The 60,948-nt window shown below is 42.6% G+C and overlaps 2 protein-coding genes and 2 pseudogenes across 2 annotated transcripts; 1 reads left to right on the top strand and 3 right to left on the bottom strand.

Annotated features, from left to right (window-relative positions):
- Positions 1-794: 794 nt before the first annotated feature.
- Positions 795-1,795, bottom strand: LOC123454855 (annotated as a pseudogene).
- Positions 1,796-9,773: 7,978 nt separating this feature from the next.
- On the top strand, positions 9,774-10,670 carry LOC123454820 (vomeronasal type-1 receptor 1-like). Its single transcript, XM_045134232.1, has one exon. The coding sequence runs from the start codon at positions 9,774-9,776 to the stop codon at positions 10,668-10,670; it is 897 nt and encodes a 298-aa protein (XP_044990167.1).
- A 10,147-nt stretch (positions 10,671-20,817) lies between these two features.
- On the bottom strand, positions 20,818-26,349 carry LOC123454819 (vomeronasal type-1 receptor 3-like). The gene is made up of 3 exons (XM_045134231.1): positions 25,425-26,349; positions 22,683-22,741; positions 20,818-20,901 (listed from the first exon to the last, which is right to left on the bottom strand). The coding sequence occupies exons 1-3, from the start codon at positions 26,347-26,349 to the stop codon at positions 20,818-20,820; spliced, it is 1,068 nt and encodes a 355-aa protein (XP_044990166.1).
- Positions 26,350-48,571: 22,222 nt separating this feature from the next.
- LOC123454818 lies at positions 48,572-51,782 on the bottom strand (annotated as a pseudogene).
- Positions 51,783-60,948: the final 9,166 nt, after the last annotated feature.

The following is a 60,948-nucleotide window of genomic DNA, read 5'->3' as shown; positions in this document are numbered from 1 at the left end:
TATCAAGGTTCATTGTCTATAATTATGGAAGTTGTCAATTAATAAAAACAGTTTCTAGGAAGGGCTTGTGAGGCCCCACTCCTCCCTGAGGATCTGTAAACAGCTAATGGTTGCTGAAGGAGGGAGAAATGTTTTCTTTCTTTTAAAAAATTTTTCTTACTTCTATTTATTTATGTGTGTGTGTGTGAGAGAGAGAGAGAGAGAGGGAGAGAATAGGTGCACCAGGTCTTCTAGCCTCCGCAAATGCACCATCATGCACATCTTTGTTTTCGTTTTAGTTTTTTTTAACAGATGTAAACTATTGAATATTTGCCACAAAATATTTTAAAATACCTTATTTTGCAGCATATAACTTTCAAGTTAAAATGTCAGAAACAAACACCAATATTTACAATTCTTTTAATGAATGTTATATAATGACACATTAAGGTGTAAATTCTTTTGGCTTATAATTCTTAAAAGAATGATAATAGTGGACTGGAGAGATGGCTTAGCGGTTAAGCGCTTGCCTGTGAAGCCTAAGGACCCCGGTTCGAGGCTCGGTTCCCCAGGTCCCACGTTAGCCAGATGCACAAGGGGGCGCACGCATCTGGAGTTCATTTGCAGAGGCTGGAAGCCCTGGCGTACCCATTCTCTCTCTTTCCCTCTATCTGTCTTTCTCTCTGTGTCTGTCGCTCTCAAATAAATAAATAAATAAATAAAATTTAAAAAAAAAAGAATGATAATAGCAAAAGTGATGCAAAATCTTCAGAGTGAGATTATGATGAAGCTACATTTTACAAAAACATGGTGTAAGATGGCGATAATCCCATTCAACATCCTGGATTAGATCCCTTCAGGAGGGCTGATCATTTATACAGTCCAACTTTAAAACTTACAGATAAAGGCAGTTTATCACTGCCACTGAGAAGTACAACTCTCAACATGCACAACTTTCAGGCCACAGTTTTGAAGGTCTGAAGTGTCAAGTTGATTTGGTGAATTAGCTGGTTGGCACTTATGAACACGTTTCTTGCCTTGCCATCCTTAAAATATGGTTTCAGGGTATCACTGAAACTTTTGGAGTACTTTACAAATTCTTTTGGTGTTCAAGTGCCTGGCGGTTCTGGTATTGGTATGTTTTGAAGACATTATTCACTATATCAAGTAGTTCTTTTATTGCACTAGCTATACCTTTGATTGTCGATATCTCATGCTGTTGTTGATCTCACTGGGATCTTACTAAGAATTGGCGTGAGGGCTCGTGCCTCTTCACTCAGGTCCTGGAATTCTGGCTCTGGTTGTACTCTTCCACACCATCAGCTGCCACCCGGAGAAGGGACTCTGTGAAGTTAACTTCTACACTTTTTCCTTCTAAAATTTTCATAGGGCTGGAGAGATGGCTTAGCGGTTAAGCGCTTGCCTGTGAAGCCTAAGGACCCCGGTTCGAGGCTCGGTTCCCCAGGTCCCACGTTAGCCAGATGCACAAGGGGGCGCACGCGTCTGGAGTTCGTTTGCAGAGGCTGGAAGCCCTGGCGCACCCATTCTCTCTCTTTCCCTCTATCTGTCTTTCTCTCTGTGTCTGTCGCTCTCAAATAAATAAATAAATAATTAAAAAAAAATTTCATAATGACGTCCTGTGTGAGACCTGAATTTTCTTTTTCAGCCTTAATGAAAGCAGCTCTCAGTGTCTGAGCTGCAGACAAATTTACTCGTTCTAACTCATTAAACACGGGATACATGACTGCATAGAGGGGCAGAGAAACATGGAAGGGGTCTCAGCCTCATTCTCCATCTCTCCCATTGTTATCCTCATCCAAAAGTCAACTACAGTAGAAAAAGCAGTCTAAAATGTAGAGGAAGCTTCATTCACTGCAATCTTTCTTTCCTTTTTGTGTGCAGTTAACAAATGGAACACAAACATACACTGACCTTAAAATACTACGGAGAAATGAACTTCATAGAATTGGGTTGAAGCTGTTTAACACCATTCCCTATCACCGTGATTGTGCCATCTACACAGAAGCAGCATCACATCGCCCAGATTTACTAAGATATCCTGGAGCATTATCAAAATTCAAAGCTAAATATTAGTAGTCACTCTTTTTTTGCTTAATTAATTAATTAATTAATTTGAGAGCGAGAGGGAGATAGAGAAAGAGAGAGAGTGAGAGAGGGAGAGACAGAGAGAATAATGAATAAATAAAATGATAAAAAATTTCAAAAATGAGAATTTGATCTCTTCCTTTCCAATCTCTATCCCTTTTATGAGTGTCTCTTGCATTATTGCTATTGCTTGGACTTCTGGGGCTATATTAAATAAAATTGGGGACTGTGGACACCCTTGTCTTGTTCCTGAATTTAGTGGAAAGGCTTCAAGTTTTTCCCCATTTAGTATTATGTTGGGTGTCGGTTTGTCATAAATAGCTTTTATTATGTCGAGATATGTTCCTTCTATTCCCACTTTCTGTAGGACTTTCACAATGAAGGGATGTTAGATTTTGTCAAATGCCTTTGCATCTATCGAGATGATCATGTGATTTTTGTCTTTCAGTCTATTTATATAGTGTATTACATTTATCAACTTGAGTATGTTGAGTGATCCCTGCATTTCTTGGATAAAGCCTACTTGGTTGGGGTGAGTAATGTTTCTCACATAGTGACCTTGGGGCTCATCAGGCTCTTTAATTAACCAGTGGCAATTGCTGTTGGGAGCTTGGCACCTGGCACCTGAGTTTTTTCTCTTCTGGAGATGTCCCAGACTCCCCTTGCAGACAGTGTCACTGTGTCTAAAGGGGACACTGTGATGGCCACCTGAGGATGAACTCTGGAGTCCAGTTGCCTTTATCAGTGACTGTAGATGCCTGCTGTGCATGTGGACTTTCGCTGGCTCCCTCGCCAGCCTGTGGGCCACAGCAGTACAGGTGAGGCAGTGAGGATTCCTGGGGATCAGGCCAGGGCTAGCTGGTGTGCTAGAAACTCAGGTGTCCAGTGCCTGGAGCTGGGCTTTGTCCCTCCAGCCTTAGACTGCGGACAGCCCTACCTGGGGCTGGTGCCCATAGGTTGCTATGGGTGATGAAGTTGGGGGAGACTGAGGGTGGGGAAAGGTTGATGGGAATGCTGGCACTCCAGCAGCCTGAGCTGTGCTGTATCTGCCTGGTCCTAAGGGGTATGTATGAAGGGCTGTTATTCCAGATGCAGGTCCTTCCTCAAGTCTTTGCATCTGTCTTCTCAATGAAAAGAAAAAGGGAAAATAGTTCTTTGGTTTTTCAGGGTATGGTCTCTCTCTAGCCCAGGTTGACCTGGGATTCATTATGTTGTCTCAGCTGGCCTTGAACTCACAGTAATCCTCCTACCTCTGTCTCCAGAGTGCTGGGATTAAAGGTGTTGCACCACCATGCCCAGCAGGGAATATATTTCTTAAAAATTATACTTTCTCTGGGCACAGTCATGCACGCCTTTAATCACAGCACAGGAAAAGCTGAGGTAGCTGTAGCACCATGAGTTCAAGGACGGCCTGGAGCTTCAGAGTGAGTTCCAGGTTCATCTGGGCTAGAGTGAGACCTTAGTTTAAATAGCAAAAACACAACCAAAAATACTTTGAGTCAGGGCCTCAAGACTGATCTGGAACTCTCTATGTAGCTCAGCAGGCTGTCAGCTAACTCATGATGATCCTTCTACCTCAGCATCCTGAGTGCTGTGATTATAGGTGTGAGCTACTGTGCCTGGCCTATTTATTTACTTATTATTGTGTGTGTGTGTGTGTGTGTGTGTGTGTCGTATGCCTGTGCCCAGCAGATGTGGTGTGTATGGATGCCAGAGGAGAGCGATGAGTGTCTTCTCTTTGCTCATCTGTCTGTTTCCTTGAGGATCTTTCACTCAACCCAGAGCTGCTGTTTTTTTTTCTTCTGTCACTGAGTCCCAGTAATTATCTAGTCCTTGCCCTCCGTACAGGGCTGGGGCTACAGATGTGTATGTTTATGCCCAAGTGTCAATGTGAGTGCTGGGGAGTTGGACTCAGGCTGTCATGTTTGTGCAGCAAGCCTCTTAACCCACATGTGCTTTGTTTTTCCAAGTTGGGGTTCTCAATCTCGCCAAGACTGACCTGGAAATCACTGTAGTCCGAAGCTTGCTAAAACTCAGTGATCTTCCCACCTCTGCCATTTGAGTGCTGGAATTAAAGGCATGTGCCATCATGCCCGGCACCAAATGTACTTTTTTTTTTTTTTCCCCAAGGTAGGGTTTCACTCTAGCTCAGGCTGACCTGGAATTCACTATGTAGTCTCAGGGTGGCCTTGAACTCATGGTGATCCTCCTACCTCTGCCTCCCAAGTGCTGGGATTAAAGGGGTGTGCCACCACGCCCAGTGACACTTTAATATTTATTTATTTATAGGGAGGGAGGAAGGGAGCAGAATTTGAGAGAGCATGGATGTGTCAGGGCCTCTTGTCCCTGCTCAGAAACTCCAGGCACATGTGCCATTTTGTGCATATGGCTTTATTTGGCTACTAGAGAATTGAACCCAGGACAGCAGGTAAAGCAAGTGCTTTTAACCACTGAGCCATCTCCCCATGTGTTTATTTATTTATTTATTTATTTTTTTTTGAGGTAGGGTCTCACTCTAGCCCAGGCTGACCTGGAATTCACTACATAGTCTCAGGGCAGCCTCGAACTTACTCGAATTTACGGCAATCCTCCTACCTCTTCCTTCCAAGTGCTGGGATTAAAGGCCTGTGTCACTATGCCCGACTATTTTTTTTTAATTTTATTTTCAATGCACCATTTTTTTGTGTAATAAGTGAGATTATATTTGCATATTTTATAAGCTACTTTCTTTGGGTAACAATATGTTGCAACTATCTTTCTATGATGTACTATATTCCAACAACTAAACTTAAAATTTATTATGATGAAATGCACTTGAAATTTACCATAAATATATACATAGAGAATTTGAAGCTAGTGTAAGATACACAATGAGACCTTGTCCCATAAACATCAGAAAAACTGTGTGTTTATTTTCTTTCTTTTTCGAGGTAGGCTCTCACACTAGTCCAGGCTGACATGGAATTCATAATGTAGTCTCAGGGTGGCCTTGAATTCACCATGGTCCTCCTACCTCTGCTTCCTGAGTGCTGGGATTAAAGGTGTGCACCGCCATGCCCGACTGTGTGTCCATTTTTAAAGACAGGGTCTCATGTAGCCCAGGCAGACTCAAATTTACTGTGTAGTGGAAGATGACCAGTTCTGCCTGCCTCTGCCTTCTATGTGCTGGTATTACAGGCCTGCGCCCTCATATCTGGCTATCTTTTTATCAACAGTAGAACAGATGAGTGTATGTGATTGGTTTGAATTGGATTCTGATGTCAACAGCTCTTTTGTGTAATCCTGTTTTCACCTGCGCCATTTTCATTATGTTGAGTATTATTTATGTATTTATTTTAGAGATAAGGGTCTCACTATGTATCCCAGGCTGGACTTAAATTCATTATGCAGTTGAGGTTGACCTCAAACTTGTGCTCCTCCTGGCTTACTCTCCCAAGGGTTGGTAGTACAGGCAGGTACCATCATGTACAGCTAATGTTGACTGTCATGAAGGGACATTTGTTTTACTATGTATGTTGTGTATGTGTGTGTGTGTATCATCGTGTACATGTGGAGGTCTGAAGACAATCTCGAGGTGTTTTTCCTCCCCTTCACTTCACTTTCTAAAGTTTTTTTTAAAAATTTATTTATTTGAGAGTGACAGACACAGAGAGAAAGACAGATAGAGGGAGAGGGAGAGAATGGGCGTGCCAGGGCTTCCAGCCTCGGCAAACGAACTCCAGACGCGTGCGCCCCCTTGTGCATCTGGCTAACGTGGGACCTGGAGAACCGAGCTTCGAACCGGGGTCCTTAGGCTTCACAGGCAAGCGCTTAACCACTAAGCCATCTCTCCAGCCCAAGTTTTTTTTTTTTTTTTAATTTATTTAGAGAGAAAGAGGGAGAGAAGAGAGAGAGAATGGGCATGCCAGAGCCTCTAGCCTCTGCAAGCGAACTCCAGGCATATGTGTCACCCTGTGCACCTGGCTTACGTGGGTACTGGGAAATTGAACCTGGGTCCTTTGGCTTTGCACAAGCCACATGCACGAGGTGGCACATGCATCTGAAGTTCATTTGCAGCAGCTGGAGGCCCTGCTAAGCCATATATCCAGCCCTTCTTCTACTTTTTGCTTGGGGCAATTTCTCCCTTGTTGGTTTTGCTTTTGCTGTTTTGTGTGTATCAGTCTAGCTGTCCAGAAAGCTTCTGGGTTCTGGCTGTGCCTCCCATTGGTACAGGCACATTGCTATCACAGATGCAGCATGCTGTGTTGTGTCTGGCTTTGTGTGGGTGCTGAGGGATTGAATTGTAAGCAAGTACTTTTAGCTGCTGAGACAAACTCTGAAGGGGCAGCTTCTCAAAAAGCTGTCTGTGGGGCTGGAGAGATGGCTTAGCGGTTAAGCGCCTGCCTGTGAAGCCTAAGAACCCCGGTTCGAGGCTCGGTTCCCCAGGTCCCACGTTAGCCAGATGCACAAGGGGGCGCACGCGTCTGGAGTTCGTTTGCAGAGGCTGGAAGCCCTGGCGCGCCCATTCTCTCTCTCTCCCTCTACCTGTCTTTCTCTCTGTGTCTGTCGCTCTCAAATAAATAAAAAAAAAAAAAAAAAAAAAAAGCTGTCTGTGATGAGCTTCCAACCTGATGTGATTGAGATTATAAAGTTTCATGGTCCGAGTTCTGCTTGTCTGGTTGAGGTCTTACTGCTCTTCTGGGTAATGAAAGGTTATTTTTTTTATTTAAAACTTTTTATGGACAGATTCCATAAGTATAGACAATAAACCATGGTAATTCTCTCCTTCCACTCCCATTCTCTGCCCCCTCAAATCCACCATCCATTGAATCCCCTACCCTTTCCAATTAGTCTCTCTTTTATTTTGATGTGGTCATCTTTTCCTTGGTCTTGTGTAGGTAGCGTCAGGACTCAGGTTCAATTCCCCAAAACCCATGTAAGCCAGATGCACAAGGTGGCACATGCATCTGAAGTTCATTTGCAGCAGCTGGAGGCCCTGCCATGCCCATTTTCTCTCTTTCTGCCTATTTCTCTCTATCTTTTTCTCAAATAAATAAATAAGAATAAAATATAGAATAACCTTTAAAAAAGAAAAGAAAAAAAAAGAATTATACTGTATAAAAAAAGAAACCCAGGCATGGTGGTACAGATCTGTGACCGTAGCACTTTGCAAGAGAATCAGTTCAAGGTAAGCCTTTGTTACTTTGTTATTTTGAGGCCATATAAAACTCTATCTCGAAATAAAAACAAAATCAAAATGAAAAAAAAACCCAACAAAAACAGATACAGTACAAAGAGGGCTGGGGTTTTAGCACAGTAGTAAAATATAGAATGTACATGACCCTGGTTTCTAATCTCTAGTACCCATTACTAAAAAGGACTTGGGGTGCAGAGATGGCTCAGTGGTTAAGGCACTTGCCTGCAAAGCCTAACAACTCAGGTTCAGTTCCCCAGGACCCACGTAAAGCCAGGTGCACAAAGTAGGATATACATCTGAAGTTTGTTTGCAGTGGCTGGAGGCCCTGGCATACCCATTCTTTCATTTTTCTTCTCTCTATCTCTCTCTGCTTGCAAATAAATAAATAAAATATGTAAAAAGAAAAGAAAAGAGAAAGTGTTTGGGGCTGGGAAGATGGCTTGTTAAATGCCTTTGCTTGCAAAGCCTGTTGGTTTGGGTTCAATTCCCCAGTACCGGCATAAAGCCAGATGCAAAAAGTGGTGCAATCATCTGGCATTTGTTTGCAGCAGAAAGAGATCCTGCATGCATGCACACTGGCACACACGTGTGTGCACACACACACAATATAATATTTTTTTGGAGGTAGGGTCTCGCTCTAGCCCAGGCTGACCTGGAATTCACTATGTAGTTTCAAGGTGGCTTTGAACTCATGGTGATCCTCCTACCTCTGCCTCCCGAGTGCTGGGATTAAAGGCATGCACCACCATGTCCGGCCTAAAAACTTTTTTTTAGAAAGGCTTGTCCCATTGCTTTTCCTCCTGTATTCTCCTTTTCATTCTCCAGCAAGGTTTAAATGTCATGAGTTCTGGACCACCTTCACATATCTCTTGGTTATTTATCTCCTCCAGAAAATTTCAGTTTTCTTACCCAGATTTATAGTTATTATAATTATCTGTTGATGAGTTTCTCCCTTGCAGATCAAGAATGACATCTGATCACCAATCACAGAATTTAGAATTAATTAGGAGGTTATTAAGGATGGAGAAAAATAAGGAGACATCTTTTAAAAATATTTTATTTTTATTTATTTGACAGAGAGAGAGAGAGAGAGAGAGAGAGATTGAGAGAGAGAAAGGGTACATGTCAGGGCCTCCAGCCAGTGCAAATGCACTCCAGATGCATGTGCCCCCTTGTGCATCTGGCTAACATGGGACCTGGGGATACAAGCCTGGGTCCTTTGGCTTTGCAGGCAAATACCTTAACCACTAAGCCATCCCTTCAGCCCAAAAGAAGACATCTTGAACCTTGGTAAAGAGGGCTCAGGATAGAGGAAATATTAACTGGCTGATCCGCTTTGAGTTCCTCTATGACGTGATATTCCCAGATGTCTGGAGTCACTTTCTGGTTGGTACAGATAGTGAAGTTCAAAGTTCCTTAAACTCCTGTATTCACTGGATAGCTGTAATACAAGTGCAGCCATGTTAATTTTTTTTTTCTTGTGTGTGTGTGTATATAACTGGTGGTGGTAGTGGTGGTGGTGGTGGTGGTGGTGTGTGTGTGTGTGTGTGTGTGTGTGTGTGTCTGTCTGTCCTAGCAGGAGTCCATGTACTCTGCTGTGGTGCACAGAATAGGATGTTGGGGTGTCCCGCTCTTTTGCTTTTCTGCCAGCTAGTCTTTCTTCCTCACTCTCTCCCTTCCTCCCTTCATTCCTTTCTTTTTTTTCAAGGCATGGTCTCCTTCTAGCCCATGTTGACCTGGAACTTACTGTGCGGCCCTAGGTTGGCCTTGATCCTCCTACCTCCCAAGTGCTGAGATTCAAGGCCTGTGACACCACACTTGGCTTCTTTGGCTCTTTCTTCTTTCTTTCTTTCCTCCTCCCTCCCTCCGTACCTTCCTCCCTTCCTCTCTCTCTCCCTCCCTCTTGTCTCTTTCTTTCTTTTTTTTTTCTTTCTTTCTCTCTTTCTTTCTTTCTTTCTTTCTTTCTTTCTTTCTTTCTTTCTCTTTCTTTCTCCCTCTCTCTCTCTCTCTTTCCTTTCTTTTTTGAGAGAGGCAGATACATAAAGAGATATTGGGTGCACCATGGCCCCCAACCACTGTAAACAAACTCTAGATGCATGCATCACCTTGTGCATCTGGCTTACACTGGTTGTGGAGAATCGAACCAGGATCCTTTGGCTTTGCAGGCAAACCCCTTAACCGCTAAGCCATCCTTCCAGCCCAAGCCAGATTCTTTTATGATCCTGATGCTTGCCTCCTTGCCTTTTTTTTTTTTTTTTTTTTTGGCGAGTGCTGGTGATTTGCAGGTCTCTGCTCCACTGTGAGAGTGGAGTTACAGGCACATGTGGCCACACGTGGTTGCTTAATGTGGGTGGTGGAGATTTGAACTCTGGGAAATCTCAGGCTCCCTCAGCTCCTCATATTTGCACAGAAAGAGTAATTAACTGCTGAGCCCTCTCTTTAGCTCCATGTTCATTTTTTTTCTGTTCTAGAACACAGCCTGGGTCTGCCCTGACCACAGACCTCCACGAACATGGTACAAATGACTGTTGGTGACATGGCTTTGAAGGTCGCGCTCCTGCTCCAAGTGGGCGCTGGTGTTCTGGGAAACGCTTACCTGCTCTTCCTCCATGGCTCTCTGTGTAGCTCAGGGCACAGACAGAAGACTGCAGATCTCGTTCTGTCCAACTTGGCCATGGCCAATTCCTTCGTTCTGCTCTCCAAGGGTACACAGCAAATCATGGAAGACTTGGGACTGACAAGTGTCCTGGAAGGTTCCGGGTGTCAGGTCTTCTATTACTTGCACAGGGTGTCTCGAGAAGTTTTGCTCTGTGTCACTTGCCTGCTGAGCTGCTTCCAGTCAGTCGTGGTCAGCCCCAGGAGCGGGCTGTGGCTGGTGCTGAGGCACAAGATCTCTAAGCATGCTGGCTCCTCCTGTTTCCTCTGCTGGACTCCCAATCTGGCCATCAACATCATTTCTCCCATTCAGATCAGGGTTGCCTGGGAAAACAGCAGTGATTTCGTCACAAGGAACAGCATCGTTTGCCAGTTGCAGGCCACCAAGTCTGGCATGTATTCAATTCCCCTGTCCTTTATGGGAGCTCTGCTGATGACACTCATGGTTGTGGCCAGCGTGCACATGGTGTGTGTCCTGCTCAGACACCACCAGAAGGTCCAGCATATTCACAGTCCCAGTGTCGCCCACAGGACGTCTCCTGAAGTGTGGGCCACCTACAGCAGCCTTCTTTTAGTGGCCAGCTTCATTCCCTTTTATTTTCTCAACAGCATCTACGTATTTTACGACACAAAGTCATTTAGTTCCTACTTATGGCTGCAGCACACCCTGAAGTTTCTTGCTACATGTTTTCCCACCCTCAGCCCCTTGGCGTTGGTCCTGAAGAATTCCAGAGCCCTGGGCTCCTGCTTTTAGTGCCTGGGAATGTCCAACTCTGACTCCTGGTTCATGGATGGACATCTTTCCACGTGTGTCTCCCTCCTTCCTTTACTCCATCCACACTTTAAAATATTTTATTTCTATTTATTTGACAGAGAAATAGGGAGAGGGAGAGAAAAGAAGAGAGAGAATGGGTGCACCAGGGTCTTCAGCCACTGCAGACAAACTCCAGACGCATGTGCCTCCTTGTGCATCTGGCTAATGTGGGTCCTGGAGAAACAGACCTGGGTCCTTTGGCTTTGCAGGCAAACGCCTTAGCCACTAAGTCATCCCTCCAGCCCCCACCATCACACTTTTACAAAAACCTGTGAGTTCACAGGTTAGAACCTTACTGTGGGAGATCTCACAGGCCTGTGAGAAGAAACACCATCAAACCAACACCTGAGGCCAAACACCGGGGTTTTTAACTTATGATGTATGGGATAACAATAATTTACCTTACAAAAAATTATGTGTAGACTTTTTTTTTTTTTTTGAGGCAGTGTTTCAGTTTAGCTCAGGGTGACCTGGAATTCACTATGCAGTTTCAGGGTGGCCTTGAACTTATGGCGATCCTCCTACCTCTGCCTCCCAAGTGCTGGGATTAAAGGCATGCACCACCCTGGCTTAAATGTGTAGTTTTTTTTTTTGTTAAATTAAAAAAAATTAACGTATATTTTTTATTGACAACTTCTATACTTACAGACAATAAACCATAATAATTCCCTCACCTCCCCCACTTTCCCCTTCACAACTCACTCTCCATCATATCCCTTCCCTCTCCCCATTAGTGTTTCTTTTGTTTTGATGTCATCATCTTTTCCTGCTATTATGAGGGTCTTGTGAAGGTCTTGCCAGGCACTGTGAGATCATGGATATTGAGGCCAATTTCTGTCTGGGCAGTTGTATGTAAGGAGTGGTACCCTTCCTTTGACTCTTACATTCTTTCAGCTACTGGGCAGTTTGTTGAGCATAATATATGCATTTAGCCAGATAAGAACAGGTTTACACCCCTAAGGCTCATGACCTCCCCTGCCATAGGCTTTTGATTAGGTTTTCAGCAACAGGAATGTATTCCCTCCAACACAGCAGACCTCCAGCCCAGTTAGAGAGCCCTTGGGTTCCCCCAGAACAGACATGCGGCTATTGCACCTGTTTGGTCATTTGGCCTGTCTGGCCAAACTTGAGGCTTCCAGTGTCCACTGTTTTCACTGCTGGTGAGTTCTGTCTCAAATGTGCAGCCTTTAATCCCAGAATTCTGGAGGCAAAGGTAGGAAAACGCTGTGAGTTCAAAGCCAACAGAGTAAGTTCCAGGTCAGCCTAGGCTAAAGGGAAACCCTATCTCAAAACAAACAAACCCCACTCCCAAAATCACCCAAACAACAACAACAACAGAAAACACGTGTACTGTTGCAGAACATCAGTATGAGTGAAAGCAGAGGAGATTACTAACCCCGGGGTCCAAAGAACTGGGATTGCTCCCCAAAGAGATCTGACCCAAGCTGAGAATTTACTTTGATTTTATAGTGTTCACAGCAGTGGGGAGGGGTAAGCGGAGCAGCTGGGTTTTACAGAAGCAAAACATGGCAATTGGCTGAGTTAGCTTGTATACTCAAGATTGTTAAAAAAAAAAGTGTTTTTTTTTTTTTTTTTTTTTTTTTGGTTTTTCAAGGTAGGGTTTCATTGTAGCCCAGGCTGACCTAGAATTCACTATGGAATCTCAGAGTAGCCTGGAACTCACAGAGATCCTCCTACCTCTGCGTCCTGTGTGCTGGGATTAAAGGTGTGCACCGCCACGCCTGGCTTTAAAAAAAAGTTTTTTAAACATGCATATCAATTATTCTTGCACTTAGGTTACCCTAACCATGAGCTCTATCTTACTTTATTTTAGCCTAAAATTGTCCTTTCTTCTTACCCTTCCAGGCCCTTCCTACACAGTTCTCTCTTGGGATTTTTCATTTTTTTTTTAAAGGTAGGGTCTTGCTCTAGACCAGGTTGACCTATGTAGTCTCAGGGTGACCTTGAACTCATGGTAGTCCTCCTACTTCTGCCTTCCCAGTGCTGGGATCAAAGGCACGTGCCACCAGAGCCCAGCCCTTTGGGATTTTTCCATCTGCTGACAAAGATAAGTTCATATCCTCAGCAATGAACTCTGCAGTAGTTCAGTGAATCAGTTCAATTTCAGTTTCTTTTCTACCACAGAGTGTGTGTGCATGTATGTGCAGATGTGTCTAATGTATGTTTGTGTATGGGTGTGAGGCACAGTGCACATGGAGGTCTGAAGACAGCCTGGAGGTATTTGTCCTCTCTTTCCACTTTGCTTCAGACTGGGTCTCCCTTATTGCTTTTGCAGTTTTGTGTACTGGTCTAGGGGTCCTTGAGCTTCGGACAAATTTTTAATTAATTTATTTTTTATTGACAAGTTCCACGATTATAAACAGTATCCCAGGGTAATTCCCTCCCTCCTCCCACTCTCCCCTTTGAAACTCTCCATCATATCCCCTCCCCCTCTCAATCAGTCTCTTTTATTTTGATGTCATGATCTTTTCCTCCTCTTATGATGGTCTTGTGTAGGTAGTGTCAGAAACTGTGAGGTCATAGATAACCAGGCCATTTTTGTTTCTGGAGGAGCACATTGTAAGGAGTCCTACCCTTCCTTTGGCTCTTACATTATTTCTGCTACTTCTGCAATAGACCCTGAGCCTTGGAAGGTGTGATAGAGATATTTCAGTGCTGAGCACTCCTTCATCACTTCTTCTCAGCACCATGATGCCTTCTGAGTCATCCCAAAGTCACTGCCATCTGAAAAGAGAAGGTTCTGTAACCAAAAGTGAGAGTAGCATTAATATATGGCTATGAACATTAAGAGAAGTGGTTACTGGGCAGTTTGATGAGTGTAGTATATATAATTAGCCAGACAGTAGCAGACGTCACATCTCTAGGGCTCATGACTATTCCCGTTGTAGGTTTTCAGTATCAGGGATGTATTCCCTCCCATAGAACAGGCCTCCAGTCAAATTAGAGGGCAGCTGGTTTCCCCCATAACAGACATGTCACTATTGTACCCATTGGCTCATTTGGCCTGGCTGACCAAATATAAGGCTTGCAGTGTCCACTGTTGAGTATCTTCACTGGTGATTTTTCTCTCTTCCATTGAACTGCATGCAGCATGGCTTTTCCTAGCTTTCTGTCAGCTGGTCTACATGGAGGAGGTTTTCAGCTTAGTTCTAGCAGGCTTTCTTAGTGACCTTGTAGTCCAAGTATGTGGAGTCTTCAGCAATAGGGTCTTACCATCTCCTCCTGGTGGGAAACCAAGGGCCTCAGCAATGGCCTGTAATGCTTTGGGGGCATCAGGGACCTCCCTGGCCAACAACCCACTGGAAGGTATCCCGTCCCCGGCACTGAAAATTTCCTAGTAACAATCTATGGCTCCTGAGTGTTCCATTGTCCAAAAAAGCAGGTTTTCATATGCTTTGTTTATATCTTCTTAGATTTTGATTAGCCCTCCCTCCATCTTTCCTTTGCTCAATCTCTTCCCCTGACCTCACTTAGGCCTTTTCACCCCCATTAATCTGTTCTTCTACTTACATATATACAATACCATCCTATTAAGTCCCCCTCTCCCTTCCTTTCTATTACCTTTATATCTCCTTTCTAGCTTACTGGCCTCTGCTACTGAGTTTTCTTCCAACTAGTGGGTGGATAGTGAAGATAGAGCTTCCAAAGTGTCCTGGCTCTGCCTCGCATTGCTGTGGACGCACTGGGGTTACAGACACACGCGCCACGTTGTGCTCCGCTTTATGTGGGTGCTGGGAAATCGGACTCGTGCCAGTGGGCTTGCAAGCATCACCTTCAACCATTCAGCTATCTTCTCACCTTTTTTTTTTTTTTTTTGGTTTTTCGAGGTAGGGTCTTACTCTAGCCAAGACTGACTTGGAATTCATTATGTAGTCTCAGGATGGCCTTGAACTCATGGTTATCCTCCTACCCCTGCCTCCTGAGTGCTGGGGTTAAAAGTGTGCACCACCACACCTGGCTCTGTTTTTTTTTTTGTGATCATTTTAGAAACTATTTTATTGATAAATTCCATAAATATGAATAACATGGTCATAATCCTCTCCCACCATCTCCCCACCATACCCTCTCCACTAACTCCTTTTTTTTTTCACCTACTCTCTCTTCTATTTTGATGCCATTCATTTTTTTTTTCCCTGTTATGTGGGGCTTGTGTAGGTAGTGTCAATCACTGTGAGAACATGAATATCTCCGCCACTTTGTGTCTGGAAGACAGAAAATATTGTAAGCAGTCCTACCCTTCCTTTGGTTCTTGCATTCTTTCCCCAATCTCTAAGACTTAGGGTCCCTGAGCCTTGGAGGGTGTGATAGAGATCCTCATTTAGTGCTGAACAATCCACTGTCACTTGTCATCATTTTAGTGAGTTTTTTTTTTTCCTCCGAGGTAGGATCTTACTCTAGCCCAAGCTGACCTGGAATTCACTATGTAGTCTCAGGGTGGCCTCAAATTTACAGTGCTCCACCTACCTCTGCCTCCCAAATCAGGGTGTGTACCACCATGCTTGACTCTTTAGTGAGTTTTGAATCACCTTAGTGGTTACCACCATCTGAAGCGAGAAGTTTCTCTAACCAGAAGTGAGAGTAGTATTATTATATGGGCATACATATAAATACTTAGAGGGCAGTTTTGTGGGTATAATATATCCAGTTAGCAAAACAACAGTAGTAGTTTAACCTCTAGGGCTTATGACCTTCCAAACCATAGGCTTTTCATTAGGTTTTCAGTACCAGGCAAAAATTCTCTCCCATGGAGTGGGCCTCAAATCCAGTTAGAGAGCAGATGGTTTCCCCCATGACAGATATGCCAACTCCTGTTTTTTTGAGTCAGGTTCTCTTGCAGCCAGGCAGGAATCAAATACCAGCTTTAAACTCCTGATCCTCTTGCCTACACCGCCCACTGCTGGGATTACAGGTGTGCACCACCACACCTAGCTTCCCACTTTTTCTTCTCTCTTCTTTTTCTTTTCTTTTCTTTTCTTTTCTTTTCTTTTCTTTTCTTTTCTTTTCTTTTCTTTTCTTTTTCTTTTCTTTTCTCTTTCCTCCCTCCCTCCCTCCTTCCCTCCCTCCCTCCCTCCCTCCCTCCCTCCCTCCCTCCCTCCCTCCCTCCTCCTTCCCCCTCCTCCTTCTTCCTTCCTTCTTCCTTCTTCTTTCTTCTTCTTTCTTTCTTTCTTTCTTTCTTTCTTTCTTTCTTTCTTTCTTTCTTTCTTTCTTTCCTCCCTCTCTCCCCTACCTCTTTCTTGGTTTTTTGAGGTAGGGTCTCACTCTAGCCCAGTCTGACCTGGAATTCACAATGTAGTCTCAGAGTGGCCTCCAACTCACAGCCATCCTCCTACCTCTGTCTCCCCAGTGCTGGGATTAAAGGCGTGTGCTACCACACCTGGCCTAATTAATTTATTTTTTCGAGGTAGGGTCTCACTCTAGCCCAGATTGACCTGGAATTCACTATGTAGTCTCTGGGTGGCCTCGAACTCACATGATCCTCCTGCCTCTGGCTCAAGTGCTGGGATTGAGGATGTGTGCTGCCATGCATGGCTCCATCTCATTTATTGAGATGAGGTCTTCCCCTAGGCCCAGAGCTCACCAACCTGGCTGTTCCAGCTAGCTAGCCCTGGGAAATTTACACGGTCGCTGGGGATCTGAACTCAGGTCCTCACAGTGTGTGGCAAGTGCTTTACTGACTGAGCCATCTCCCAACATTCCCCCTTTTTAGATAAGATCTCAATATGTAGTCAAAGCTGGCCTTGAACTCACTTTGTATAGTTTTGTCTTGAACTTGTAATCCTCCTGGCTCAGTCTCCCCAGTGCTCTGATCACAAGCATTCACCACCACTCTTGGCTCATTATTATGTTTGACCAATGAATTTATGTCCATGTGTAACAAGGAGGAAACTAAATGTACCTTGGAAAAAATGCTTGTAGGATTTCATGCTAATCAGATTTCCATCTGTCACTATAACAAATGACTTGAGATAATCATCTCATAAAGAGAAAAGTTCAGTGTGGCTCATAGTTTTGGAACTTTCAGTCTGTCATTGCTCTCATTGCTTTTGGGCTTGTGATGAGCAACATATGGTGGGACAGTGTGATTGAGCAAAACTGCTTACTTCGTGGTTGTAACAAAAGCAAAACCTTTCCTCCTAAAACAAGCCAATAGGAGAAACCTGGAAGCAACCAGAGTCTACTACACCTTCAAACACATCTCTAATGATGTAATAACTCCCACTAAACTCTACTTCTCAAAGTTTCAGCTCCTTCTCAATAGCACCAGATAGGAATCAAGCCCATTGTATATATTCAGTATCCAATTTTAATTTTATTTATGCATTTAAAATATATTTATTTATTTGAGAGGGGAGAGAGAAACGGGAAATGAAGAGAGAGAGAGAGAGAAAGAAGAAGGAGGAGGAGGAGGAGGAGGAAGGGAGGGAAGGAGGGAAGAAGAGAATGGGCACACCAGGACCTCTTGCTGCTGTTAATGAACTCCAGGCACATGTGCCACTTTGTGCATCTGGCTTTATGTGGGTACTGGGGAACAAACGAAGCCTGCAAGCTTTAAAAGCAAACACCTTTAACTGCTGAGCCATCTCCTTAGCCCTCATTATTCAATTTTAATAGTACTTTTGTGGGAATAAGAAACTGAATAAGCCGGGTGTGGTGGTGCACTTTAATCCCAGCACTCAGGAGGCAGAGGTAGGAGGATCACCGTGAGTTCGAGGCCACCCTGAGACTCCATAGTGAATTCCAGGTCAGCCTGGGCTAGAGTGAGACCCTACGTTGAAAAACCAAAAAAAAAAAAAAAAAAAAAAAAAACCCAAAAAGAAACTGAATAAAATAAATAAAAACAGCACTTACTTTGTCATATCATTTCAAGACTCTGTGATTTTAGAAAAACTAACTTTTTTTTTTTTTCTTTTGGCTTTTCTAGGTAGGGTCTCGCTCTAGCCCAGGCTGAGCTGGTATTCACTATGTAGTTTCAGGCTGGCCTTGAACTCAAGGCGATCCTCCTGCCTCTGCCTCCCAAGTGCTGGGATTAAAGGCATGCGCCATCATGCCTGGTTTGGACCCATTCTTTTTTAAAAAAATATTTATTTATTTGAGATACAAAGACAAGCAGAGAGAGAGAGAGAGAGAGAGAGAGAGAGAGAGAGAGAGAGAGGAGAGAGGGAGAGAGAGAAAGAGAGAGAATGGGCCCACTAGGGCTTCTCAACACTGTAAATGAACTTTAGGTGCATGTGCCACTTTGTGCACCTGGCTTTAAGTGGGTACTGGGGTGCTGAACCCAGCCCATTAGGCTTTGTAAGCAAGCACCTTTAACTCCTGAGCAATCTCTCCAGTTCTCAATATTCAATTCTAATAAATATTTCTGTTGAAACAAGAAACTGAGTGAACTACATAAACACATAACCTTTGCATTTATTTCTCAGTATACCATGTCAGAACTGTGTGATTTAAAAAAAAAAATTATTTTCAGTATTCTTTTATGTCATAGGATTACAGTTAGAATAAATTTATCAATGTATTAAAATTTTTATGTATGTTACAGTATCTAATATCAATATATTTTTGGTTATTATTATTATAAGATATTAACAGAATCAGTAACAGGTCAGATGATAGTCAGGAAAATCCAAAAGTATTGTAACCACACCACATTTTATCTGAAGGTGATAATAATTTTATTACTTTAGCAAACCAAATCAACTATATTTCATTTAACATACATTCTAAGTAAGAGACTGTACTGTGCTTATCATTAGCATACCTCCCTGGCACACATGACACAGTATTGCCATTTTTATTATATTATTTTCTATGTTTATTTTGTATATCATCTCCTAATTAGTCTAAGGAGATCACACAGCAGGGAATCTTCTCAAAACAGAAATGCCTGGGCTGGGGAGCTGGCTCAGTGGAGGAAGCACTGCTGCTCCGGCCAGGGCACCTGAGTTCAGTGCTGAGAACACAGCTCAGCGGGAGAGTGCTGGCTGAGCAAACACAGGCCCTGCCTTCTATCCCCAGAACTGCAAAACCCACCAACCAACTGAGTGCCCAAGTTCAATTTCCCAGACCCCTACATAAAAAGCTGGAAGCTGGGGCTAGAGAGATGGCTCAGCTGTTAAAGCCACTTTCTTGGATTGGAGAGATGGTTTAGTGGTTAAGGTGTTTGCCTGCAAAGCCTAAGGACCCCGGTTAGACTCCCCAGTACCAACATAAGTTAGATGTACAAGTTGGCACATGGATCTATAGTTTGTTTGCAGTGGCTGGATGCCCACTCTTTCTATCTTCTTTCCTTCCTTCCTTCCTTTCTTCCTTCCCTCCCTCTCTCCTTCCCTCCTTCTCTCCTTCCCTCCTTCTCTCCTTCCCTCCCTCCTTCTCTCCTTCCCTTTCCTTTCCTTCTCATTAAGAAAGAAAAGAAAACAGCCATGGCTGGGAGTGGTGGTGCAAGCCTTTAATCCCAATACTTGGGAGGCAGAGGTAGGAGGATCACAGTGAGTTTGAACCCACACTGAGACTACCTAGTGGATTCCAGGTCAGTCAGGGCAAGAGCAAGACCCTACCTCAAAAAACAAAAAACCAAACCAAAACAAAACAAAATAAAAACAAACAAAAAACAAGTGCTTCCTTCTAAAGTTTGACAGCCTGGGTTTAAAGCCTGCAAGCTTTAAAAGCAAACACCTTTAACTGCTGAGCCATCTCCTTAGCCCTCATTATTCAATTTTAATAGTACTTTTGTGGGAATAAGAAACTGAATAAGCCGGGTGTGGTGTTGCACTTTAATCCCAGAACCCGGGAGGCAGAGGTAGGAGGATCACTGTGAGTTCGAGGCCACCCTGAGACTCCATAGTGAATTCCAGGTTTTCCCAATACTCACATAAGGGCAGACTCAAAAAGTAGCGCAAGTGTGTTTGGGGTTTATGTGCAGTGGCAGGAGGCCCTAGTAGGCCCATTTTCTCCCTTACTATCTGCCTCTTTATCTCTCTCTGTCTCAAATAAGCAAATAAATGAAAAAAAAATCTGGGGGGCTGGAGAGATGGCTCAGTGGTTAAGGCACTTGCCTGCAAAGCCTACTGATCCGGGTTTGATTCCCCAGTATCTATGTAAAGCAGATGCACAAAGTAGTGCATGCATCTGGAGTTCATTTGCAGCAGCTAGAGGCCCTGGTCCTCACTCTTCTTGCAAATAAATAAAATAGTTTTTAAAATGTAAGAGCCAGAATGATGATTCATCAAGAAAAATAGGAAAAAGGCTTGCTGGAGAGATGGCTCACTGGTTAAAGGTGCTTGCTTGCAAAGCCTGATAGACTTTGTTCTATTTTCCAATACCCACGTAATTCTATATGCACAAAATGGCACATGTATCTGGAGTTCATTGCAGTGGGCAAGATACTCTAGGTACACCCATTCTCTCTTTCTTTCTCTCTTCCCTTGCTAATACATACATTAAAATTAAAGAAAAAGAAGCTGGGCATGGTGGTGCACACCTTTAATCCCAGCACTTGGGAGGCAGAGGTAGAAGAAGTGCTGTGAGTTTGAGGCCACCCTGAGACTACAGAGTTAATTCCAGGTCAGCTTGAGCCAGAGTGAGAGCCTAACTAAAAAAAAAAAAAAAAAAAAAAATTAAAGAAAAAGGCCGGGTGTGGTGGTGCAAGCCTTTAATCCCAGCATTTAGAAGGCAGAGGTAGGAGGATTGGCATGAGTCTGAGGCCACCCTGGACTACAGAGTAAATTCTAGGTCAGCCTGAGCTAGAGTGAAACCTCAAAAAAAAAACAACACAAAAACAAAAACAAAAACAAAACCAAAAAAACAAACAACCAACACAAAAAGGTAAGAAAATGGGGAAAGAGTCTCGAAGGGTTGAATCTGCTCCACCAAGATGTCAGTAGGCAGACTTGCGCTTCCGTGCCGCAGCCAAGAGCTGCTTCTGCCACCACGCCTTCCCTGTCATGACAGGATGGACCCTCAAACCAAAGCAGCAACAGCTTGTTACTTTTTAGTATAACAATCCTTCCTGAAACAGAACAGGCGACTGGGTTAGTGGCCATTTCTCACTATGTTATCCAAGTCTTGGCTACAGTTGTTCCACATGGCAGTGGTAAAAATTATTCATGTTATCACCGTAGAGTATTGTTGGATAAAATTCATAGGGGGATGTCTAAAACAAAGCAGCAAGTGTAGTGCATCTGATCATCTTACTGCATCTTGCCTTTTTCCTTGGGCTTGAGACACATTCATTCTAATCTCTGAAAGCTACTTTCCAGATACAGTTATCTTGTGGATGGAGGGCTTATCTTTGTATCCTTGTAACCCACTGACACTTCTTCTTCTTCTTTTATTTTTTTTTTTTTTTGAGGTAGAGTCCTGCTGTGGGAGAGAGGGGGGGGGGGAGAGAGAGAGAGAGAGAGAGAAAGAGAAAGAAGTATGGGCATGCCCAGTGAAAATGAACTCTACATGCATGTGCCACTTTGTGCATTTGGCTTTACGTGGGTCCTGAGGAATCAAACACAGGCCATCAGGCTTTAAAAGTAAGCACCTTTGGGCCGGGTGTGGTGGTGCATGCCTTTAATCCCAGCACTTGGGAGGCAGAGGTAGGAGGATTGCCATGAGTTCAAGGCCACCCTGAGACTACATAGTGAATTCCAGGTAAGCCTGGACTACAGTGAAACCCTCCTAGAAACAAAACAAAACAAAACAAAAAGTAAGCACCTTTAATTAGTGAGCCATCTCTCCAGTCCCCACTTTTCCTATTTTTCTTGATGGATCATCACTCTGGCTCTTACATTTCATGAAAAACTTCTCATATGTCTGTCCCCAGTTAATTCCATAACAACATTCATTAACTGATTTAAAGTTAAATACTATCTGGGTGCAGTGGCTCACACCTTTAATGTCAGCAATTGTTGGGAGCTGCCCATACTTCTCTCTTTCTCTCTCTCTCTCTTTCTCTCTCCCACAGCAGCCACTCCTATCCTCTTTGTGTCTGGAAAGTTCTCCCTCAAGGTATGGCTAATAGTCCAACTTTATGTCAGAAATTTGTGGCTAAAGCTTTAGCTTCTAAAAGAAGCAAATTTCCTCAATTATATATTATTCATTATATGGATGATATTTTATTAGCTGGAAAGAAAAGACAGAAATCTAGTTACAAAAAACAAAAAAGGAAAAAATGATACAGGGATCTGTAACAAGATGGTTAAATCATAGTTTGTTTATTTTTAAATTTTTTACTTTTGGATGCAAAAGGGTCTTCTGCTGCTGACCATTTTTGGCATGCACAAACCAACACTAATTATGCTAAAGCAATGTGGAAAGATCCATTGACTAACAAATGGAGTGGACCCGACCCTGAATTAATATGGGGACGAGGATCTTTGTATTTTTTCACAGAAAGAAAATGGAGCCAGATGGTTGCCAGAACGTTTGGTGCGGCATGCAGGCCACGAGATCAAACAAGAAGACACTGCTGATCCCGATAATATGGAGTCATCTACATCTCGCTTACAGTGAACTTTACTAGACCTATGTTCCTGACCCTCCTATATTACATCCAGTGACTTGGGAGAAAAAAGAAATCATAGTTCTAGTCAATAACACTCGGTTGCTAAGTACGCCATCTAGTAAAAATATAGAATTACATCAAATAATTATGAGTTCATATTCAGGGCGTGGTCTAGGGATTCCACTATGCTTTTCTAAGACTAGCATAGTGGGATGTTTTGAAATAAAGGAAAGAAACATTACTGTAAAGCATGTACAAGAGCATGTACAAGGTACAAAGAAGATAAAGCAGGTTCAAACAAGCAGAATTTCTATTTGGCTTCCCTATGGAAATCAAGTTACAGGGGATAGTCCACCAGAGGACTTTATTCCCTGTGAAGGAAATACACCTTGGTTCAATAAATCTATATGTTGGAGCAAATGTGTAGGGAAACAATTTACCAGGAATAATGTTTCTGGATCTACTAGATATGTTAAGGACTGGTCAGGATCAGTAGGCTCTATAAAGAGTAAAACTGAATGGGTTAATGATTGGGCCACTGGACTGTCCTCAGGATTGTGGTGGTCAGATAATGGACATCAGCAAACTTACGTGTGGAAAATTGCTGCTGCTATGGGAGGTATCAAGGTTACATCTGCCAGCAATAATTCAAATAGCCTTCCAAAGGGAACTGTTATGGCCTGTGTTACACCACCTTATGCCCTGATGTTAGGGAATATAAATGTTACCTGGTATCACAGGTCTGAGGAAATGTTTAATGTTACCTGTGATAATTGTAGTCTGTCCAATTGTATTTGTCATGATTCTGGAACTGTAATGATTGTCAAACAACCTGCATTTGTTATGATTCCTGTTAATCTTTCAAAGCCTTGGAGAAATTTTAGCTATACAGAACAGTCATCTTGATTTTGATTCCACTAAGGCTGATAATGATTTACTTGCTGCAATTCAGTCTGTGTTGCCTGGTTGGGACTCTCTAAGTTCCTGTATAGGCAGCTTTGCAGCTGTGGGAGTTTGCCTTCTGCTTCTCTTATGCCTATTACCTATTTTCTTCAAGTGTCTAATTAAGTCTATTGTGAATGTTCGTGCAGAGGTCTGAGCCATGCACTATAGAATACGTCCTTGACTCCCCTCCTTTAGGAGCTGCATAGGATTCAGACCTATGCATATCAGCTCACAATAAAGTGAGTATGATATGGGCACCAACATGGGTGCAAGGCAAAGCACCGCAAAGGAAGGTCCCTTTCTGACCGCTTCTGAATTCCCTGAGAGGAAAAACCTGACTTGCATGGAGGTTGGTACCACACTTATTATGATCATATAGGCCCTGCCTCCCCTCCCCCAAAGGTACCAAGGGCCAAGACTGTGGGATGAAAAAAATGACAGCCCACGGGAGGTGTCAGGTCAATACTCCCCCAGTTGGTTAAAGCCCACTGCTGAATAGTGGGTCTCCCCGTCTTAAGTATAAAAGAAGGGAGGAGATGTTGGGAGCTGTAGCTGCTCTTTGACCATGAGAACTGAAGCTGTTTTTGGATCTCCAGGCACAGAGACCTTATGGTATGGCCTTGGCAAACAGTTTTCAGACACAGAGGCATCTGTGGAGCAGACTTTAGGCACATAGGCACTGTCTAGAAAGTTTTATTTTCTGTATATAAGCTTGTGCTTGCCTGAATAAATCTGAGACCTTGATCAGAATATAGACTTGGTCTCCTTCTTTGTGTCTCTTGTCTCCCATCCAGGTTACTTTCCCCTCATGTCCTTGTTTAACTCCCCGCTGGCTGAGGCAAGCAATCAGGAGGCTGAGGTAGGAGGATCACCATGAATCTGAAGGCAGCCTGGGTTATGGAGAAAGTTTCAGATCAGCCTGGTCTAGAGTAAGACCCTACCTCAGGAAAACAAAATGAAATACTGAGCTGGGTGATGGTGCTTGCTTGTAATCCTAGAATGTGGGAGGCCAAGGCAGGAGGACTGTTGTAAGTCAGAGGCTGGTCTGGGTTATATAATCAGTTCACACCAGTCTGGTATACATAGCAAAACCCTGTTTCAAGATAATTACAAAACTCAATTAATTTTTGCATTGTTTCCTAATTATTAGCAGTCCTGTTTAAAAACTTTATTCATTTTTATTTATTTTGAGAGCAACACAGAGAAAGGGGGGGGCGGAGGGAGGGAAGGTGCAACAGGGCCTCCAGCCACTGTGAATGAGCTCCAGATGCATGCACTACCTTGTGCATCTGGCTAACGTGGGTCCTGGGGAATCAAGCCTTGAACCGGGGTCCTTAGGCTTCACAAGCAAGCGCTTAACCACTAAGCCATCTCTCTAGCCCCCTGTTTAAAAACTTTAAAGTTAACCACCTCAGGGGCTAGGGAGATGGTTCAGTGGATGAAGAGTGCCGTGCAGGTGTGAGGACCAGAGTTCAGCTGTCTGGCATCCACATGAATGCCATTAGTGGGTGGCAGCCTACTTATAGTCCTATTGCTTGAGCTCAAAGATCGAGGACCCTCAGGGAAGCTGGTGGCCAGACTAGCCAAACTGATGAGCTCTGTGTTCAGGCGACAGACCTTGCCTCAGTCAATAAAGTAGAGAGTGATCCGGGAAGACACCTGACATCAACCTTTGACTTCCATCTGCAGGAGCACACATGTGCACGCACACCTGCATATAAGTTTGTCAACGTGCATACAAACACACAAGCACACCACACACACACAAGTAAAAAACCACAGAACTTCTCCATTAGAATATTGGAAAACATGAAGATTATAAAAACCTTTGGGGGCTGGAGAGATGTTTAATGGTTAAGGCGCTTGCCTGAAAAGCCTAAGGACCCAGGTTTGATTCCCCAGTATACTCATAAAGCCAGATGCATAAGGTGGCACATGTATCTGGAGTTTGTTTGCAGTGGCTAGAGGCCCTGGCATGTTCATACTCTTCCTCCTTCTGTCCATCTCGCTCAAATAAATAAATAAAAATAAAAAATATAAAACATAAAGAACTCAAGCCAGGCATGGTGGTGCACATCTTTAATCTCAGCACTCCGGAGCCAGAAGTAGGAGGATCACTGTGAGTTTGAGGCCACCCTGAGACTACATAGTGAATTCCAGATCAGCCTGGGCTACAGCGAGACCCTACCTCAAAAAAACCAAAACAAACAAACAAACAAAAACCAACTTAGAGTTACTTGAACAATTTAGGAAGCTATTCTCTTTACAGCAGGCATAGCAGAACGTGGATAGTCTGGGGTCACGCTTCATGAGAATAAAGGGGCTGACTGTAGGAAAACAAGCTGTGATTAGTGCAGAAGCGTTGATCAGCAACCAGCCTGAATCCCGAGAAAGAGCAAAAATCAGTGAAAAGATGAAGGAGAGGGTGTAGAATGCTACAAAGGCCCCCATTAGCATGAGGATGCTTCGGGTGACTCTGGACTCGGGGGAGGACGTGGGAGAAACAGCTGCACGAACGTGCTGGACCTGATGCTTGTGCCTGTGCAGGATGAAAACCATGAAGCCACTGGCCCAGACTGTGAGTCCCAAACACAAAATATCATAGGAGGCAAACAGGGCTGTAAGTAGGAATCCTGTAATTCTGCTACTACTTTCTGCAGAGCAGAATCCGTAATTCCTTTTGTTGGTACCGTTTCTGCCGCTCCACTTGCCAACCTCTACAGGAACGATGCTGTTTACCAGGATGTTCAGGATCCAGCACAGGATGTTGGCTGGTCCAAGGTACTTGGAAGCTTGTACTTTGAGTTCGGCCCACCTGCTGCTCCTGGGGCAGATGGTGATGGCCTGGAAGGTACTCAGTAGGCAGGTGATTCCCATGCACACACCTCTGCCCACTCGGTGAGCATAGAAAACAAGTTTACATCCAGCATCCCCGAGGAAATGTTTCAACCCCAAAGCAGACATTGTTTGTGGGACTCCTTTAGAGAGTATGACCAATAAGTTGGCCAAAGTCAAGTGCTTGAGGATCAAATCTGTGGACCTTATGGTATATCTGGTGAAATAAAGGAAATTATAATAACAGAGAAGAAATAAATTCCCCAGGAAGCCAGCCATCATTTGCCACAGGAAGATCATTCCCATGACCAAATCACCAGAGGTCATGGGTCACTCCAGTGAGCGATCATCCATTGGGAGTGACAGGATCCTGAATAAAAAAATGGGGGCATGTTTCAGGTGTGCAGCTCAAATCCATTATTTCCCACTTACCATTGTTTCCAACCAATTATCTCTCCCTCCCTCCCCCAATCCTCCCCCCTCTCTCTATTTGTGTGTATTCACACACAGCGGGTGTGGGAGGTCAAAGGAAAGCCTCGTCTGTCTGTCTTTGCCTTCCACCTTGTTGGAGGCAGGTCTCCAGTTCTTACTGTTCTCTGTTGCATTCACCAGGCTGCAAGATTCTGGAAATTCCCCTGTCTCCACACTGCTCTTCACCACTGCTTATAGATGCCGAGCGCAGCAGCTGCCTTTTACACGAGTTCTGACAATCTGAACTCAGGTACTTGTGCCGCGGGAGCAAGTGATTTATCCACGGAGCCATCTCCCAAACCCTTTGACCAATGATTTTAAATATCACCTTCTTTCCACAATATTTCATGATAAAGTTTAGTATTATATCTTAAATATAACTTGTAGAACAATTTCATGAAATACACATTGTATTATTCTTACTTGATATATAAGGAGATACTTGGCACAAGGAAACTAAATGACCTTTCTAGTGGCCTCCTTTTAAGAGGTAGAGGCAGGAGGTGACAATCTACTGAACTCAGCATTATTTATTTATTTAGAGAGAGGGAGAGAAAGAGAGTGGCAGACAGATAGATAGAGACATAGAGAGAGAGACACACATACACACAGAGAATGAGTGCAGCAGGGTTTCTAGCCATTGCAAACGAACTTCAGACACATGCACTGCCTTGTGCATCTGGCTTACATGGCACTGGGGAACTGAACCTGAGTCCTTTGGTTTTGCAGGCAAGCAAGTGCCTTAACCACTAACTAAGCCATCTCTCTAGCCCAATATGTCTTTTTTTTTTTTGTTTGTTTTTTCGAGGTAGGGTCTCACTTTGGCTCAGGCTGACCTGGAATTCACCATGTAGTCTCAGGGTGGCCTTGAACTCACGGCAATCCTCCTACCTCTGCCTCCTGAGTGCTGGGATTAAAGGCGTGTGCCACCATGCCCGGCTCTTACTGTCAGTTTTTAATGACACAGCTAGGAATTTAAACTATTGGCAACTTGTCATATAAGTTTACTAGCTTAATTAATTAGTTAATTTAACAAATGTCACCTATAATGTTTTAGGAATGCAAACAGAAAATAAATTCTATGATTTTATAACCTTAAGGGAATGCCCATAGTAGGTGAAACTGATTTAATTGAATGTGCAAATCATTTAATGTGAAATTTAAAGAGGAGAATCTTTTTCACTCAAGTTCTTCTAGAACACAGTGTAACCAGTGTGTGCTCAACAAGGCTACATAAAACTAGAGTCAGAGGTACATTATTGTGTAAGTGAAAACGAATCACCATTAATTTCCAAGGAAGTTAACATTTGTTTGCAAATTGAAAAATGTCAAAAATGATTTTAATTAAGTTATTATTTTTGAAGTTGACTTATTATAGTAAAACTTTATTAAAGTGGTAAAGCTAAGAAACAGTTCATTATTACCTTTTCCTCAGCATACTAATAGCAATGTCTGTCATTATCATTTAGCATGTATTTATTTATTTATTTATTTTTGGTTTTTCGAGGTAGGGTTTTACTCTGGCTCAGGCTGACCTGGAATTCACTATGTAGTCTCAGGGTGGCCTTGATCTCATGGCAATCCTCCTACCTCTGCTTTCGGAGTGCTGGGATTAAAGGCATGCGCCACCACACCCAGTTTATTTATGTATTTTTTGAGATAAGGTCTCATTCTAGTTCAGGCTTACCTGGATCTCACTCTATAGTCTCAGGCTAGCCTTGAACTCACAGTGATCCTTCTACCTCTGCCTTCCAAGTGCTGGGACTAAAGGTGTGCGCCACCATGCCCAGCTATTCTGTTTTTTTCTCTCTCTTTTTAAATTATTTTATTTATTTATGAGAGAGAGAGAGAGAGAGAGAGAGAGAGAGAATATGGGTCTGCAGGGCCTCTAGCCACTGCAAATGAATTCCAGACGCATGTGCCTCCTTGTACATTTGGCTTATGTGGGTGCTGGGGAATTGAACCTGGGTCCTTAGGCTTTGCAGGCAAGTGCCATAACCATGAAGCCATCTCTCCAGCCCTTTCTTTTTGGTTTTCAAGGTAGGGTCTCACTGTAGCCAGGCTGACCTGGGATTCACTATATAGTCTCAGGATGGCCTCAAACTCATAGCAATCCTCCTGCCTTAGCCTCCTGAGTGCTGAGATTAAAGGTGTGCAACACCATACCAGTATTAGCCCATTTTTTTTGAATGGAAGAATTTATCATTGAATTGGAGAATCTAATTTGTATTTTGAACTAACATCCTTTTTGTTTGATAGGAGTCTAATATATTAAAATATTAAAGTTCTTCCTCTTTTTTTTTTTTTTTTTTTGAGGTAGGGTCTCACTCTAGCCCAGGCTGACCTGGAATTCACTATGGAGTCTCAGGGTGGCCTCGAACTCTTGGCAATCCTCCTACCTCTGCCTCTCCAGTGCTGGGATTAAAGGTGTGCGTCACCACACCTGGTTTATATTAAGGTTCTTAATAAAAGATTGAACTATATGATGCCTGCTTATGAGAGGCTTATTTTATATTTAAGAATACATGTAGAGTGAAAAAACGGGCTGGAAAAAGATAAACTATCAAGTGACAAACAAAAGAAAGCAGGAGTGCTTATACTAACTAATTTAATTAATTTTTATTATTATTTATTTATTTATTTGAGAGTGACAGAGAGAAAGAGGGAAGGAGAGAAAGAGAGAGAGAGAGAGAGAAAGAGAGAGAGCGAAGAGAGAGAAAGAAAATGGGCACACCAGGACCTCTAGCCACTGTAAAGGAACTCCAGATGCATGTGCCACCTGGTGCACCTGGCTTACATGGGTCCTGGGGAATCCAGCCTTGAACCGGGGTCCTTAGGCTTCACAGGCAAGCGTTTAACCACTTTTAAGCCATCTCTCCAGCCCTGAGTTAATTATTTTTAAACATATAAAAATACAACTACACTATGCAAAAAGAGAACCAGAAAGGAGAATGTTCCTTATATTAATTTAAATACTGTAAAGATTGATATGGAATCTGTAAACAGCATTAGAATATTTTTGAAACCAATATTACAAATAATGCAAACATAAAAACTAAGTATTGTTTCTCTTTTCTTTCTTTCTTTCTCTCTTTCTTTCTTTCTTCCTTTTTTTTTTTTAAATTATTTATTTATTTATTTGAGAGCTATAGACACGGAGAGAAAGACAGGGAGAGAGAGAGAGAATGGGCGCGCCAGGGCTTCCAGCCTCTGCAAATGAACTCCAGACGCGTGCGCCCCCTTGTGCATCTGGCTAACGTGGGACCTGGGGAACGGAGCCTCGAACCGGGGTCCTTAGGCTTCATAGGCAAGCGCTTAACCGCTAAGCCATCTCTCCAGCCCTTTTTTTTTTTTTTTTAACAACAGAAAGAACCAAGGTCTTCAAATTACCTTTCCCTGAACATTTCTGCCCTGGCTTCAAGAATGTGCACTGTAGAAAAATAATCCACAGGTATTAGATGTTTCCTTACTAAGCACCATTGTTTTTTCTACTAGGAATAGAGCATGCCCACTGTTTTCTGTTCCTCAACAGAAATAACCTGATTAGCCACATCTATACATTATCACAATTATGGAGTTATTGCAGAAATATGTCTACTAATCTTGTAATTGTTTTTTATTTACTGGGAAGACAGAATAGCTAGCAGATTAATTTCTGAGTTATATTACATAAATTTTAAAGGATATATGCTTCATAATTAGAAATCCGACAAGGAATAGTAAGAATTGAATAAAATTGATAGGAACCACAAGGGTTTGGTTTAGGATCTTGGTCCACTATGCTTTGACAACAAGTTCACCTCATGACTCAGTAATTATTTTCCCTTTTCTGTATAGCTTTGCCACATCTCCATTTGTAGCCCCCAAAGAATCTCTTTTTCAGACAAGAACATTTTTTCCTCAGGTAGGATTTTGTTCCAGGCCAGGCTGACCTGGAATTCACTATGTAGTCTCAAGGTGGCCTTTACTCACAAGGATTCCTCTTACCTCAGCCTCCCAAGTGGTGGGATTAAGGGTGTGTGCCACCATGGCCGGCTTCAGACAAGAATTCTTATTCTCTCCCTAACACACCCATTCCCTTTGTGGACTATACTTCACAGACCAAAATAAAAAAGACTCACTTCTCCTTGCTGCCAGGATGATATTGACTCAGGGTGACGCTAAGGATAGCCGGTGAGTGTGCAGGAGAGAGAAAGTCAGGTCTGTGATAAAGCTTTGCAACCTTGTGAGCTCAATTCCCCACAAAAACTGCAATATATCATTTCACTGGAACAATAATGAGGGTGCACACTGGGGAAGCTTAAACTTAATTTTTGACTCAGTTACTAATTACCAAAGAACAATTACAACTTTCTAGTGAACACCAGAGTTATTAAAGTGTTTGTGAGTGCTTTTCTTATCAAACATCTCAGGAGACGCTTAGGTGGAGAGATCAGGAAATGTTGAGTTTTGAGGAAGTGTCCTGCCTGATTCTGAAGATTTTGCTGTGTTGAATCTCTAAAGCTACATTAATCCCCAAGTTTAGAAGATGAACCACCATTTAATCAAGGATAGAGAAATGGAAGCATATGTAAGGAACTTGAGAAAGATGTCTCAAAATGTCAGGGTGGCACTGGGTGTGGTGGCGCATGGCTCTAGTACTTGCAGCTCAGTAGCAGAGGCAAGAGGATCATCACAAGTTCAAGGCCAGCTAGGGCTGCAGAAGACCTAGCTTTTTTTTTTTTTTTTTCTTGAGGTAGGGTCTCACTCTAGTCTAGGCTTACCTGGAATTCACTATGTAGTCTCAGGGTGGCCTTGAACTCACGGTGATCCTCCTACCTCTGCCTCCTGGGTGCTGGGATTAAAGGCATGTGCCACCACGCCTGGCTAAGACCTTGTTTTAAAACAATAGCAACAAAAAAAGTTAGAGTGCAAATCATGAGTTGAAATTAAATACTGAAATGTAAGGTAAATAGGAAAGTGTTTAATTCAATGTAAATTTGCATGTAAATGTATCTGACATATCAACAGGATTTATATTTTGTTAACATTTACCCCCATATGGACATAAATTCTAAATTAAACAAAATACATAGAATCAGAACATTAAACAGTTCTCTTTCACACAAAAGTGTTATATTCATGTAAGGCAGTGAGAAATTCCAATGTGCTGATTAATAAATCTATGCTAATTATGAGACCGACAGCTGCCTTTTGCACTAAGGAGGCAGATACCAATGCTAATTAAACTGCTCAAGAGTTATAGGTAGTTGGGGGCTGGAAGGCTAAGCATTAAAGGCACTTGCCTGCAAAGCCACAGGACCCAGCCAGGTTCAATTCCCCAGGACCCATGTAAACCAGATGCACAAGGTGGCACATGCATCTGGAGTTCATTTGCAGTGGCCGGAGGCCCTGGTACACCCATCTCTCTCTCTCTCAAATAAATAAATAAAGATAAAAATATAATAAAGTTATACGTAGTCAATAATCCCAATTGTTTATAAGTATAGAAGGGTGATATGAGAACTGTTGCAGTCAGGTACACATTGCTGGTAGAAATCACCCAACCAAGAGCAACTTGTGGGAAGAAGAGGTTTATTTTGGTTTACAGGCTCGAGGGGAAGCTCCACAATGGTAGGGAAAACGATGGCACGAGCAGAGGGTGGACATCACCCCCTGGCCCACATAAGGTGGACAACAGTAACAGAACAGTGTGCCAAACATTGGCATGGGGAAACTGGCTATAACACCCATAAGCCCTCCCCCAACAATACACTGCCTTCAGGAGGCTTTAATTTCCAATTGCCATCAGCTGGGGAACCTAGCATCCAGAACATCTAAGTTTATGGGGACACCTGAATCAAACCACTAAAAGAACCTTACCAGTTTTGAGCCATGTAGGATATGAAAGAGAAACAGGGCATGTGTATAAAGGTAAACATGTTAATTTAATTGATTCTTTTAAATTTATTTTTGTAATAGCTGAAATGTTAGATTATTATACTTATTAAATGCCTGAATGAGAGTTTAACAAATGGGGGCTGGAGAGATGTTTCAGCGATCAAGGTGCTTGCCTGTAGAGCCTAAAGACCCGAGTTTGATTCCTCAGTAGCCATATTAAGCCAGAGGCACAAAGGTGCTTGTCCATCTGGAGTCTGTTTGCAGCGGCTGGAGGCCTTGGCATGCCCATTCCCTCTCTCTCTCTGCCACTTTCTGTTTCTCACTCACTCTTACTTAAGTAAATAAATAAAAATATAAAAAGGTTAATGAGTGTACCAGTCATTTGCAACACTGTAAGAGGTCCATAAAATAAATGTTTTATAAAATATATAAATTAATTGATATAGAATATCACTATCCTCAAAGGGAGAAAAAATTAATTTCACATCCATCACATATATTTATGTTTAACAATTTCAGTCCTCCGAAGACCATGTCTCCACTATCTCAAAATACCCAAGTGAATCACTTTGGGCTAAGGCTGTTTTCTGTCATGGGGAGAACTTTTATTTTTTATTTTTTGGCCATCATGAAACACCACTTGCAGTTTCCTTAAATTTAGGTCTCAAGAAATATGTTACAATTTTTTTTTTTTTTGGTGTGTGTGTGTAATGTGGTGTGCATGTGTGTGGTGTATACTGCGCACACATATATGTGCCCTTGAGATGACTATGAGCTCACTTGTGGAGGGGTGTGCTTGTCTGAAGTGGCTGGAGTAGTGAGTTACTGCTCCATCACTCTCTCACCCATTCTTCTTTCAGCTGGAGTTTTACTAATCCCAACGCCTGCTGTTCTTCTCAGTAGCCCAGGCTGACCTGGCTTCACTGTGTAGTTCCAGGGTGGTCTCGAACTCATAGTGGTCATTCTACCTCTACTTTCTGAGTGCTGGGATTAAAGGCCTGAGTCACCATGCCTGGCCAAAAGTCTACTTTTTAAAATGATCAATGACTGCAGAGAAGACTCCAACAATTAAAATGATTGAAGTCATAAAGTCACTTCATGACCTGGACAAGAAAGTCAGCTATATTCATGAGAAATTCAATAAAAAATTGAGGTTTTATTTATTTATTTACAAGGAGAGAGAGAGAGAGAAAGAGAGAGAGAGAAAGAGAGAGAGAGAGAAGTTGAGAGATACAATGGGCATACCAGAGCATAGTGCCACTGCAAATGAACTCCAGAAGTATGTTCCACTTTGTCTGGCTTTACATAGGTATTGAGGAATTGAACCTGGGCCACTAAGCTTTGTAGGCAAACACATTAACTGCTGAACCATCTCTTCAGCCCCAAATTAAGTGTTTTTTTTTTTTTTTTTTTTTAAAGGTAGGGCTTCACTCTAGCTCAGGCTGACCTGGAATTCACTATGTAGTCTCAGGGTGGCCTCGAACTCACAGTGATCCTCCTACCTCTGCCTTCCAAGTGCTGGGAATAAAGGTGTGCACCACCATGCCTGGCCAAGGTTTTGAAAAAATATAAAACAGAAATATTCAAGAGATCAATTAATAAAAACTATGGCGGGCTGGGAAATGGCTTGATTGTTTAAAGTACTTTTGGGCTTGCAAAGTCTGCAAGCCTGGGCTCGATTGCCAGTACCCATGTATAGACAGATGCACATGTGCATGCATCTGGAGTTTATTCGCAGTGGCAAGAGGCCCATACTCTTTCTCAACTAAATCAATAAACTTATAAATCAACATAGAAACAAAGACTTTCAAAGACAAGCAAAAGCTAAAGAAATTTATGATCACTAAACCTTCATTTCAGAAGATGGACAGAAGAAGCTGACACCTGGGCTGTGTTGAGAGCTCAGTTAGTTAAATGCTTGTCTTGCAAGCATGAAGACTTGAATTCAATACCCAGTACCCACATAAAATGCCTGGTGTGCTGGTATGCACCTGTAATTCTAGTGTTGGGAAGATCACTGGGGATCCCTGACCAACTAATCTAGCAAAATTGTTGAGCTCCAGGTCAATGAGGAACCCTGTCTCAAAGTAGGAAACTCTGAAATCCAGAACAGCCTGGAATGGAACACTTCAAAGTCTAAAAATATTTATGGATATTGTACCCAGCGAAAGTATCCCTCATAATAGACGGTGAAAGGAAAACTCCATGATAAAAGCCAGCTCTATGATTATATGAACACAAAGCCAAACCTACACAGAATACTTCAGGGAATGCTCCACATAGAAGAATCAAACAACCAATCTCTACAGCCTATAGGAGAAAGATCACAATCACCAAGACGAGAGCAGGCTTGAAATCACACAAAGCCCAAGAAAGCACCAAACTCCATAGAGCCTCCAAGTGGGCAGGGATTAAATAGAACCTCACAGTTAAAACCTTAAATATTAAAGGTTTAATTCACCTATCAAAAGACATATGTTAACAGGGTGGATCAGAGAAACGGACTCTTTGCTCTTTTCCTGATGAACCAGATACCAGCACAAGGGGGAAGGAGACCAACACAGAGAAAAATCAACTCCTACCAACTCAGAGAGCCAGAGCCTCAGAGGCCCCCAACACCTCTTCACTGAAGCAGACCAAAAATGAACCCAACATGGCTCAGGGAAATCTTGCGGAAGAGGGGGCAGAAGGAATGTCAGAGCCACATGTTGGGTCATGATATGCAGAGACATTTATGGTACCAATAACTGTGGGCTAACTCCACAAGGCATGACCCATATACCTCAACAAGGAGGGGCCAATGGGGAGGGGGCAGGTCACAGATGAGCCTAATAATGGTACCAAACTGCCTGTATTTGCTGAATAGAAAACTAATAAAAAATAAATTAAAAAAATAAAAATAAAAAAATTGAAAGAAAAAGAAGATAAATGGACCCTTCTATCTGCTGTCTTCAAGAAACCCACCTCACCACTAAAGACAGACACCTCCTCAGGGTGAAAGGATGGAAAATGATTTCCCATAAGAAACAAGAGGGTCCAGCTATATTAATATCTGATAAAATAGACTTCAAAAGTATCCAAAAAGGACAAAGATGGCCACTTTTAACTTATCAAATGAATGATCCAACAAGATGACATTACAATCATAAATTTATATGCACCAAACAAGGTGCACCACAGTTTATAAAACAAAACTTAATTGACAACAAAACAGAAATAAATCTCAACACCATCATAGTAGAGAACGTCAATACCTCACTATTACCAATACGCAGATCATCCAAATAGAAAATCAACAAGGAAGTAAGACAGCTCAACAACACCAGAGATCAATTAGACCTAGAGGACATCTACAGAATTTTCCACCCCAATTCGACAGAATACACATTCTTCTCAGCAGCCCATGGAACCTTCTCCAAAATAGATCATATATTAGGGCATAAAGCATGCCTCCATAAATTCAGAAAAATTAATGTAACTTCCTGCATTATATCAGATCACAATGCTTTAAAGCTAGAAATTAACAACAAGGGACACAACAGAAATTTGACCAGCTCCTGGAGACTGAACAACACATTTTATTTTTTTAAAATGTTTTATTTTGGGCTAGAGCAATAGCTTAGTGGTTAAGGCACTTGCCTGTGAAGCCTAAGGACCCATGTTTGACTCTCCAGATCCCACATGAGCCAGATGCACAAAGGTGAGGCAAGCACAAGGTCGCACATGCCCACAAGGTGGTGCAAGTGTCTGGAGTTTGATTCCAGTTGCTGAGGCCTTGATATGCCAACTCTCTCTCTGTGTCTCTCTGTCTCTCTCACTCTTTCTAAAAATAAAAAAATTAAATGTTTTATTTTTATTTATTAGAGAGAGAGAGAGAGAGAGAGAGAGAGAGAAAGAGATAAAGAATGGGTGCACGAGGGCATCCAGCTGCTGCAAGCAAACTCCAGACACATGTACCACCTTGTGCATCTGGCCTATGTGGATCTTGGGGAATTGGCCCTGGGTCCTTTGGCTTTGCAAGCAAGCACCTTAACTGCTAAGCAATCTCTCCAGTCCAACAACACACTTTTAGATAATGAATGGGTTGTGGAAGAAATAAAAAAGGAAATTGTAAAATTTCTAGAACTGAATAATAAAGACAATACAACATACCAAAACTTATGGGAAACAGTGAAGGCAGTCCTAAGGGGAAAATTCCTAGCATTAAATGCCTGCATAACAAAGACAGAGAGATCTCAAATTAATAACCTAACCATCTACCTAAAGGAATTGGAAAAAACATGAACATTCCAATCCTAAGAGCTCCAGATGGAAAGAAATAATTAAGATCAGAGCAGAAATTAATGAATTGGAAACTTAGAAAACAACTAAGAAAATTGATGAAACAAAGAGCTGGTTCTTTGAAAAAAATAAACAAGATTGATAAACCCATGGCCAATTTTATCAAATGAAAAAAACATAGAGCAGTCTCAAATTAACAAAATCAGAAATGAAAAGGGAGAGATCACAACAGACATCAAACCCATGTTGAATACCAGAAACCCCACTGAGGAGGGCCCTCATTGGAATGAGGGCAGGGAGGAAGGGAATGGTATCAACACATGATTTGTCCATACAAAGTTTCTACATAATAAAAACAAAATTTAGACCCAAATATTTGCTATAAGAGACACACCTGGGGAGACATCTAGAGACTGAATGTGAAAGGATGTCATGCTAGCCAGGCATGGCGGTGTTCATCTTTAATCTCAGCACTGGCAGGCAGGGGTGGGGGCCGGGGGGCTGAGGTAGAAGGATCGCTGTGCGCTGGAGGCCAGCCTGCGGTTACATAGTGAATTCCAGGTCAGCATGGGCTCCAGTGAGGCCCTACCTCGAAAAACCAAAAACCAAACAACAACAACAACTACAAAAGTCATACTAAGCCAGTGGAGGTTGAGAGGAAAGAAAGCAGAACAACTATACTCATATCTGACGTAGTAGACTTTTCAGCCCAAATTATTCAAAAGCGTTCAAGTAAGTCGTCCTTTGACAAAAGAGGGAACAATATTTCAAAAGTACGTAATGATTGTAAAGATATTCATCAGAGGATATAAATTGATCATCTATTAGTTACTTCCTCATCACTATGACAAAATACTTACTAGCAACTTAAACAAAGATGGGTTTAGTTTTATTTTATTTTTTTATGTATTTTGTTTTGTTTTTTTCAAGGTAGGGTCTCACTCTAGTCCTGGCTGACCTGGAATTCAGTATGTAGTCTCAGGGTGACCTTGAACTCACAGTGATCCTCCTACCTTGGCCTCCTGAGTGCTGGAATATGGCGTGTACCACCATGCCCACCCTTTAATAAATTTTTTTTTTTTCGGTGTGTGTGAGCAGTTATGTGCCATAGCATTCATGTGGAGGTCAGAGTACAGTTTTCGGGTTGGTCTTTCCATTCCATTGAAGGCAGGGTCTCTCTTATTTTATTTATATGTATATTTAACATATTTATTTATTTAATAAAGAGAGAGAGAGATAGGCAGATAGAGAGAGAATGGGCATGCCAGGGCCTGTAGCCACTGCAAATGAACTGCAGATGCATGTGTCACTCCTTGTACATCTGGCTTTATATGGGTCCTGGGGAATCAAACTTGGGTTCTTTGGCTTTGCAGGCAAGTGCCTTAAACCAAGCCATCTCTCCAACTCTTATTTTTTATTTTTATTGTTTAATTATTATTATTATGTTTTGATTTCTTGAGGTAGGGTTTTGCTTTAGCCCAGTCTGAAATTCACTATGTACTCTCAGGCTGGTGTCAAACTCAATGCAATCCTCCTACTTTGGCCTCCCACTGGGATTAAAGACATGAGCCACCACACCTAGCAGCTTTTTTGCTACAGTTGTTGTTGACTGCTGCACTTACTGCCAGCTTCAGAGCTTCTAGGAAATTTTCAAGTCTCCACCTTTCATCTCTCTGTCAGCATGATGGACTTATAGACACCTGCCACAGCTCCTGGTTTTAATTTAATTTAATTTATTTAACAGAGAGATAAAGGAGAGAGAGAGGAGAGAGAGAGAGGGAGGGAGAAAGAGAATGGACATATGGCACTCTGTGGGTGCTGGGATATCAAACCCAGGTCTGTAGGCTTTGCAAGCGAGTTCCTTTCACTTCTGAGCCATCTTTCCAGCTCCAGCTTCTGCTTTTTGTTTTGAGGTGTGGGGTTTGAATGTGGGTACTTAGGCTTCAACAGCAAGTGTCTTATCCACTAAGCCATGTCTCCAGCCTTCAAACATATCCCTTTAATCCATAACATTGTACCTTTGCCTCTAAACACGCATGACCATTTTACAATATAAAATGCAATCAGTCCAACCTCAAAGTCTCCATAATCTTTAACAGTCCCAACGTGGGTAAAAAAGTCAAAATTCTCAAGTTTCTTCTATGGATCCTATATGGTTAATTTTTATTACCAACTTGATTGGATTTAGAATCACTGTGGAAACACATCTCTGAATGTGTCCATGAAGCTGTTTCCAGGAAGGCTTAACTGAACCCATCCTGATAGCATCATGACAGATAGATGGAATTATAGATGTCACTGTTCCATAGGTTGGATTCTAGGACTGAATAAAAAGGAGCAAGTGTGTGACACATACATCTGCAGTTCATTTGCAGTGGCTACAGGCCCTGGCATGCCCATTCTCTCTCTATCTGCCTATCTCTCTCTCTCTTTATTAAATAAATAAATATGCTAAATATACATATAAATAAAATAAGAGAGACCCTGCCTTCAATGGAATGGAAAGACCAACCTGAAAACTGTACTCTGACCTCCACATGAATGCTATGGCACATAACTGCTCACACACACCGAAAAAAAAAAATTTATTAAAGGCTGGGCATGGTGGCACACGCCTTTAATTCCAGCACTCCGGAGGCAGAGGTAGGAGGATCACTGTGAGGGCTGAAGAGATGGCTTAGCAGTTAAGGAACTTGCTTGGTAAGCCTAAGTACCTGGGAAGCTTAAGGACCCATGTTTGTCTCCCCAGGTCGCACACAAGCCAGATGCATAAGGTGATGCAAAGTGCACAAAGCTGCACATGCACACAAGGGGGCACAGGCATCTGGAGTTCAGTTGCAGTGGCTGGAGGGCCAATTTTTTCTTTTTTTTTCCTCACTCTGTCATCAAAAGAAAAAGAAAAAATCCAGGTGTGGTGGCTCATGCCTTTAATCCCAGCACTTGGGAGGCAGAGGTAGGAGGATTACTATGAGTTCAAGGCCAGACTGGGACTACATAGTGAATTCCAGGTCAGCCTGTGCTAGAGTGAGACCCTACCTCAAAAAAAAAAAAAAAAAAAAAAGCAAGGGAGTCGATATCACTATTTCTCTCTCTGCTTCCTGGCTGCAGCCACCATGTGACCAGCTGTTCTCACTCCTGCTGCCGTGACTTCCTCCACATGATTGACTGTTCCCTCAAACTGCCATTCAAAATAATACACCCTCCCCCTTTCCCCCTTAAGTTGCTTCATTAGATAATTAATTAATCTATTTATGAGAGAGAGGGAGAGAAAGAGAGAGGGAATGCATGTACCAGGGCCTCTAGTCACTGCAAACAAACTCTATACACATACACCACTTTGTGCCTCTGGCTTTATGTGGGTACTGGGAAATTGAACTCTGGTCTTTAGGCTTTGCAGACAAGCACTTTAACCACTGAGCTGGCTCTCCAGCCCCTTCATTAGATATTTTGAGAAAAGAAACTAATTTAAGTATCTCTATCACTATGATGGTACATGTTGATCAAATATTATATATATAGAAATATATCAGTTAAACTTGTGTGCTAATTGGCACTGAATTGGACAAATTTTTCTTTCCTTCTTCCCCTTTCTTCTTTCTTTCCTTCTCTCCTTCCTTCCTTCTCTCCTTCCTTCTTTCCTTCCCTCCCTTCCTCCTTCCTTCCTTCCTTATTGTTTTCTTTTGAGACAATGTTTCACTCTAGCCCTGTTTGACCTAGAACTTATTCTGTGGTTTAAGCTGGCCTTGAACTCATGACCATCCTACCTCTGCCTCCTGAGTACTGGGATTAAAGGCGTGTGCTACCACGACCGACCGACTTGTTTGTTTTGTTTTGAGGTAGGATCTCACTCTAGCTCAGGCTGACCTGTAATTCACTATGTATTTTTGGGGTGGCCTTGAACTTGTGGCGACCCTCCTACCTCTGCCTCCTGAGTGCTGGGATTAAAGTGTGCCACAATGACCGGCTTTGCAAAGCATATTTGACTTTTAAGTTCTCTCTTGCTGTCTAAGCTTTTGAGCTATCCTTTTCTTTTATGCTTTTAAAATCTTTATTAGTTAGAAGCTTTGTTGCATGGACAAATCATGTGTTGGTCCCATTCCCCTTGCATTATCCTATTATATTCCCTTCACCCCCATTTCACTGAGGACCCTCATCAGTGGGGTTACCGCCATTCACCAAGGGGTTAAGGCTTATGAATGCAGCCGTCAGTCACTGTGGGGGGTGGCATACCTCTGGATACTCCTTCTCAGCCTATGGCTCTTAACAATCTTTCTGGCTACTCTTCTGAATGTTCCCTGAGCCTTGGCAGGTGTGTTGTCTGTGAAGTATCCTTTTCAAGTTCTTTGTATGATTTCACTTCTCTGTCCAGAATTAAATGATGGTCAGCTCAGGAGTTTAGAATGATGAACAAAGATTTAGAGATCTGGGCAGAAGTACATCTCAGGAACATCCAGAACCCTGTGACAGTGGTGGGCTTCATGAAGACTTCTTTTTAAAATTTTTTTGTTTATTTTTACTTATTTGAGAGTGATACACAGAGAGAGAAAGAGGGAGGGAGGGAGAGAGAGAGAGATCGAGAGAGAGAGAGAGAGAGAAAGAGAGTGAGAGAAAGGGTGCACCAGGACCTCCAGCCACTGCAAACCAACTCCAGATGCATGCACCCCCTTGTGCATCTGGCTAATGTGGGTCCTGGGGAATAGAGTCTTGAACCAGGGACCTTAGGCTTCACAGGCAAGTGCTTAACCACTAAGCCATCTCTCCAGCCCTTCATGCAGACTTCTGCTCTGCATGTTAGTGCTGTCTGTCTCTGGGGATCATGGGAAAGGAGAGTCTCTCTCAAACACCTTTTCATGTGCCTGGCAGAGCTCACTAGAAATTTGTGATTGCTTTTGGAGACTGGTAAACTGGGAAAACTTTCAGCAGTGACTTTAACTCCCTAAGTGTACCCTGTTATGGTAATTACAGGGGAAATGATAATTACAGTCCTATGGGGAGGTGAGGTCACAGGCTCACCAGCGCATATCTCAGACCCAACTGCCTCCTTCCACAATCCGTCTTCTTGTGCATTAGCTAAACCCAATGTCCGTTCAGAGCATCCTAAGGTCCATTGCCCTGGCAGCAGGAAGCAGCAAGTGAGGGCTTTATATTTTGGTCTGTTAGGCAGAGTTTGCAAGGAAGGAAGAGGATGGGGGTGGGAGGAAGTAGAGCAAGTGACTTTATCAGAATGAAGAGATTCTTTTGGGATAGAAAATGAGCAGTGGCAAAGTCACACAGGAAATTAATACCATGGTTATAGTCTAATCTCTAAGTGCTGTTCATTAGTTCTAACGAATTCTCACTGTTTTCCAGTGTGGAAGTTGATGCATGAAGCCATGAAAAGTGGTATTTTCAAGCCAGGTGTGGTGGCACATGCCTTTAATCTCAGCACTCAGGACACCCTGAGACTACATAGTGAATATTCCAGGTCAGCCTGGGATAGCACAAGACTATATCTCAAAAAAAGGTATATTTAGATTCATATATATATATATATATATATGTATGTTTAGAGAGAAGACAAGAGAGGGTAAAGCCCACCTATAGATCCTAATTGGGAACATTTATAGGTTCTGGATGGGGGCTAAGCTAACCAGCCATGATGCCAAGTTTTGGAGGCTGAGCTTTTAACCAACCAGGATGTCTAGTATACTTTAAAATTTGTTTTTTATTTATGAGAGAGAGAGAGAGAGAGAGAGGGGGGGGGACAGAGAGGGGGGGAGGGAGAGAGAGGGAGAGAAAGAGAAAGGAAGGAAGGAAGGAAGGAAGGAAGGAAGAAAGAAAGAAAGAAAGAAAGAAAGAAAAAAAGAAAGAAAGACATGAAGTGCACCAGGTACTTTAGCCACTGCAAATGAACTCCAGATACATGCACCACCTTGTGCATCTGGCTTTACGTGGGTACTGGGGCATTGAACACGGGTCCTTAGGGTTTGCAGACAAGTGCCTTAACTGCTAATCCATTTCTACAGCCCTAGTATACTTTTGAAATAAATTTGCTAACTGTTCTATTTTCCGTACAAAATTCAGGAACATAGCCAAGATTAGTAAATGCATTTCTACAACCCTTCCATACCTTTGTGAATGGATGAGATGTATTCTCCTGATTCATTTATTATGTTTAGAATGCTTTTCATCTGTTTCGAGGCAGAATCAATACTTGGTAGAAATAGTGCATGTGCAGTGACAGCAACACCTGTGACTGAGAATTACGTTTAGAAGATTTTCTTTGAAACAGAGCCTCATTCTAGCCCAGGCAAACCTAGAACTCACTTTGTAGCATAGGCTCAAACACATGGCAATTCATCTATGCCAGCCTCCTAAATGGTAGGATTATAGGTGCGAGCCACTGTGCTCAGCTTCTAGTGTCCTTCTTGAAGTCAGGGAAGAAGCATTTAAAGACAGATAGACTAATTGCCTTATAGACTTTTTTTTTTTTTTTTGAGGTAGGATTTATCTGTAGCTCAGGCTAACCTGTACTTCAGGCTGGCCTCAAACTCATGGTGACCTTCCTACCTTTGCCTTTGGAATGCTGGCATTAAAGGTATGTGCTACCATGCCAGGCTCCTTAAAGATTAAAAAAAATAATTTTAGGGGGCTGGAGAGATGGCTTAGTGGTTAAGGCATTTTCTTGCAAAGCCACAGAATACTGGTTCAACTCTCCAGGAGCCACGTAAGCCAGATGCACAAGGGGGTGCATGATCTGGAGTTTGTTTGCAGTGACTGGAGGCCCTGGCATGCCCATTCTCTCTTTCTCTCAAATAAATAAATAAATAAAATATTTTTACTTGTTTACTGTCAAGGAGAGAGAGAGAGAGAGAGAGAGAGAGAGAGAGAGAGAGAGAGAGAGGGAGAGAGGAGGGGTGAGGGAAGAGAGAGAGCCAGAATGGGTGTACCAGGGGTTTCTAGCTGCTGCAAATGAACTCCAGATATGCACCACTTTGTGTATCTGGCTGTACATGGGGACTGGGGAATCAAACCTGGATCATTAGGTTTTGCAGGCAGGCACCTTAAATGACGAGACATCTCTCCAGACCCTCCCCTCCTTTTTTTTGTTTCTTGAGGTAGGGTCTCACTCTAGCTGAGGCTGACCTGGAATTAACTATGTAGTCTCAGGGTGACCTCAAACTCACGGCACTCCTCCTACCTCTGCCTCCTGGGTGTGGGATTTAAAGGCATGTGCCACTATGCCTGACTTCAGACCCCATTTTAAAAATATTTTATTTTTACTTGACAGAGAGGGGGGTGGGGAGGGAGGAAGCGAGCAAGTGAGACACACACACACACACACACACACACACACACACACAGAGAGAGAGAGAGAGAGAGAGAGAGAGAGGTTGAGAGAGACAGAAGGAGAGAATAGGGGTGCACCAGGGCCTCTAGCCACTGTGAATGAAATCAAATGCATGTGTCACTTTGTGCAGCTGGCTGTATGTGGGTACTGGGGAATCAAACCCTGGTTGTTAGGTTTTGCAGGCAAGTGCCTTAATCACTAAGCCATCTCTCCAGTCCATTTTTTTGTATTAGAAAAAAGTCATGGAACTTAGAAGTTTTCATGGTTGCATTATTTGGTAATATTTCCTATGTTTCTAAAGATATTCTAGTGGTATCCACAGACTTGATATTTATCTTGGCACTATTGAAATTTGTTCATAAAATAAGTTTCCTTTTGCACAGTGTAGTTTGTCATTAAGTATTTAACACATCTGAAGTTGAAATACCTTAACTTGATATTTGTTTTCTTTTCTTTTCTTAATATTATTAACAACTTCCATGATTATAAAAAAATACCCCATGGTAATACCCTCCCTTCCCCCACTTTCCCCTTTGAAACTCCACTCTCCATCATAACCCCTCCCCATCTCCATCAGTCTCTCTTTTACTTTTTTTTTTTTTTTTTTTTTTTTTGCTTTTTCGAGGTAGGGTCTCACTCTGGTCCAGGCTAACCTGGAATTAACTCTGTAGTCTCAGGGTGGTCTTGAACTCACGGCGGTCCTCCTACCTCTGCCTCCCGAGTGCTGGGATTAAAGGCTTGCGCCACCACGCCCGGCTCTCTTTTACTTTTGATGTCATCATCTTTTCCTTCTCTTATGACGGTCTTATGCAGGTAGTGTCAGGCACTGTGAGGCCATGGATATCCAGGCCATTTTGTGTCTGGAGGGAGCATGTTGTATGGAGTCCTGCCCTTCCTTTGACTCTTATATTCTTTCCGCCACCTCTTCTGCATTAGACCCTGAGCCTTGGAAGGTGTGATAGAGATATTGCAGTACTAAGCACTGTGGTCATTTCTTTCCATCATGATACCTTCTGAGTCGTCCCAAGGTCACTGCCATCTGAAAAGAGAAGATTCTGTACCAAAAGTGAGAGTAGCATTAATATTAGGGTGTGAACATTAACAGAAGTGCTCACTGGGCAGTTTGATAAGCATAGTATATACATTTAGCCAGACAACAGCAGACATTACACCCCTAGGGCTTATGACTATCCCTGTTTTAAGTTTTCAGTATCAGGGATGTATTCCCTCCCATGGAGTGGGCCTCCAGTCCAATTAGAGGACAGTTGGTTTCCCCCATAACAGACGTGCCACTATTGCACCTGTTGGGTCATTTGGCCTGGCTGGCCAAATACAAGGCTTGCAGTGTCCACTGTTGAGTATCTTCACTGGTGATTTCTCTTTCTCCCATTGAACTGCATGCAGAATGGCTTCTTCCAGCTTTCTGTCAGCTGGTCTACATGGAGGAGTTTATCAGCTCAGTTCCAGCAGGATTTATCAGTGTCCTTGCAGCCCAAGTACATGGAGTCTTCAGCAATAGGGTTTTACCATCTATTCCTGGTGGGAAACCAAGGGCCTCGGCAATGGCCTATAATGTTTTGGGGGCATCAGGGACCTCCCTGGCCAACAACTCACTGGAAGATATCCCATCCCTGGCACTAAAAATTTTCTAAACACAATCTACGGCTCCTGAGTGTACCATTATCCAAAAGAGCAGGATAACATATGACTTATTTATATCCTTTTAGATTTTGATTAGCTGTCCCTCCATCTTTCAGCACATTCGTTTAACTCAGAAGCATTTGTAAAACCTTGTAGTGAGACTTTTTTTTTTTTTTTTTTTTTTGGTTTTGTGAGGTAGGGTCTCACTCTGGTCCAGGCTGACCTGGAATAAACTCTGTAGTCTCAGGGTGGCCTTGAACTCACGGCGATCCTCCTACCTCTGCCTCCCGAGTGCTGGGATTAAAGGCGTGCGCCACCATGCCCGGCTTTTTTTTTTTTTTTTAGGTAGGGTCTCACTGAGCTAGTGTATGTAATCTCAGGGTGGCCTTGAGCTCACTGTGATCCTCTTACCTTTGCCTCCTAAGTGCTGGGATTAAAGGTGTGCACCACCACACTTGGCTTTTGCAGTGAGACTTTTTATCTTGGGTTGTCTTTTCTATCATTTAATTCTTTCTTCAGTGTCAGGCTCCAGAGTGGTGGAATTGCCCAGTAAACCAGACAACAGTATCTCTTTTTATTTCCCCCTTTCTGTGGCCTTGGGTTTTCCCAATTTTAAGTCCTGCCAGTCAGTACCTCATTACTGGAGAGTGGAGGCAGCTCTGTGGGGATGGTCTGTGGTATTGAAGTTCTGTTCTGACTCCAGTTGAGCATTTTTTTTCCCCCAGAGAGAGTTTTGGATTTCTCTGGGCTACAGTGAAGCTCCCTAATCTTGCCATTTTATATCTTTTAGGAGTAAGGGAATCTTGCATTTTCCCCTGTCTATAATCTTAGTTACTTCAGTGTTTCCTTGGGGGGGGGGCATTCAACATTAAAAGCTGGCCTTCCTAAATTACAGAGGATTTTAATTTTTCTGTTATCATCTTAGTATTATAATCTCCTAAATATTCCCTTCTGAAGTATGGTTTGTTATTGACTATGCAGTCTAGGGTAGTGGGCTTGGTGGAGGACTTCCCCCACAGTGCATTTCCCACTGTGTTAGTGCTGCAGAACCGACACAAAGACAAAGCCGTTCTGCAGCCTTGGGCCTGTGAGCTACATGCATACTTGTATACACATTCTTATCAAGTGCAGTTTTCATGCAAACATCAGATGGCCATCTCTCCCTCACACATTCCTTCATTCATTCATTTATTCAGAATTTAACCAATTAAAAAAAATTAATCCCATTTATAACTGTGATTGAGCTCATTACAGACACATCATTGGTCACAGCTAGCTAGTTACTGAGACTGAATACCACTGGTCAACCTGACAGAAAGAGGGCGGTCACCTTGCAGCAGTATCAAAGCTCAGGGATTCCTCCTCTTGTGGGCCAGCTCCTCCAGACCTGACTACTCACAATTTTCGTTTCCCCGGAGAATGCTTACCTTGTCTGGACATCAGGCTCAGGCTCGTCTCCTTTCACTCAGTAACTTTGGCCCGGGGCTTCACAGTCTCCTCAGGCCTCCTGGAAGGGGACCCTGAAATCATGTCAGGGGTGCATGCTTCCCAGTTCCAGGGACATTGGGCGGGCTGGGAGACCCTGGAGCAGCAGTCCTTCCTGACCAACTGGGGTCTTGGCAAAGGAAAAATCTCACTGAGGCCTGCAGAAATTCTCTAGAAAGGCCTCTCCCTCTCTATGTGCCTCTCTCTCTCTCAAATAAATAAATAAAAATAAAATATTAAAAAAATAAAATACACAGAACAAAGAAACAGTACTGAAATCTGCAAGAGAGAAACATTACATCATGTGAGCCACTATCTCTAAATTAATACAAATATTTATTTTAGGGAGAGGGAAAGAGACAGATGAAGGAGAGAGATGGGGGGGGGAGAATATGAATGAATGAGGGCCATGCCAGGACCTCCAACCACTGCAAAAGAACTCTACATGCATGTATCACCCTATGCATCTGGCTTACATGGGTAGTGGGGAATCAAACCTGGGTCCTTAGGCTTAGCAGGCAGATGTCTTAACTGATAAGCCATCTCTCCAGTCCTATTTCTACTTTAAAAAGGATTTTATTTATTTATTAGAGTGAGAGAGGAAAAAAAGAGGGTAGAGAGAGAATGAATGTGTAAGAGCTTTTAGCCACTGCAAATGAACTCTAGACACATACACCACCTTGTGCATTTGGCTAATGGTGGGTTCTGGAGAATTCAACTTGGGTCCTTAGGCTTTGCAGGCAAGTGCCTTAACGCTAAGCCATCTTTTCAGCCCCTATATCTGACAGGCTTTCATTTTAGTTCAGGTTGACTTGGAACTCCCACTGTAGTCCCAGAATGGCCTTGAAATTATGAAGATCCTCCTACCTCAGTCTCCCAAGTGCTGGGATTAAGGGTGTGTACCACCACACCAGGCATACCTACTTTCTGTGGCGTTTGGAATTGAACCCAAGGCTTTGTGTGTGCTAGGCAAGCACTGTACCACCTGAGCTACACCCCTTACCCAGTACTACTTCTACCAAGTGGGCCACATCTCCAACCCAGTGCTACTTTTTAAAGCACTCTTGGGGAAACTGGGTACATTCCAATAAGCATGAGAACCATTAGTCCCCTTCAGGACACAAAACTCCAATATCCTTATATTTTTGAACATGACAGCTACTTTACTTACTTTACAGTGTCATTGCCACCTTCTGTCTCACGCTAATAGCATAGCCAGCTTCTATTTTAGAAAACACATGTGAAGATCAGTTATTTTTCTGTAGACTACCCCAAGTGTCAGGGAGAGAATGACGTCACTGTCGTGTGTTACATGCAGTCTGCCATCTTTATGTGAGTTTTTCTCCTAAAGACATTTATTTATTTATTTATTTGAGAGCGACAGACACAGAGAGAAAGACAGATAGAGGGAGAGAGAGAATGGGCACGCCAGGGCTTCCAGCCTCTGCAAATGAACTCCAGACGCGTGCGCCCCCTTGTGCATCTGGCTAACGTGGGACCTGGGGAACCGAGCCTCGAACCGGGGTCCTTAGGCTTCACAGGCAAGTGCTTAACCGCTAAGCCATCTCTCCAGCCCTCCTAAAGACATTTTAACAAAATGCCACAAATTATGTGGCTTACATCATCATCATGATGTATGATGCACAGTTCTGGAAACAAGGAGTTTAAAACCAGGATTTCACCATTCATGCTTTCTGTGAGACTCTGAATGGAATCTGCTGTATGTATTCTCAGAGTCTAGTGACTCTCCTGGGACTGTAGCTGCACTGAGATGGAAATTGGGGCAAGGAGATTTAAATTAGAAGCCTCTGTCCCAAAGTTATGTCCTGCACAGTATAGATTTTTGTATTGGTTATGTCTAACTACTGTACTAGATAGTCTTTTGTACTGGCTATGCACAACACTGTAGTCTATTTTATCACTTCAAGGCCATGATCAGTATTACAGCTTTAGTCCTGTAATGAAAATCATCTTGTATTTCTTTTTATCTCCATAGCACAGTAGCAGGCACCTACTTGTTACTATTTTTTCTGCTTCTGTAAAACTTACTAATTGAATACTCAAGGTCTCTGGCACTGGGCCAGGGATCTGCACTCTGAAAATTAACAATAATGAGAGTAGTCATAGATAAGGTATATAAGCTCTGAACCACCAAGAATCAGGGTCCAGGCATTGAAGAGATTCCCTTGGGCCCACACTGGCATGAAAATAAACTTCATTCTGATTCTCCACTTAGTCTCTGGTGCCTGTTCTGTGTGCCTCAGTTTCTCTTAACAGCATCACTCCAGTTTATACTGTCATCCCCTGGTGTCTTCCTCTTCTCATAAACACAGTAGTTAGGTTGGATTGGGCCATGCTATGATGACCTCTCTAAATATGTCTTCATGAGCAAACATTTCATTTACAAATAATGTCATATTCAAGGTCACCATGGTTTTGAACTTTGGATTACAACAAACTTTTGGAAACTCCTTGTGTACTTTGCACCAATAGCACTTTTTTTTCCCCCCGAGGTACAGTCTCACTCTAGCTCAGGCTGACCTGGAATTCACTATGTAGTCTCAGGGTGGCCTTGAACTCATGGCGATTCTCCTACCTCTGCCTCCTGAGTACTGAGATTAAAGGCATGTGCCACCACGCATTGCTCTAGCACTTTTTTATGAGGTGGCGGGGAGGGAGAATTGGTGCATCAGGGCTTCCAGCCACTGCAATCCAATGCCAGACACGTGGGCCACCTAGTGTGCAAATGCGACCTTGTATTTGCATCACCTTGTGAGTCCGCCTTAAGTGGGATCTGGAGAGTCAAATATGGGTCCTTAGGCTTTGCAGGCAAACACCTTAACCACTCCGTCAACCTCCACCAGCACTTCTTTTTTTTTTCTTCTTGGTAGCAAACTTTTATTTAAATCTTACATAAAACTCAAGCTTTATAAAAAGCCAACATAATTGAAAATTGAGTTCTCGCTCTAAAGCCTTAAGTATCCAAAGCTTGGAACAGTTAATTTAAAAATAAGCCAACAAATAAAACAGAAAACCCCTGCAGCAGATCCTGCTGAAATACTTAAAAAAAATCTAAGTGAGCATAATCTTTACAAAAGTGATTTCAGCTCAACAGCTGTAAAATGAAAGCTATCTTAATTCTTCAATGGGAGCCACGGCTTCATATCACCAATTTAGAACCTCCTCTTTCTCATTAAATTTGGCCACAAGCCAAATTTCTGGGTAACCTGTTTTCAGGAAATCCTCTTGAAGAGACCAAGTACAAACATAGAAGAGAAACTGCCTAAGCAAGTAGGACAGTGTTCCCTAATAGTGTGCAAAGAATGGAGAGTTCAGGATTAATCTGTGGAACTTGATCTGGACCTTGAACGAGATCTAGATTGGGATCTTGAAGCAGCTCTTTTTGGTGGAGCCTTAGATGGTTCAGGGAGAGGTGAATGGGACCAAGACTGGCTTCTAGATCAGGACTTTGACTTTATATCACCTTTTCCATTATCTTTGGGGGAGCGAGGGCAAGACCTGCTTCTTGAGTGTGAGTGGGAGCCCTGATCAGACTTCGGTTTAGATTTGCTTTTGGATCTAGATTTCCTGCCTTTTGATCGAGACCGTGTTCGACCTTTGCTCCGCGACCTGGATCGAGAGTGACTTTTTGAGATACTTGGAGACCTACTGCGGCTGCTTCTGCAACTCTTACTTCGTGACCTTCTTCTAGAGCGTGACCTAGATCAGCTTCCAGAGTAAGAGCACCTGTGCCTTGTTCCTGGCTTATCTTCAATAGGCCTAATATTTCTGCCATTTATTTCTGTACCATCCAGTTTATCCAAAGCGTGCTTCATGTCAGAGTAGGAGGGAAATTCAATGACATCCTCATTACTGCGTTCTCTGTGAGCATCCGCATATGTCACTTCACCTGCTTGCCACGTGAAATCCTTTGAGTCTTGCCAACTGCAGCGACTAGCGATTTTCTACAATACACCTGTACTCTGTACGAACAGCGGTCCGTATTTGTCTCTGCCAGAGGTTCCACGACGGCTGCACCCGCCTCCCCCACACCACAGTGTGAGGGTTTCGGAGGTGGCTCGGCCGCAAAACACGCAAGGTAACAGTCACTGCGGCTTCCGTAGCTGCGGCCGCGGCGACCGCGACGCGGGCCCGGGCGTGCTCCACGGTCCCGCGCTCGCCACAGAGCGGCTCGCCGTTCAGCTCGTAACCGGCATCGTCGGCGTCGCGGGAGTCCCCGAACCCCGCGAAGCCGCACCCATTTTGGAGGCCTACTTCGAGAAGGCGGCCCCAGCCGCCGAACGGCGCTGGCTGTCCCTCTCCCGGACGCGGAAGCTCAGGCGTCCCACGTGGACGCGCGGCACGTCCGCGGCGGGCGGGCTCCCGGAGGCTGGCGGGGGCGGGCGGGGACGGCAGGAGCGCGAACGCGCGCCCCACAGCCCGGCCGAGCCGCCGGCGACGCTGTACGCCTGCGGGGCGGGGCCGGCGTGTGGCGTCGGCGTGTGACGTCGGCGCGTGACGCTGGCGTGTGACGTAGGCGTGTGACGTCGGCGCGCAGCACGTCCCCGCCCCGCCCCGCCCGCGCGTCGCCGACGGCAGCCGCGGGAAGCTTCTCCGTGAAGGCCTTACCTTGCTTCCGGAATCTTCTCCGCGTCGGCCCAGTCCACTTCATGTTCGCTCCAGCCCTTCTTTTTTTTTTTGGTTTTTTCGAGGTAGGGTCTCACTCTGGTCCAGGCTGACCTGGAATTAACTCTGTCATCTCAGGGTGGCCTTGAACTCATGGCGATCCTCCTACCTCTGCCTCCTGAATGCTGGGATTAAAGGCGTGCCCCACCACGCCCGGCCAGCCCTTCTTTTTTTAAAAAATATTATTTATTTATTTGAGAGAGAAAGAGACTGATACAGAATGGGTGCTCAGAGCCTCCAGCCACTGCAAACAAACTCCAAACACATGCACCACCTCATGCGTCTGGCTTACTTGGGTTCCGGGGAGTTGAACCTGAGTTCTTTAGCTTTGTAGGCAAACTCCTTAATGGCTAAGCCATCTCTCAAGCCTCTGAGCACTTCCGTTTTGAAAAGATTTTATCTATTTGAGAGAGAGAGGAGGAAGAGGAGGGGGAGGAGGAGGAGAGGGAGGAGGAGGAGGGGGAGGAGGAGGGGGAGGAGGACGAGGGGGAGGAGGAGGGGGGGGAGGAGGAGGGGGGAGGAGGGGGAGGAGGAGGAGGGGGAGGAGGAGGGGGAGGAGGAGGGGGAGGAGGGAGGAAGGGAGGGATAGTTCATGTGGTTTGCTGTGGGCTCTGGCAGACCCTCTAATTCTGCCAATCCTCTGGGGGGGATCCATGGCCGTCTTTGCCCTGGGGCTTTGCACCTGATGTCTAGTGGCCAGGTTCAAAACACAAAACCTGAAAATGTTTTTGTGACTCATCTCCACCCCAGCACCGCCATCCAAAAACCACTGGTGACAAGGCTCCAGGGATTGTAATCTCTTGGGAAGAGTATATCTCACACCTGTGCAGTAAGCTCATATAGGAGTACCATTTTCATTCAATGATTCAATGCGACGTGTGAGGTGAAGTGGTTTGACATGACATGCCAGCACACGACAGCCAAGAACATTGGGTACCATGCCTCCTGAGGTTCAAGATAAGGAGGTTTAGCCCCATACACCCATTGTTCAGAGCATCCAGAGAACATTTCCTGCATGGCTCCTGCGTGGCTGCATGCTCTTCACATGTGCTGATAACTCATAGCCGCACATATTCTCTGATGCCTTGAGAAACAAGACTCCCACTGAATTCAGACGTTCCAAATCAGGGGCTGGGGAGATGACTCAGCAGTTGAAGGCATTTGCTTGCAAAGCCTGTTGGTCGTGATTCAATTTCCTAGCACCCATATAAAGCCAGATATAAAAAGTGGCACATGCATTTCCTTCTCACTACTCAGTTCCTTTCATGGGTACCACCAAGGTTTTTCATGCCAGGAGATACAGTTTCTCTCCCACTGCCTTATTCTCCATCACTTATATCTATAAAAAGCAATTATAGCTCTGCTGTCTCACACCCTCCCTTTTATTTAATTTACTTGTCAAATCAGAGGTTAACACGGAGGACACCACAGATGACCTTTTCCAATATATGTCTTCACTTCAGCAAATTTGTAGGGCTCCAGGGATGGCTCAGCAGTTAAGATTCTTGCCTGCAAAGACTAAGGACACAGGTTTGATTTCCCAGTACCCATATAAAACCAGCAGCACAAGGTGGCACATACATCTGGAGTTTATTTGCAGTGGCTAAAGACCCTGGTGCCCCATTCTCTCTCTCTTCCTCTTTATCACTGTAACTTAAATAAATAAATAAATAAATAAATAAATAAATAAAATTCTATTGTTGGGCTGGAGCGATGGCTTTGTGGTTAAGGCTTTTTCCTGCAAAGCCAAAGAGTGCAGGTTCGATTCCCCAGTACTCACGTAAGGCCAGATGTACAAGGCATGTGGAGTGTTTGCAGTGGCTAGAGGCCCTAGTGCACCCATTCTCCCTCCCCCTCTCTTTCTCTATTTCTCTGACTCTCTCTTAAATAAATAATAAAAATCTATTGTCCATAAATGGACATATAGATGAAGAAAGGCAGAAGTTATATGGCAAAGGAAAAAAAAAAGAAAGAAAAAAACCTCTCCTTTTGACCATATGGATCAATAAAGGTGACCTTATCATAAGGAAAATAAACCAAACTCAGAATGCAAGTATTCCATGATGTTGCTGTAAGTTAAATCTCAAAATCACAGGGAAACAGAGTAAGATGATGGTAATGGGAACTTTGGTGTTTAGGAATATGAAGCTATACTGGTCAAAGGGTAAAAAGTTTAGCCATATCTGGGCATGGTGGCACACATCTTTAATCTCAGCACCTGGGAGGCCAAGGTAGGAGGATTTCTGTGAGTTTGAGGCCAGCCTGAGACTACCTAGTGAAATCCAGGTCTTGCTCTAGCAAGACCCTACCTCAAAAAATCATACTTAGCCATAAGATGAATAACTTTTGGATATATATAGCATATATTTGAGCATTGCATATAGTGATAATAACCAGCATTGTTGAAACTTACTAACAAAATAGAACTTAAGTGCTTTCAAAACAGATACAGAGTATCTACAAGAGGAGAGAGATATGATGGTTCATTTAAGTGTGGCAGCCATCCCACAAACACAATATAACACATCTTTACACCGGACACATTTACAGTTTGTATTTGTAACTAGACTTCAATAAAACTGCAGTGCATTCAAGGAAATGAATTGAAATAAACAGACTGAGTAGAAGATGTAGAAAGACTGAATAATACCATATTCTATTTTTTGTTTGTTGTTAGTATATAGAAAAACTACTGATTTCTGTGTGTTTATTTTGTATCCTGCTTTGTTGCTAAAAGTGTTTATTAGCTCTAACAGTTTGATGGTAAAGTCTTTAGGGTCCTTTATGTATAGAATCATATCATCTACAAATAATGATAATTTGATCTCTTTCTTTTGAATTTGTATCCTTTTATGAGCATCTTTTGCCTAAGACTTTCAGTACTATATTAAATAAAAGTGGGGACAGTGGACAGCCTTGTCTTGTTCCTGAACTTAGTGAAAAAGCTTCAAGTTTTTCCATACTTAGTATTATGTTGGCTGTAGGTTTGTCATAAATAGCTTTTTTGTTGTTGTTGTTGTTTTGAGGTAGGGTCTCACTTTAGCCCAGGCTGACCTGGAATTCACTCTGTGGTCTCAGGGTGGCCTTGAGCTCATGGCAATCCTCCTAACTCTGCCTCCTGAGTGCTGGGATTAAAGGTGTGCGCCACCACGTCTGGCTTTTTATCTTTTTTTTTTTTTTTTTTTTGAGGTAGGGTTTCACTCTAGTCCAGGCTGACTTGGAATTCACTATGTACTCTCAGGGTGGGCTTGAACTCACAGTGATCCTCCTACCTCTGCCTCCCAAGTGCTGGGATTAAAGGCATGTGCCACCACAACCAGCATGAATACCTTTTATTATGTTGAGATATGTTCCTTCTATTCTCAGTTTCTGTAGGACTTTTACCATGAAGGGATGTTGGTTTTTGTTGAGTGCTTTTTCTGCATCTATTGAGATGATCATGTGATTTTTGTTTTTTAGCCCATTTATATAGTGTATTACATTTATCGATTTATGTATGTTGAACCATCCCTGCATCTCTGAGATAAAGCCTTCTTGGTCGGGGTGAATGATCTTTCTGTTATATTCATGTATTCTGTTGCCAATATTTTTTTTTTTTTGAGAATTTTTGCATCTATGTTCATGAGGGAGATTGTTCTATAATTTTCTTTTTTTTGTTCTATCTTTGCCTGGTTCTGACATCAGGATGATGCTGGGTTCATAGAAGGAGTTTGGTAGAATTCCTTCTTTTTCTATTTCCTGGAAAAGCTTAAGAAGCGTTGGTGTTAGTTCTTCCCTGAAGGTCTGGTAAAATTCACCAGTGAATCCATCTGGGCCTGGACTTTTTTTATTTGGGAGATTTTTGATAACTGCTTGGATCTCCATACTTGTTATATGTCTATTTAAGTGGTTAATCCCATCTTGATTTAATTTAGATAGGTCATATAAATCAAGGAAATCATCCATTTCTTTCAGGTTTTTAAACCTAGTGGAGTATATGTTCTTATAGTATGTCCCCATAATTTTTTGAATTTCCCTGGTATCTGTTGTGATGGTGCCTTTTTCATTTCTAATTTTATTAATTTGTGTCTCTTCTCTTTTTCTTTTGGTTAGATTTGCTAAGGGTTTATAAATCTTGTTTATCCTTTCAAAGAACCAACTTCTTGTTTCATTGATTCTTGGATTGTTTTTGGTTTGTATTTCATTAATTTCTATGCTAATCTTTATTTTTTCTTCCCATCTACTGATTTTTCAGTTTGCCTTGTTCTTTTTCCAAGGCTTTAAGGTGAAGCAATAAGTCATTTACTTGTGACCTTTCTAATTTCTTAATATAGGCACTTAAAGCTATAAATTTCCCTCTTAGTACTGCCTTCATTGTGTCCCAAATTTTGGTACGTTGTGTTCTCATTATCATTTGACTCTGAATTTTTTGATTTCCTTCTTTATTTCTTCATTGACCCATTCATCACTTAGTAGTGAATTGTTTAGTTTCTGTGATTTTGTGTATGCTCTGTATCTTTTCTTGCCATTGATGTGTAGTTTGATTCCATTGTGGTCAGATAGAGTGCAAGGAATTATTTTCAATTTTCCTATATTTGTTAAGATTTGCATTGTGTCCTAATATGTGGTCTATTTTAGAGAATGTTCCATGTGTTGCTGAAAAGAATGTGTATTCTGCAGCATTTGGATGAAAAGTCCTGTATATATCTGTTAGGTCCATTTGTTCTATGACTTTATTTAATCTAGATGCCTGTTTATATTTTGCCAGCATGACCTGTCAATTGATGAGAGTGGGGTATTGAAGTCACCCACTACAACTGTGTTTGGAGTTATCTGTGACCTTAGTTTGAATAGTGTTTGTTTGATGAAGTGCAAAGCCCCCATGTTAGGTGCATATATGTTTAGGATCATAATATCCTCCTGTTGGAGTGTTCATTTAATCAATATAAAGTGACTTGCCTTATTTTTCCAAACTAATGTTAGTCTGAAGTCTACCCTGTCAGACATTAAGATAGTGATCCCTGCTTGTTTTCTAGGCATATTTGCTTGAAACAATGTTTTCCAACCTTTCACCCTAAGATAGTGTTCATCCTTTGTAGAAAGATGAGTTTCTTGGACACAACAAATTGAAGGATTCTGCTTTTTAACCCAGTCTGCAAACCTATGTTTTTTTGTTGGGACATGGAGACCATTTATGTAAAGAGTTATTACTTAAAGGTGTGTATTTATTTATTTATTTTTACCATTTTTTCTTGTTTTGTAGTATTCTGATTTTACCTTTGCTCTCTTATATTAACTAGTATTTGAATATGGTTTGTTTTCTTCCAGGTTCCTTATATGTGTGCTTTTCTTTCTCTTGAAGGATCCTGTCCAGTATTTTCTGTAGAGCTGGTTTTGTCTTCAAATATTCCTTTAGCCTGCTTTTGTTGTGGAATGTCCTTATTTCCCCATCTATTTGAATGGATAGCTTTGCAGGATAAAGTAACCTTGGTTGAAAGTTGTTATCTTTCAGGACTTGGAATACATTCTTCCAAGCCCTTCTGGCTTTTAAGGTTTGTGTTGAGTAATTTGCTGTGATCCTGATGGGCTTGCCTTTGTATGTGACTTGAGTTTTCTGTCTAATTGCTTTCAATATATTTTCTTTGGTTTGTATGTTTGGTAGTTAAATTATAATATGGCAAGGAGAGGATATTTCTAGGTTTTGTCGGTTTGGTGTTCTAAAGGCTTTCTGTAGCTGCATTTGTACCTCTTCCAATTTGGGGGAAGTTTTCTTCTGTGATTTTGTTGAAGACGCCTACTATGCCTTTGGAAAGTAATTCTTCTCCTTCTACTATACCCTGAATTCTTATGTTTGATCTTTTCATAGTGTCCCAAATATCTTGAAATTCCCACTCATTCTTTTCTATAAGTTTGTCTTTCTCTTTGTTGGACTGTGTTAGATCTACCACCTGGTCTTCTAGTTTAGATATTCTGTCCTCTCCTTCATGTATTCTACTGGTGAGATTTTCTATAGAGATTTTAATTTCACTGACTGTGTTCTTAATTGCTGGTATTTCTGACTGGTTTTTCTTTATTATTTCTATTTCCTTATTTATGTCTTGTATTGACCTCCTTATTTCATTAAATCGATTTCCTGTGTTTTCTTTGATTCCTTTGATTTATTTGAACATATTTATAATCATTCTTTTGAAATCTTTATCAGGCATTTCCTCTAAATCATTCTCACTGGAGGTAATTTCTGATGCATTAATACTTTTTGGGGGATTTATATTGTCTTGATTTTTTGTGTTTCTTGTATTATAATGTAGAGATTTTGCATCTTGGATTAATTTAATGCTTGGATTTTCTAATTATCTACAGCATTATTAGATGTATCAATCAATCTGATGTTATATACCTCCAGGAAAGGATCTTAAGGTGCTAGGTGTGGCTCTTAAGACTCTCAGAGTAATCACAAAAGTGACCCTAAGTGTTGGGTTTGCCTATTATGAGAGTATTCAAGTAGGCTGAGTGGAACAAAATACAGGCAAATTCTAAAATTTAACTAAACAATGTACACAGTCAATGAACAACAGCACAGAGTATTTATGCAAGAGTAATTATTACAACAACCAGATCCTTTAACAAAGTCACAGTCTCTTAGGATGTGTGTTGCCCCACACCCTTAATCCTGTCAACAGGGAGGCTAAGATTTCTGGTCTTTTGAGGGTTCCAAGTCAGCTTGTGACCAAGTGAGACCCTTCCCCAATGAAGGACAGAAGAAGAAACAAAGGCAATATAAATCAGGAAGCAACAAATGACAAGCCCCAAATATAACTTACTTAAGAATGGCAAATCCGACCATCCATCAGATTTAACATACAACTTACCCTAACGTGGAAGGTGCAATTAGCACTTCTGATTCAAGCCTGTATACCAGGATTATTTGGTGGGTACTGACCTGGTGTAATCCCAGTTACTTTTTGGGATGGCTTTGGTCTCAATTACGCTGTGCTCCCACTTAGATCCCTCTTTGCTGTGCTGTGGGCTCAGGTAGGCTGGCTGGGTTAGTGGGTTGCTGCTTTGATTGCCTATGGTGGTGCTGTGTAGGTGAGTTCCCTTCTCCAGGTTGCTGGTGCTTGCTGGCACTTGCACTGGTGGTGGGGGAGGAGAAGCTGTGGATGGTGGCTGAAATTCTCCAGTTGGTCCTTGTGGTACTCTTTCTCATGAGCCACTCTGTTGGTCTCTGCCATCCTCCCTTCGCATTTCTTGAGTTTAAAAGGAGGCTGGTGAGAGTGAAGAATCCCCTCACTTGGCTCTTCCTGTAGCTCAGATCTAGCCTTACAGCTTGGCCACATGGACCTGATGCCGCTGCTGCTGCTGGAGCCACTTCTGTCTGCTTCTGTGGTCTCGACATCCTCTGAACCTCTCCTACTTTTCTGATGCATTTCACAATTTCTTATATACTTTACTTTTTAGTAGAAGAGTGTAGTTTGCTGGGTATTTTTGTTTTTTTTGTTTTTTCACCACGAGGCTACTTTGGTGTGGTTCCTATGCTGCCATCTTAACTGGAAGTCCTCAATAATAACTCTTAATATCAATGGCCCCAATGCCTCAATCAAAAGACACAGGCTTGAACACTGGATTAAAAGGCAGGATCCTGCTGTTTGTTGCCTTTAGGAAAGTCATCTCTCAATAAAAGATAGACATTGTCTTAGGACGAAAGGATGGAAAGTGGTTTTTCAGGCAAATAGGCCTAGGAAACAAGCAGGAGTTGCTATCCTAATATCTGACAGGATAGACTTCAAACCAACATTAGTGAGGAAAGATAAAGAAGGTCACTTTATACTGATTAAAGGAACACTCCAACAGGAGGACATTACAATCCTAAACGTATATGCACCTAATATATCTCAACATAATAAAGGCTACTTATGACACACCTACAGACAACATAACACTAAATGGAGAAAAACTTGAAGTTTTTCCACTAAAATCAGGAAAAAGACAAGGGTGTCCACTGTCCCCACTTTTATTTAATATGGTGCTAGGAGTCTTAGCCATAACAATAAGGCAAGAGACACACATAAAAGGGATACAAATTGAAAAGGAAGAGATCAAGTTATTATTATTTGCAGATGACATGATTCTATACATAAAGGATTCTAAAGACTCTGCCAACAAACTGTTAGAGCTGATAAAAACCTATAGCCATGGAACAGGATACAAAACACACACACAGAAATCAGTAGCCTTCCTATATGCTAATACCAAACACACAAAGGATGAAGTCAGAGAATCACTCCCATTCACAACTGCATAAAAATATAAAGTACATTGGAATAAATCTAACCAAGGAAGTGAAGGATCTCTACAATGAAAACTTTAAAACACTCAAGAAAGAAATTGCAGAAGATGCTAGGAAATGGAAAGATATCTCTTGTTCTTGGATTGGAAGAATCAATATTGTGAAAATGGCAATCTTACCAAAAGCAATCTATACATTTAATGCAATCCCCATCAAAATTCCAATGGCATTCTTTACATAAATAGAAAAAAATAATCCAAAAATTTATTGGAAGCACAAAAGTCCTTTAATATCTAAACCAATTTTGAGCAACAAAAACAAGGCTGCTGGGGCTAGAGGGATGGCTTAGGAGTAAAGGAATTTTCCTGAAAAGCCCAAGGACCCAGGTTCGATTTCCCAGGACCCATGTTAGCCAGATGCACAAGGGGGTGCATGTATTGAGTTCATTTGCAGTGGCTGGAGGCCCTGATATGCCCATTCTCTCTCTCTCTCTCTCTGTGTAGGAAAATAAATAAAAGTAAAGTATATAAAAAAATAAGGGTTGTGGGCTGGGGAAATGGCATAGCAGTTAAGTCTAAGGACCCCAGTTTGATTCCCTAGCACCCATTTAAGCCAGGTGCACAAGGGGCGCATGTGCCTGGAGTTCATTTGCAGTAGCTACAGGCCCTGATGCGCCCTTTCTCTCTATCTGCTAATTCCTCTCTGTCTTTCTCAAATAAATAAATAAAATATTAAAAAATAATGAAAAAAATAAGGCTGGTGGTATCACCATACCTGATTTTAACCTCTTATTACAGAGCCATAGTAACAAAAACCGCATGTTACTGGCACAAAAGCAGACATGTAGATCAATAGCACAGAATAGAGGACCCAGATATAAGTCCTA

This window comes from Jaculus jaculus, chromosome 14 (assembly GCF_020740685.1).
Source record: "Jaculus jaculus isolate mJacJac1 chromosome 14, mJacJac1.mat.Y.cur, whole genome shotgun sequence".
Classification (NCBI taxonomy): Eukaryota; Metazoa; Chordata; class Mammalia; order Rodentia; family Dipodidae; genus Jaculus; species Jaculus jaculus.
Note: the sequence above shows the minus strand (reverse complement) of the source record. Positions and strands in the feature narration are given on the sequence as shown.

Coding starts and splice junctions, on each gene's coding strand:
- LOC123454820 (XM_045134232.1), top strand. CDS start 9,774: ATGGTACAAATGACTGTTGGTGACATGGCTTTGAAGGTCGCGCTCCTG.
- LOC123454819 (XM_045134231.1), bottom strand. CDS start 26,349: ATGACCTCTGGTGATTTGGTCATGGGAATGATCTTCCTGTGGCAAATG. Junction 22,742..25,424: donor TAGCTTCCTAAATTGTTCAA/GTAACTCTAAGT, acceptor TACTCTTTATAG/AGCCTACTGATCCTGACCAG. Junction 20,902..22,682: donor ATCCAGAAACATTATTCCTG/GTAAATTGTTTC, acceptor GCTTTGTTTTAG/ACATCCCCCTATGAATTTTA.